General features: G+C 33.8%; 5 protein-coding genes, 2 long non-coding RNA genes, 1 other non-coding gene and 1 pseudogene across 15 annotated transcripts; 6 read left to right on the forward strand and 3 right to left on the reverse strand.

Annotated features, from left to right (window-relative positions):
- Positions 1-2,381: 2,381 nt before the first annotated feature.
- Positions 2,382-5,706, forward strand: LOC106430573. Of its 4 annotated transcripts, none has more exons than XM_013871363.3 (2): positions 2,382-2,534; positions 3,262-5,706. In XM_013871363.3, the coding sequence occupies exon 2, from the start codon at positions 3,305-3,307 to the stop codon at positions 5,432-5,434; it is 2,130 nt and encodes a 709-aa protein (XP_013726817.2). In that variant the 5' UTR covers positions 2,382-2,534; positions 3,262-3,304; the 3' UTR covers positions 5,435-5,706. The 4 variants fall into 4 exon arrangements, with proteins under 4 accessions (XP_013726817.2, XP_048598741.1, XP_048598743.1 ...); XM_048742784.1 differs by lacking the exon at positions 2,382-2,534 and adding an exon at positions 2,545-2,842; XM_048742786.1 differs by lacking the exon at positions 2,382-2,534 and having other exon boundaries at positions 2,860-4,818; positions 4,950-5,037.
- A 13,447-nt stretch (positions 5,707-19,153) lies between these two features.
- On the forward strand, positions 19,154-20,679 carry LOC106430535 (abscisic acid receptor PYL8). Its single transcript, XM_013871325.3, has 3 exons — positions 19,154-19,566; positions 19,868-20,083; positions 20,193-20,679. The coding sequence occupies exons 1-3, from the start codon at positions 19,444-19,446 to the stop codon at positions 20,406-20,408; spliced, it is 555 nt and encodes a 184-aa protein (XP_013726779.1). The 5' UTR covers positions 19,154-19,443; the 3' UTR covers positions 20,409-20,679.
- Positions 20,680-21,329: 650 nt separating this feature from the next.
- On the reverse strand, positions 21,330-25,892 carry LOC106430568 (ATP-dependent zinc metalloprotease FTSH 11, chloroplastic/mitochondrial). 2 transcript variants are annotated; one of them, XM_048742787.1, is made up of 18 exons: positions 25,305-25,892; positions 25,076-25,229; positions 24,841-24,933; positions 24,675-24,760; positions 24,428-24,551; positions 24,038-24,157; positions 23,855-23,905; positions 23,667-23,728; positions 23,496-23,553; positions 23,257-23,382; positions 23,092-23,172; positions 22,771-22,900; positions 22,544-22,692; positions 22,182-22,463; positions 22,002-22,091; positions 21,866-21,919; positions 21,625-21,753; positions 21,330-21,580 (listed from the first exon to the last, which is right to left on the reverse strand). In XM_048742787.1, the coding sequence occupies exons 1-18, from the start codon at positions 25,853-25,855 to the stop codon at positions 21,533-21,535; spliced, it is 2,388 nt and encodes a 795-aa protein (XP_048598744.1). In that variant the 5' UTR covers positions 25,856-25,892; the 3' UTR covers positions 21,330-21,532. The 2 variants fall into 2 exon arrangements, with proteins under 2 accessions (XP_048598744.1, XP_013726813.2); XM_013871359.3 differs by having other exon boundaries at positions 21,330-21,753.
- Positions 25,893-26,011: 119 nt separating this feature from the next.
- LOC106430570 lies at positions 26,012-28,852 on the reverse strand (annotated as a pseudogene).
- Positions 28,853-28,937: 85 nt separating this feature from the next.
- Positions 28,938-32,355, reverse strand: LOC106430563 (bidirectional sugar transporter SWEET3-like). Of its 2 annotated transcripts, none has more exons than XM_013871355.3 (7): positions 32,044-32,355; positions 31,797-31,833; positions 31,499-31,721; positions 31,260-31,421; positions 30,926-31,045; positions 29,239-30,426; positions 28,938-29,029 (listed from the first exon to the last, which is right to left on the reverse strand). In XM_013871355.3, the coding sequence occupies exons 1-6, from the start codon at positions 32,078-32,080 to the stop codon at positions 30,277-30,279; spliced, it is 729 nt and encodes a 242-aa protein (XP_013726809.1). In that variant the 5' UTR covers positions 32,081-32,355; the 3' UTR covers positions 28,938-29,029; positions 29,239-30,276. The 2 variants fall into 2 exon arrangements, with proteins under 2 accessions (XP_013726809.1, XP_048598745.1); XM_048742788.1 differs by having other exon boundaries at positions 29,115-30,426.
- Positions 32,356-32,551: 196 nt separating this feature from the next.
- LOC125579615 lies at positions 32,552-32,654 on the forward strand. Its single transcript, XR_007317674.1, has one exon. It is a non-coding gene; the product is annotated as a U6 spliceosomal RNA (small nuclear RNA).
- Positions 32,655-33,865: 1,211 nt separating this feature from the next.
- Positions 33,866-36,135, forward strand: LOC125579140. 2 transcript variants are annotated; one of them, XR_007317129.1, is made up of 6 exons: positions 33,866-34,131; positions 34,376-34,495; positions 34,604-34,944; positions 35,022-35,155; positions 35,235-35,328; positions 35,401-36,135. It is a non-coding gene; the product is annotated as an uncharacterized LOC125579140 (long non-coding RNA). The 2 variants fall into 2 exon arrangements; XR_007317128.1 differs by lacking the exon at positions 35,022-35,155 and having other exon boundaries at positions 33,871-34,131.
- Positions 36,136-56,588: 20,453 nt separating this feature from the next.
- On the forward strand, positions 56,589-57,922 carry LOC106430551 (transcription factor TRY). Its single transcript, XM_013871340.3, has 3 exons — positions 56,589-56,878; positions 57,147-57,234; positions 57,605-57,922. The coding sequence occupies exons 1-3, from the start codon at positions 56,815-56,817 to the stop codon at positions 57,774-57,776; spliced, it is 324 nt and encodes a 107-aa protein (XP_013726794.2). The 5' UTR covers positions 56,589-56,814; the 3' UTR covers positions 57,777-57,922.
- Positions 57,923-65,079: 7,157 nt separating this feature from the next.
- On the forward strand, positions 65,080-66,876 carry LOC106430555. 2 transcript variants are annotated; one of them, XR_001286019.3, is made up of 4 exons: positions 65,080-65,446; positions 65,731-66,293; positions 66,387-66,511; positions 66,613-66,876. It is a non-coding gene; the product is annotated as an uncharacterized LOC106430555 (long non-coding RNA). The 2 variants fall into 2 exon arrangements; XR_001286017.3 differs by having other exon boundaries at positions 65,139-66,293.
- Positions 66,877-71,530: the final 4,654 nt, after the last annotated feature.

Raw genomic sequence — 71,530 nt, forward strand, 5'->3', positions numbered from 1 at the left:
TTTGGGTGACAATTTGTTTGCACCTCTTCGGTGACGACTCATTTGCACCTCTTCGGTGACAACCCGTTTGCACCCTTCAATGATTACATGTTCGCACCTCTTTGGTGATGTTCTGTTTGCACCCCTTTAGTGGCGATCCTTTTGCATTTATTTGGTCACAATATGGTTGCACCTCTTCGATTACAACACATATGCACCTCTTTTGTGACGATACATTTGCACCTCTTTTGTCACGACACGTTCGCACCTCTTCGGAATATCATAAGGTTATTAATATTTTCTAAAGCAATCAATAATTTTATAGAAGTGATCTTAGCAACTCTTTGTTATTTTGTTCGGTTATGGTATTTAAGATATGTGTCATACTTTAGACACTTAAAAAGTTATATCTTTTGGTAAAAAAAAAGCTGAAGTGGTGAAACATATATATATATATATATATATGTGTGTGTGTGTGTGTGAAAAGAAGCAATTTCCAAAAGAGTGTGTATTTAGAGAAGTGTTGGTTCAACAAAAGAAACAAAAAGACATCTTTTGCATTAGTAATTTGATGAACTCATACTTTTATCGATCTAATAAATTATATAAGTTAGACTGTATAAGTAAATCAATATTAACCATATGATTTTAGTTAAATACTTCACTTTATTAACAAATTCAAAGAATGTATAGATCGGAAATTAAAAAGGTATATGAAAAAGTGTGTTGTTCAGAATTAAAATGTTATATGAAAGGGTGTTTCATTCATAATTTAAAGAGGTGTGTGTGAAAATGTGCATCATTAAAAAATTGAAAGATGCGTGTGTATCTACATATATAAAATGCCATAATAATACTAATTCAATAAAGGTCCGAAGCTAAGAAGAGATCAAGAAACGAAGACTAACTAACATCATCTTACCATTGAGTGTCTTGACCAGAATAAACAGAAGTCAGAAAAATGAAGAAATATATAATCTAAGACAAAGCGATTCTCTGAACTCAAAGGTGTGCGATCAAGCAACAAAAAAAAGAACTAAGAAAGCGATCCAGAGGAAGAATAATCACCGGAAGGCCAAAAGAAGAATAATCATCACAAAACTATGGATATAAGGGACCAAAGCTTCAAGAGACTAACTCCGTACACCTATACTAAGGAAAGCAGCGGAACAAGAGAAACAACCTGAGAGAGAGAGAGAATGGAAGCCAACCACCAAAAAATCAGAGACCAAGCTTGAGACCAAAAACAACCGTCCAAGCCACATAACATACACGAAGAAAAAAATTATCCAAACATAGAGTGGCAAACATGGCATAAGGGAGAGTCACCAGAGTTCTAAGCAGCAATGAAAACTGCAACGAGATGAGAGCACATAGAGTGAAGGGGGACAAAACAAAATCAACAAACCATAGAGCCGTCCTCGAACTATGAAAGAGAACATAGAAGTTAGATCACCAAAAACCAAATCTTGAAAGCCAAGACGAGCATAGACTATATCGACCGCAAGAAAACGACGAGGAAGACAACATCAAAGACGCCTAAACCTCAACCCAAAGAGATTTAGTCTCTAACATCAGTAGAAATCTAAAGAAAAAGAGGAACATTCAATATTGACTAGAAAAACATACAATGCCGTGAGAAAGAACCGGACAACTTGAAACTCATAAAATTGGTCTACAATAAATACCAGATAGTCTTATAGGAGAAAAAGACAAAAAAAAATATTCCAAAACATAACAATCATTCAGGGGAGAAGCATCACATACCGGAAAGATAAACGAAATACATAGATGATGACAGATCAATGTCAAAATATGGGGATGTGGCAGAAAACATCTTAAGAGAATAATGTTCAAAATTTTGAAAAAAATAAAATACAATTTTGACGCTGAAACCGTTAATTTTAGGTCAACAAAAGTCTAATGCAAATTATTAAATATCAATATGTTTTATATTAGATACTCTCTTCACCACTAACAAATACCATTATTCACACAACAACATATTATTGCAAAAGTAAAAACAAAACATACTAATATATTACATGCTACTATATAATACAATAAAAATATCAAATAATAGTCTTAACAAATAAAGATAACCAATTAATGTTCTTAACAATAATAAAATAATATTCTGCGCGAAATGCAGACACGTCCCTAATAAAAATAAATAAAAGAAAATCTTGTTTGTTAGATTATAAAATTAGGATAAACTGAACCTTTGGATGTAACTTTTTTCTATGAAAAAGATGACTCATCAGTTAAGAGAAGAAAGTTTGCTATTATATGTATATATATTTTTTATTTAACTATGATTAATTTAATCATGGTTAAAATAACCATGATTAACATAATCATGGTTAAAGTAACCATAGTTACTTAAATGGATAGTGACATAATAAATTTTGGAGACCCATACATTGTTTGAGGGTGTTCATATGAGAGTAGGGTTTGTAAACAAAAAAGAAAAAAAATCTGACAAATCAGAGTCTTGTAGTAAAAGGTGGATTTGATTCAAAATCATATATTCTTTATCCTCCCAACAGCGATTGGTATGTTTCCTCCTACTTTCATGGATTATTATTTCTTCTCCTCCCTCCTCTGTATTCGCTTCCCGATTCTTAAACAAAACAGAGATTCTACTTCTTTCGATTTCCCTGTAATGGATTATTAGGGTTTTCGGTTTCTATCGATTAGCGTACTTGGGCCGTTTGATTTTGTACCGATTTGTGTGCAGATCTGTTTCAGTTTTTAGTTTTTTCTTGAAGTGTTGGTCGCAGTGATGTAGATGTAGATTAGGGTTTTCTTGTCCCCGTAGTGATGAAGAGATTCGAAGAATTTCGATTGTGCAGTTTTGTTGGTAGGTGAATGTGTGGTTTAGGTTTGTTTCTCTACTTGTTAAAGTTTGTAGCTTTTAGTTGTCTTCTCAAAATACAAGCTTCATTTAAAATCTTCCTCTTCTTCAGATGCTTGAGTGCACTAGATTTGCCCTTCCTTTCGCTGTTTATATTCATCTCTGCTTTGCAAAGGAAGCTAATCTTACAACTTCTTGGAAAGGATTGCTTCTCTCTCTTTTGTTTCACATTGTTACTGATAATATTGATTCTCTTATCTTAGTTGGATCAGATCTGCGTCTATATCATTTCATGGGTCAATTTGTAGCCAGTTAAACCTTCATTTGGAAGTAATTCTAACGTTTCCAGGGATGTTGAATCATTATATGTGCTTCTGTAAAGACATTTCTCTGAGTCTATTGTTACTTTTGCTCCATTGAGACAGGTGCCAAAAGCTTTGAGGGATCCTGGATTCTTAGGGGGAGGAAATGGAATGCAACAAGGATGAAGCGAAGAGGGCAATGGATATTGCCGAGAGAAAGGTCACAGAAAAGGACTACACTGGCGCGAAGAAGTTCGCTAACAAGGCTCAAGCCTTGTATCCCCACCTGGATGGTCTGAAACAGTTGTTGATGGCCGTTGATGTTTATATCTCCGGTGAGACACTAATCACCGGAGAACCTGACTGGTACGGTATCCTTGGTGTGGACCCCTTGGCTGATGACGAAGCAGTGAGGAAACAGTACAGGAAATTAGCTCTCATGCTCCATCCGGATAAAAACAAATGCAAAGGTGCAGAAGGTGCGTTTAAGCTGGTTTCGGAAGCTTGGGGTCTACTATCTGACAAGGTTAAGAGATACTCTTATAACTTAAAGAGGCAGGTTAAAGGAGGTCAGCAAAGATTCCCAACAACACAGAGCGCGCAGCCCGCGAGTTCTAACGGGTTCCAGAACGCAAGAGAGCATGTGGTTTCGGGTGCTAAGGCTAGAACTAAGCCGCCAGCTCCACGCAAGGATCCGCCTGCTTATGCTCCTCCGTTTCAGGAGAGTAGTACCTTCTGGACAATGTGCAGCAGGTGCAAGACGCAGTATGAGTTCCAGAGGGTTTATCTTAACCAGACTTTGCTTTGTCCACACTGTCGTCAGGGCTTCTTTGCGGCGGAGAAAAATCCGCCTCCTAGTGTTCCGAAGCCAACCAACAACAACCACTCATCTAACCAACAGAAACGGAGTTCTAAAGTTCCAGCGACAAACAAGAACTCATCATATGGTACTTCTTCTGCCAGAGGGCCTGCATCATCTGTTAACAATGGTTTCAGTTGGGAGCCTCTATCAAGAAAGGGTGGATCATCCGACAGCAGAAATGCCGTAAACCAAGCTGCTAACGTGGTCCAGCAAGCACAAGAAAAACTGAAGAGAGCGTATGAGGAGTCACAAGAGAGGGATGCTGCTAGAGGATTCACAAACTCTGATCTGGAAAATTATAAGAGGATGAAGACAGATGGTTCCCATGGGTTTGGTTCATTCTCATGCAAGTGGTCGAATCAAAATGGTCCAAGTAGGTTCACTACTCCTCCTTGTAATCCTGAAACGCTAGGCTCTCGTCGTCCCCAGGTAGAAGGAATCTTGTTACCTAGCGATATGAAGAAAGCGCTCGTGAAGAAGGCACAATCAGATATTTCCAAGAGACTTATGGCAGAAGCAGCAGAGGAGATGAAAGCAATGGAGATAGAGAAGAAGAAGAGTATGAAAGCGACAAGCAAGGCAGATGAGGTAGTAAAAAGTACTAGTACCGAACCAGTCAAGGAAGTTTCCAACGATGAAGGGAATGGAATCGTTGTTCCGGATTCAGACTTTCACAACTTTGATCTCGACCGCACTGAAACTGCTTTTCAAGACGACGAGATTTGGGCAGCGTATGATGAAGACGATGGAATGCCTCGGTACTACGCCCGCATCCAGAAGGTGGTTTCCTTGGTTCCCTTTAGGATGAGAATCAGCTGGCTCAACACCAAAACCTGCAAAGAGTTTGCTCCTGTAGACTGGGTAGGCTTTGGTTTCGCTAAATCATGTGGAGATTTCAGGACTTCGAAATACGAGTTGACAGATGCACTAAACGCATTCTCCCACAAAGTCGATTTCACCAAAGGTGCAAAAGGACTACTTCACATTTTCCCCAAGAAGGGACAAGTTTGGGCACTGTATCGTCACTGGTCCCCTGACTGGGACGGGGATACCCCTGATGAAGTCAAACACAAGTACGACATGGTTGAAGTTCTTGATTACTACACCGAAGACAAGCAAAGTTTAACTGTTGCTCCTTTACTCAAAGCTGAAGGATTCAAGTTGGTTTTCCGCAGAAGCACAGATCAAAACAGTCTGAGAAAGATTCCGAAGGAAGAAATGTTTAGATTCTCTCACCAAGTGCCTCACTACATTCTTACTGGGAAAGAAGCTGATAACGCACCAGAGGGTTGTGTGGAGCTAGACCCAGCTGCAACTCCTTGCGAGTTACTTGAGGTGAAAGAGTCATCCAAAATGGACACTGAGAGAAGCAAACCTGTCAAAGAGAAAAGCACAGCTCCAGAGGAAGAAGAAATGGGTATGAACATAGATTAGGGTGGTGTGAAAGCTAGTAGCAATCAGTACAATGTACAATGGAGGAAGTAAGCTTATCAATCTCATATGGCATCAGTACGGAACAGGACTAGTCAGGTCTGATCTTCTTTGATCTCTTATTTTGTTTCTCTAAAGGCTGACCCCAAATAGAACTGGCCTTTTTTGGCACAAGAAACAATGTTTTTTTTTGATATTTTGGTATTTACTCAATCGTGTAAGAACTCTCAATTCAATATATATCTAATGTATGGTGGTTATGGGTTTAAGCAACATTTTGACATGTCGTAACGACAAGATGTATGGTTGTTATGATGGGCTAGGGTGAACCGATTTGGTTCCTGGTTTTAGAATGTGAGCACGGGCTCGTGGTTACCGTGAAAGAGAAGTTTTATCTTTTTCTCCCTAAGACTTTCTGAGTACATTAAAAAAACAAAAGTAAATCCATTCTGATCCGACCCGTATCTAAGCATTTTCAATTTAAAATTTCATTTTTTTTTAAAAATAGATTAACTATATAATATACAACAAGGTGATTTTCTCGTGCTCATACACGGATATAATATTTAGAAAGTAAATACATTATAATAATTTATTAATATTATGTTTTTAATTTTAGTTATTCTGTTATTTATATTGTAATTAATATGCATAGTTTATTTAAACAACAATATGTTATTTTAATTAGACGTATAATTATGGATATAAAATGTCTTGACTGTTTGATTATTATTTGGATATGTTAGATAATATTTATTTTTTTGATTCAACTATAATATTTTAGTTATACATATTTAAATTTTGATTATTTTTTTATTTTTATGTAGTTTGATTATGGTCTTAAATTTGTAAATGTATTTTACTAAGATTATGTATAATTTAATATATGTTGTTTTGAAAATCAAATAGTAAATGTAAACTAAAGTGTTGATCGATTTAGTAGTATTTTGAAACCATATGCATATATAAGAGTTATACAAAATACTTAATTGTAATATTTGGTTAGTATATTTATATTATTAGCTGAGAATTTCATATTTATTTAGTAATATGTAAAGTCATTCTATTATATATGTATAAAAATATAGTATTTGTATATAAAATTTATATTGGTCTAGTTACTCATTTTGTGGATATATTGTGTTACATATATTCTGTCAAATTATAGTATAACTATTTTTAATCTAATTCAATCAAATAATATTAACTATATTCATTGTATTAGTTTGGTTCTTCATTATAGATGTGTAAATATATTTTTAATTTTTCATTAATTTGGTATATGTTAATTTTCAAAAATAAAATTACAAAAATAAAGTGATGATATGTACAAAGTTGCATAAAAATATAACCGATATATTTTAAAAAGAAAGATTATTTCTTTACTTTAATACCAAATCTATTTTTCTAAGCTTCCCTTTTTAGGAAATCACATCATATATATAATATTTTCGTTTTAAAATTTATAAATATTTATATTATTTGAAAAATATAAAAGGAAGCTTAAATAAAAATAAATAAATTTTATTCATTAAAGATATCTTAGTTTATGTTATTTAAATTATATTGTAATAATTTGAAAAATAGATTGATTTAAATAAAATGCTTAATACCTTTAAAATATATATATTATGTTGTTTAAGATTATCTTTTAAGAGGGAAGATTATTTCTTTACTTTAAAATCAAGATTATTTTGTAAACTTTCCTTTTTATGAATTACACTATGTATAAAAGATATTTTCGTTTTTAAAATTTCTTAATTTTCTTTATTACACAGGTTATTTGAGAAAAAAGGAAAACTAAATAAAAAAGGAAAAAAAATTAATAATGATTATTAGATATATTTAATTCATTAAGGGTATCAACGTAATCAAACACCGTGAAAGTTAACATGAGCGCGACGCATAGGAAACTAACTTCTTAAATAATATTATAGAGATGAAGTTAAATTTATTCCAACTTTACTCTATTTTTTTCAAAAAAAATGGAAAAAAATATATATTATAAAGTAAAAAATGAGTGACTTTGAAGTATTTTGTATTCCAAACTCTATTTTATAATTAATTATAAAATAGAGTTAGAGATGATCTTAAACATTTTGGTTAAGTTCGTTTCTTGACAATGTTTTTGTCGACAATACAAATGGTTCGGCCCAATTTTCATTTTACATTTTACATCAATCATAATAATTTTAACCCTTTGCTTCAATTAGTTGGATAAGATTAAACAAAACAGATCTGGAGTCATAAGAAAACCAAAGAAAGGAAGACCAAAAAACAGAACTGATTTTGGTAAAGAAAAAAAAAATATTCATCTTAAGTTAAAAAGAGGAAATTCGATCGGAATCAAACATAAAAAAGACATTCCAATTCCAATTTATGATTGGAAATTGAGAGACAACTCTCTCTCTCTCTCTCTCTCTCTCTCTCTCTCTCTCTCTCTCTCTCTCTCTCTCTCTCTCTCTCTCTCTCTCTCTCTCTCTCTCTCTCTCTCTCTCTCTCTCTCTCTCTCTCTCTCTCTCTCTCTCTCTCTCTCTCTCTCTCTCTCTCTCTCTCTCTCTCTCTCTCTCTCTCTCTCTCTCTCAATTAGACATCAAATTTTTTTGTCTTTAATTTACTGTATATATACTTTTAAAAAAGTCCAACATTTGTAAACTTAAATTTCAAAATTATACAAAATTTGCATAACTTTTTTACACTAAAGAAATAAAAATTGATTATATATCAATGTTGTAATTTTGTGTGTGTATGGAATATTTTTAAAGTTAAAATTATTTTTTACAAACAAATGCATATATAGACATTGTGTTTAGTGTTTTAAGAGTTATCTCTTTGGAGATATTTATCAATTTTTTATCATAAAAGTTTTGCCGAAAATATCACATAGATTCGAAGTCAGTCTTTCAAAATTCCAATTTAAACATAACATTTCATACTAACATTTTTGAAACTGAGACACAAAACAATCATCCCCTTGCACTGTTACTATTTTGTTTCTCTTACAGCTTATGTATATCCCTAGTTTCTTGGAACTGATTGTGGTAGTGTTTAGGTTTACACTTTACAGGTTGAACAATAGAGTTTTATGAATCTTTGTTCTTTCATCGATTATTTCTTTGTTGTTTTGTACTGTGAATTTTTTTTTGTTTACTTTTTTTTGGAGAAAAGGGGGGGGGGAGATTTTATGCTAAATTCGTTCGTTTTGGATGGAAGGATTGGTATCTCTACCGGCTATGCCTTTTAAGATTATTCGACTAAGACTCTGAATTATTCAGACTGTTTTGTTTGTGATAATAGTATAATTCAGTGAGGGAAAACAAAATACTAATTTTAATACTAATTTTTGGATAACTGTAGTTTCTGAATCTGAGGTCCAAATAATCCCTCTAGAATCGATACCGATGAAGAGTCTTAACTCTGGTTTTTTATTGGAATCTAAAATATAGTTTCATGCCGGACCAAGCAATATCAATTTAGTTTGTCTCATGAAAATAAAAAAAACCTGATGAATTTATGTTTTATCCTAAATTCACCTCTTACAAAGGCTGAATTTATGTCTTATCCTAACTACCACTGCTTAGTTCAAAATACTGCATTTAAAACAATTGAAGGATGTCAAGAAACAAAAACAATTGAAGTATTAAAAACTTTAGTGAAAAGTTTATTCTGCTCATGTGATGATTGATGGGTCTCACATTAATGTGGACAAAGAAGAGAGATGGAGAAGTGTGGATTTTAATTCATAATGCATTGATGGTGTTCACGTTTATTTAGCGATCGAAATGGTCAAAAGAGATGGATGCAAGTTGCAACACATAATCCTTCAATTGTTGGTAAAAAAAAAAAGAAAGAATGCAACACATGATCCTCGTTTCTGTCGTTAATTCATCTTTTTTTTCTTTATTCATGTCCTCCACTTGTTTTGGGACGTCCATTTTTGTATTTACTATTTCAGTATTGAATAATATCTTATTAAAATTACTACTTATATGCTCTTGCAACCAATAATTTTGCATATTTATGAAGATTCATGTTTAAACATTTTATAAAAATATACTTCTTGTAATTCTATTTGCACCGTGTTAAAAAAATTAAATAATTTTTTTCTATAAAAAAACCAATGACAAGTTTCATTTTTATATTCAAATTTATATTTCGTAAAATGTAATTCTTTGTTAATCAAACCACTATACTAAAGGATTTACAATTTTTGATTAGCTTACTTAGATAAAGAACAATCGTTGTTTTCATACTATTTATCCTAGTATCAAGTATCAACGCATGAAGTGAATCAAACATTCCCACTCTTCAAAGGTGATTGTCCTTTTACATCCAATCAATGGAATCTATTTATGAGATATTTACTTATTTTTGTCCTAAATATAAGACATTAATTATGGTACCAGTCGAATAAGTGATTTAGTTGTTTAAATGAAAAATGGTTTCAATTTTACTACTAGAACTACATAACTTATTTTATTTTTAATTGTATGGTATTTGTAAATTCATTCATATTACATTTTTTTGGTCTAATTCATATTCATTTTTGATATTTTGTTTTAAAATATTTTGTCAACCGTTTTGAAAATATTCTTTGTATATTTTGTTTGTTCTTTTAAACGGGGTAGAGGCACTATGACATAGACGTATCACATACTATTATTCATTATATATTTGTTACTTGCAATTTATCATATTTCAAAAAAGAAAACTGGTTAAAATATTATTTGTTCAAACTTAAGTAGTTTTCTTGAGGATATTTGTTCCTGACTTGTTAAATAATGTAAAATGAAGATTTATAAATTAAAATGATGGTTCAACGATTGAAGACTTTAAGAATAAAAATAAAATGTGAATGTAAGATACCCAATTTCTAGAAAACGTTACTTTACAGTGTTTTATCCAGACTAAAGTAGTTTTCTTGAGAATATTGACTGTTTCATTTATGTGTGGTACTGCTAGCTGAATAAGGCTCATTCTGACTTTGTTAAATAATGTAAAACGAGGATTTATAAATTAAAATGCTGGTTCAACGATTAAAGACTTCTTAAGAAGAAAAACAAAACTTGAATGTAAGATACGCAATCTCTAGAAAACGTTACTTTCAAGTGTTTTATCCAGACTATGAAGTGTGGACCTTGCCGTTTATTTTCTGAACAACAATCAAATTCAATTTATACCAAAATGTTTTTTTGGTCAATATCAAATATTTTCGTAGTTATTAAAATGAGTCAAATCTTATAATATAAAGAAGACATTGTCTCTCACCTCCTGATGATATGTAATCAATTCGAGTGCTAAGGAACCACCACATGTATTAACGAATAGCCGCTTGTGAGTTAAGTTTTTTTTTGTTTCAGGATGGGCTGTTATCTTTATAGTTTGCATTTGGACTTAAATTATTTAGTTTTTAGAGAACCGAATCCGATAGTGAGTTTTCTTCACACATGAGGACAAATTTAGGGTTCATCATTCTTTTCATTATCTGAAAACTCAAGCGACAATGGGGTCTTCTGGAAGTTTCTACGGTGGATTTTCATGGCGAATCTCTTGCTCAAGCTCTGTTTATTCCGTTTCGTTTGGAATTATTTTCTCCTAAACCGTTACAAACTGCATTGAATCATCATCATTAACGACTGCCTCAACTCTTCCACCCACTCCTACCACGATTTACTCATTCATTACATCTCTCTACAAGGTGGTGGATCTCCAGCTTTTAAAAAGGTTAGCTTTCATCTGTAAATATCATCCTCAGAAATCTTTAAAACAGTAGAAAGTTCTATCTCGCTTGAATGGCTAACTCCCTGATTTGAAGTCCGGCCCATGTCCTCCACCTTCGATGTGCGACTTCTGAATTTTTTGGAAAGCCAGAAACATTTAAACATGATGTGGAGCTTATGGGTATTGATATGGCCAATGTTATTCTGTTCTTCTAACTAATTCTGTTCTGGAAAATCAATCTTTATATATTTCTAAAAACAAAGCCGGCCTCAAAACTGAATTATAAGAAAACTTATGAATATATTTATTTTACATATTTGGCAGTTGAATTCTACTAAGATTGTTGAAGGTTTTTCCACTTTTCTATTTGTTGCAGGCGGGTCTCATGCTAGCCACGGTGAACGTCTATCGTCTGCTCACTTTCAGACACCTTTCCAAGGTGGGTTTAATGTACTCCGTCACCAGATTTGATATTATCCGAGCCAATCAAAACTTCAAGCTATCCAACCCTCATGTCTCAATACGGTATAATGACTCAACTGTTTTTGATGAGATAACGGAACCGGTTTCTCCTCTGACAAACGTTTCCGGTTCCGTAATCACGATGAGCTACTATGCGTAGACAACACTATCACCCATCTTCCAGGTAAACCGAAATTTTGGCTGTTTATACCAATTCTTCATTTTAACTGGTTCGATAATTGCATGTTTTTTTTCTTTTCTCAGACATTATTAGTGAGCTCGCTGCTATAAAGAGTAATGTAAGTGACCCTTTACAAGGGAAATATCGTGTCATGTCAACCATAAAAATTGTCAGGTAATAATTTATTTCAGGTTAAGACCCTCAACAATTTAATAATTGATGGTACAAATCCCTCATCACTTAGAGCATCTCCAATGTATTACCCCATTTTTTACTCCAAAATGGTGCAACACCAAAATGGAGTAAGGTTTTACTCCAATGTATTACTCCATTTTCTACTCCAAAAATAATATTTCTTAAATAATTTCATTTTTATTTTATTAATAATTGCAAATAAAAACTTATACTTATAAGAATTTACCAATTAACCCCAATTATTTTATGTTTACGATAATAATTAAAATATAAATCATTTGAATTAAATATTTATTATTAAAAAGTACAAGAAATCATTTAAAAAGACAACATATATATAGGTTCAACAATGAGCATTAGAATATTTTTCCCACAAATGATCAACTAATGCATTTCGTAATGAAAAATGAGCTTCTTTATTTTTGATAAATGAGCTTCTTTATTTTTGATATTCCTAAATCGAGCAAGAAAATTTTGAAATCGGACATTTTCATCTTCTGCAATTTCGATATCTGGAGGTGGAGCTTCTCTTCCAAGTTCAATTGGTGCATCAAGTTCACGCTCATCTTCAATTATCATGTTATGTAAAATTATACATGTAGTCATAATGTCATGTAACACATTTTTTTTTCCAAAAACGAACAGGTCCTTTGACAATAGCAAAGCGCGACTGTAGAACTCCAAATGCACGTTCAACATCTTTCCTGCATGCTTCTTGTTGCGTTGCAAAATATTTGTTTTTAGGACTCCTTGGCTCTTGAATAGTTTGTACTATGATCGACCATTTTGGATAAATACCATCCGCTAAATAGTAACCCATATAATATTCTTTGTCTTGAATAAAATAATGAGCAGGAGGAGCAATACCTTGAGCAAGATTGGAAAAAAGATAAGAAGAGTCCAACACGTTGATATCGTTATTAGTGTCTGACATTCCGAAATATGCATGCCATATCCAAAGATCATAATCTGCGACAGCTTCAAGAATTATAGTTGGTGATCCACTACGACCCGCATATTGTCCCGCCCAACCGGTAGGACAATTCTTCCACTTCCAGTGCATGCAATCTAAACTGCCAAGCATTCCAGGAAATCCTCGTTTTTCACCAATATAAAGAAGTCTGACAAATACAAATAATATCAAAGCGAAATGCTGAATCACAAGATCAACAAGCTCTTTCTCAGACTTCTCCGTTTGGGCAATATTTCACCGACCTTAGCGGATCCGGAACGGATTTTCCAGATTATTAAATTACTTATTTTATGTTATTTTTATTTTAATTATTTATGTTTTCTGTTATTTTATGCATTTATTTAAAATTATTAAATAATCTTTTGTGGAATATACTATTTTCATGTTATTGTATCATTTTAAATATTATTTAAGTAAAAAATAGAAACATTAAAGATTTAAAGGACCATTTTATAAATAAAAAAAGTCCAACTCCAAAATGGAGTAATGAGTAAGATTACTCCATAAATGGAGTAACCCTAGCCATTACTCCATTTTCAACTCCAAAATAGAGTGGGGTTGGAGAAGATTTTACTCCATAATGATGTTTGGAGTTGAAAATGGAGTAGGGTTGGAGATGCCCTTATAACTGATAACGTACTTTTTGATGAACTTACACATTGATTTTTTCCTACTCTGTTTGCCATTGGCAGTGATGTATCTGTGACCATGAGTATGTTCGAATCACAATGGAAGGCTTACGGGTGGATCCAAGGGTTGTTGTCACAACAATCATAAATCCCAAGATTGTAAGAGTATTTTTGTTTCTATATTTAAAACAATTAACGTCTGCTACTTACTTTGTGACTCACTCTGTTTTTTGTTTAGAGCAATAGTTACTAATGTGTACGTCTGTTGTCCGAGACTAACCTCAAGCTCCCAAAAAAAGACAATCAATCCTTTATGATCAATACTGTTTTCAAAAGAAAAACAAACAAAAATGTCTGATTCCTTTTGATAACAGTCAAACAATGCCCATAAATTTTTAAACGCTCAACCAACAATTATGATTTTAATTGGAACATTGTTTCTAGATCATATACAAATTTTTCTTTAGATCACCTAAATAGCAACTGCCTACAGTGATCATCACAATTCAGTCTTCTCACCTTTCAGTTTCAGTGCTCTTTTATTTTGTTTATATTTACTTTGCTACTATCCTTTTCAACAACTATAACTCTAATTTTTATATGAATCCATTTTCACATTATTATCATTATTACTCTATTTTCCCATTACTCATACTTTTGCATAAAATAAGATTATACAAATACTTGGATTGTGACTGACTTCACATACACCCTTGTCGTATTAGTTACAACTTTAACAATGTTCTTATAATAGTTCTTTCTAACGTAAGTAAACTTGATAATGTAACTTACCACTACTAAACCCTTCGTCATCTTCATGCATGAGATGATGCATCACAAACATAATAAAAAAGCAGCATAACTATAACTCTGACTAAATGGAAACTTTGATTCTTTCCTCCGTGTGAAGTTGAACTCACCTCTTAGAAAGGGAATTCATCACTTCAATGATACTCTAAAACGTAATAATTCCACCTCCACTACTCCTTATATCCCATTTTACAAAACATTAGAATAACAAGCGAACATTAACATCTGTTTGTTCACCTGTTGCATAGCTATGACCAAACAATTTGAAGAAACTTTGACAACCTCTCAAGATCATCATACTTCGGATAATCATTCCTCATAATTCTTAGAAAAATAATTAAGGCTAAACAAGGTACAAAAATAGCCATAGTCAACCAGTTGAAGATGGAGAACCAATAGATTAGCAAAACAAAATAAACTCCTTAAAGTCTTATAAAGCTTAAACAAAGACTTGAAAATATGAATTGGATATATAAATTGTGACGCAAGAAAGCAATGAAACACTCAGTATGATACATTATGATAGTGTGAACCATAAATAGTAGACAACCAAAAAAGAGTTTATAAACAAAAGCTGACACATACACGATGCTCGAATAAATGATAATACAAATATATATATCAAAACGTAGGGTTAATGGAGTATTCATTGAAATCTTTGTACATAATACCTCAAACCAACCTTTCCACTTCTTCCTAAATTATATTGGTATTGGGTTGTCTTGGACGAGATTAATATGAAAGATCTATAAAATGAAACAAAAAAAATTAAAATACCAATCCTTCTCAACCCAAAACAAAATAAACTACAATAACCTCAAAATTATGAGTTAATCTTAAAAAACAACCAACATCAAGACCATTTTAAACCAACATCAAGACCATTTTAATCCAACTCTATAATATAGATACAACCATCAGGAGCAAGTAAAATAATGCATACCACATATAATTCTTCTTCCAATCAAGCCATCCACCCTAAGCATAATTAAATACATAAATCATTATGATTTATATCACTTCCATTCAAAATCCCAAAACACGAAAAAATTTATCTAACAACAATTATACAACCCAAAATAACAACAAATGCATTCCATGCGTATCGCGGACCGACTCTAGTAAGTATAAAATTAATACTGTGAATGTTAATTTATTTACGATTATGATGATTGATACGAAAGAAGAAAAATGCAGAGGAAAAAGCTATAGTGACTGGATAATGCGGCAATATAAATCGACCGACCCAAAGCATCAAATAACTGGTCGATAAAAATAATGTCATCGACGTATGTAACTACATATAGATGAAGAGATGCATAATACATATATAATATAAGCAAGCATTTAAAAAAAAAAGAATTGGTAGCTGTGAACTTCGTAACATTGGATTGCTAGTCCGTAATACCGGACAAAAACTGGGCTCTGGTAGTCTGGTTCTACCGATCCATCCCAAGACACTCGTTCCACTCATGACTGATGATCTTAAATAGATGTCCAACCAAAGACATGATGCTTCAATGGGGACTCCAAGTTGACACGACTTGTCTCCTGTGTAACCTGCATACAAAATCAAGAGACCATCTCTATTTTCACTGCTGCTATAGTTTTTATATGTGGTCTATGATAGCGAGGAGATGCAGGATCACCCCTAGGCATGCTTGGGATGAAACGGTCACCCAGATGCAAGCGCTGCTTCCGCAAAAAGCGAAACGCCTCCTAACACTTCTTTCATGGCAGGAAACTCTTTACTGGATTCAGAATGAGCGGAACTCTCGCATGCACACCAACACTTTCCGATCCGTTGATGCATTCTTCACAATCATCCATCGACAGATCAGAAACAAAACCCAAAGCTTCAGGGATTCAAACCCAACCCTATATTCTGCTATGTTCCAACGATGGATTGATATCGCTCCTTGATCTGCTTCATCGTGAACTGTTTCCACTTTCTCTTCTCTGAAAACTGATGTTGGAGAATCGACATTCCTCTGCATCATCCAACTGGGCCGTTGTGCCTCACATCAACATGAGAGTTCCTAATTGAGATTCTAGGGTTTATTTCAATTTGTATGGGTTGTAGAGGCACTTTTTTTTATTTTTGGTAGTAATGAAAACCAGTTTAAAAAAAAATCAAACATTGGAATAGTGCTAGTTGCTACCATGGTAGGTTAAGCGTTAGAGGATAGTGTGGAGAGACTAGTGGTTGCCTGATACAAACTAAAATCTGATTGCCTTCTACTTTGAGAAGATAATTACTATAAAGAGCTCATTATTAAAAAGACGATGTAGTTTCTTGAAGAGGATACTTTTGGCACGTTACAAAGTTAGCAATGAGTTTATCTTTTCCTAGATATGACTTATAAGAGCAAAACCTTTTGTGTTATAAAAATTTTTGCGACTTAAAAAGAGTGCTGGATAAAGCACGTGGGACCATTCGCTCTCTCTCTAGATTGGCTCTTCGAGTCAGGGAAAGTTAAGGACGTGCAAATCCTTAAGACTATTGAAGAATTTCGTTTGTCAAAAACTAATTACTTTACTTCGATCATCTACAAAAATAAACTATTGTCATGTATAACCACACTTGGACGTAAAATGACATGAACTATGTGCGAATCAATTTTATAATTCACGTAGAATAAACCATGACTGGTAATAACGTACTATATAAGTAAATGTTCGGCCAAAAGTCTATCGATCTTGTGTGTATGTAAGGAAAATATATATTAGGAGGTAAAAGTTCTTGACTTTGAGCTATTAAATTGCAGATGTTGACAAAAAAAATTGCTGTAATTAATAATTACAAAGAAAATCTAAGCACAAACTCTTATGCAAGAAAAAACTAAGCCATTTTTACAACAAAGAGTTATACTCCTCTTTTCTGAAATTGCATGTGTTATGGTTTTACACATATTAAATTTTGATAAATAAATATATTATTTTTGTGTGATTATCATTTTTTAATGAATAAAATAATATTTTTGAAGTTCTTAATTTATCATAATTAATTAGTAAAAATTGCATAGAAAACCTCAAATATGTACCTTTTATATAAAAAACAAATTTCTAAAAAGACATTTACTTTATGATATGAATTATGAGGGAATACATAAGTATTGATAAAAAATAGTAACGCAATGTCTTTGTTTGGGTTAGTAATGTTCATCTATCATCATCCAAACCGAAGCTTCTAGCTCAGGTGGTAAATGACTCACGGCTGTGAGTTCCGTCACTTAGGTTCGAAATCCGGCCACTGGAGAATTTACATGCGGACTCCCCAGCGTCCGAGACCGAAAACCATTAACGTTGAGCCACATGGTGATGCTCTGGCAGCGTCCTTGCTCGCTTCGGTCTCTAGTCTGGACCACTACGGTGGGGCCAGAACACTCGGTTATCAAAAAAAAAAATCATCCAAATAAAATTTTCATAGTACATAATATTAATACATGAGGAATGTCCAAATTAAGTTGATGTAAGATGAACAATCAGTCGACAAAAAAAAGAACAATATAGAAAATTCATGTATATATATTTATAAACAATGAATTATCGGTTTGGACTAGCTTAGTAGTTCAAACTTTAATTGATTTTACTTCTATACAGTTGCATATGTCATGGTTAATAGCATCTGTAAACGATATATTATTTTTTTTTTACTTAGTAATTAACTAATGATCTCGTATTCTTTACATTTCACTTTGCTTTTTCTACGTTTAGAACAACTGCAGGCCCATAGTCTAGTTTGGATAAGAACCAAGTTTCTTAACAAAAGCATTGCAATTTTTAACACTTTCTGTTTAACTAACAAAAGCACTACACCATGTTAATTTAGGCCTCTCAATGTTCGCCTTTTCTGGCTTTCTCTTTTTAGAATGGTCACATGATACACTCATACTCCGTTCCCAGTTGACTTACCAACACTAAATCAATGCTTTTTATCTTCGTGTGTTAGAGAAAAAAAACTGAAACATGTTTCTCAAAAGATGAAAAATATACATTTGTTGTATGTTTTAAAACAACATATTTCTGAACTTTTATGTTGTGGATTAACAAAACTGTTAAAAGTTCGGAAGAACAGACCATCATTTATCTAAAAGAGAAGTAAGAACAAAAGACAGGAGAGGAATCAAAGAAGGCATCACAAGGGCTTCCGCTCGGTAGATCAACTGACTCGCACTATCGACAAGGCAGTCCGCAACAGAATCACTTCGCTGCGCTACAAAGCTGGCCATGAGCTTGCTGGGCTGATGCAAAGATGGTTCATGGTTACAGCAAATACATAGGAAGAATATAAACCTTAGCTCCTTTAGCCTTGTAAATTTTTAGGCTTTCCTATTCTGGTAAATGCTCATTTTTACCAAGATCAATAAATTTCACATTTTATCAAAAAGAAGTAGGAACAAAAGACGATTTAGCAAAGGCAAAAAGTCTAGGCAAACATTAACTTGTCTGTTTTTAATACAAATGAAAAGGACATAAAAATCACCAACTGACTCAGCGGTCATTGGCTAAAACAATAGTAAAAAACGAATCATGTTTTCTTTTTTTTTACAATCAACAGTTAATAAATTAGTAACACACTAGAGTTTTCTTCGATTAGAAAAAAAATGACAAAATTAAATTAGAGAATAATCGCCAATAAACATAGAAAATCGAGAAATCGACAAGAGTGGCAGTACTGTAAAAAACGTGAACCCTGGGGATAATATATAAAAATCTCTTGTGTCCAATGAGAGTTGTGAAATTGGAGAAAAGACATTAGCTTATTTAACTAATTATCAAATATTAAGAGAGAGAGAGAGAGAAGTTGGTTGGGAAGGAGTCTTGTCTCTCTACTCTCTTCTTTATCTCTCCCAGAGGCGACTGAAGTCTCTCACATTCATTGACGCTTATCTGAAAAAAGATCTAGCCGGAAAACTTATCTCCAAAATCAGATCTCCGACGTCGCACTGATTAGATCATACCTTTCTTTTATCTTTTGCTTTTCACTCTCTTCCCCATCAACTATTCTTTGGGTGTATAGATTCAGAAAGAAGGAAAAATGGAAGATAATAACGGGAATCAGGAGAGAGAGTATATAAGGAGGCACCATAAGCATGAGCTCGAGAGGGAGAATCAGTGTAGCACTACTCTTGTTAAACACATCAACGCTCCTGTCCATATCGTAAGTCGTAACCCTTCTTTGATTAGGTCATTAATGCTTATATATATAGAATCTTTAGTCCAATCCACAAATACGAAATCTTTTAGTTAGCTGATCTGTTGAAGCTCACTAATCCAATCCTCCTACTAATTGATTCGTATCCGATCCAATGTTCTAATCTTTAGAGAGGAAAAAGATATTTAGAAAGATTAATAAAAAAACCCGCGAAATCTAATCTTCACTGATTTAGGAAGTTAGATTTAAAAAAGTAAATAAAAGATTTAGAGTTTTGATTTTATGTATTGGTTATATATATATATAGGTGTGGTCACTTGTGAGAAGATTCGATGAGCCACAGAAATACAAGCCATTCATCAGTAGATGTGTGGTTAAAGGAAACATGGAGATTGGTACTGTAAGAGAAGTTGATGTGAGATCAGGGTTGCCAGCTACTAGAAGCACTGAGAGGTTGGAGTTGCTTGATGACAATGAGCATATTCTCAGCATCAGGATTGTCGGTGGCGATCACAGACTCAAGGTTATACATAACTTTCAGTTTCTTTTTTTTTTTCTTCTTTCTATAAATGGTTCATTCAAACCCATTTGCTAATTCTGTTTTTTTTTTTCTTTTTTTCTGGTGTGATTAGAACTATTCTTCAATCATCTCTCTTCACCCTGAAACGATAGAAGGAGGAAGAATAGGGACACTTGTGATCGAGTCTTTCGTGGTGGATGTACCGGAAGGGAACACAAAGGATGAGACTTGTTACTTTGTGGAGGCTCTTATCAAATGCAATCTTAAGTCTTTAGCCGATATCTCCGAGCGTCTTGCGGTTCAGGACAGAACAGGAGGTTTCCCATGAACAGAGTTCAAGAGAACAAAAAACAAAAAGACTGAAGAAAGAAACTAATGGCATGTGGAGTCAATAGAGATGATTGCTGCCGTGGATGAAGCTTTCAAAGGGAAAAAGGAGAGAGAGAGTCTCTTTGAGGATGGACAAGGCAAATAATTACATAATAAGTTCCTTTCTTTATTTTTAACTTTTTATTGGCTTCTTACCCATTTTTGGTTAATTTGATGAATGTTTTTGGTTTCTTCTCTCTATAGAACCAACCAAATATGATTTTGCAGTTTTTGCCTGTTTTTTTTTTTTTACATTTTTCAGAGAGATATGTTAAAAAGTGTGATCATGGCTCATGGGGTTCCACTCTTTCTTCCCTTTTTGTGACCCACCCATAAAGGCAACACACCGTCTCTTTTTATAATATACTAACTTTACTGAACCAATAGCATTTGTGGGATGTGAAAATCTCCACAAGTACCGACCATTAAGGAAATGGATCTTTATTGTATTCTAGTTTTATAGATTTTGTCTTGCACTTGTGATCGAGGAAACACACATTTGCTCCATTAGCTGTAAAAGCTAGGTGTATACCTTTTCTTTATTAGTTTTTTTTTTGTTTTGTTTTCTAACATTTGTGACTGTTTTTTTAACACCATTTTGACAGTGTTTATTCCTTTTTTTCTCCAAGAACGTTTACTTCTTTTTTTGTTTGTAATTACAATAGCAGAGTTTTAAATTTTTTAATACGTTTGTCCAATTGGAATGATGAAACTTAATATTCGAATTGCTCACATGGACAGGTAGCTCCATTTACAATGATTCCATTTTCAGTATTATTACAAGTGTTTTCTGCATAAATTTCATTGGCCGATTTCGCTCAAAACATAAAGAGAACTTGTAACGAAAAATTAGTTTTGTTTCCCTTAAAAACACAACAGAGATAAAACTACAATTACATTAATCCCAATGTTCTACTATTTTTCTTATTTCACAGAATGTCAAATGAAAAATAAAGTTCTAGGTTGAAGTCAGACTAATGAGCTAATGGAATAACAACTACAATAATGTATAACATGAGATGAATAATTTCACCTGTTTATTGTTTTTGTAAAAATATGGGAGATGTTTTTCTTTTGTTTAAACTATGTGAGATTTAACCTGTACAAAAGCTTTGAACCTCCCATTTTGCACCCAAAAAGGTGTCTTTATGATGTGATTAGGCCAATACCAAGTGTCCTTCTTCTTGTTGCTCCTGTAACTTCTCTCCTTCCTGGTTTGGAAGGAGAATACGCTTTATGTCCTCTGCGTTTAGCGTTTCATACTCCAGAAGTGCGTTTGCTAACGTGTGTAGCTGCTTCTCATGCTGGACAAAACACACATAACCAAATAAATAAAAGTGAGAAAATGACACTCCTAAAACAGTTTTGATAAGAGTCAAATGTGTGAGATTAGCGTTAAATTTTGCACAAACAAACCCGTTTCAATAGAGATTTCACTCGCTCATATGCCTCTCGAAGAAGTTTCACAACCTGACCATTAAAAATGGTAAGACTTGGGAGCAATGGGATTTAAATAGGAACTATAAGAAAATGAGTATAGAGAGTCTCCTACCTCGGCATCGATGCGTGATTGCATTTCAGAACTTGGTCTTTCTTTTATATGAACTGGTCCTATTGCCTCACACATCCCACAGCTCGATACCTTCCATATTAAACCAAAAGCATTACTACAACTACAACGAGAGGTAAGAAGCAATGTTCGTGTCATATGAAGGTTATAACAAGTTATTACCATATACTGAGCAAGTTCTGTGGCCTGAGAGAGATCGCTACTTGCTCCAGTGGTGATATGGTCTTGGCCAAAGATGAGTTCCTCTGCGACTCTTCCTCCCATACATACATCAAGACGAGCTAATAATTGTTTCTTGCTCACTGATGTTTCATCGTTTGAAGGTAACTGCGTAACCATTCCCAACGCAGATCCACGTGGCATTATAGTTGCTTTGTGGATCGGATGCGCACCCCCCGTGTTCAATGCGACAATAGCATGACCACTCTCATGGTAGGCAGTGAGCTAAAGAGACCAAGAAGCAAGTGAGAGAGGTCACAAGCTGTTTTGAACTCTACATCCAAAAGACAAGTATTAGAAAATACCTTTTTTGAGTCCTCTGATACGAACATCGTCTTCCTCTCTGTGCCCATAACTATTCGGTCCTTGGCGAATTCCAACTGTTCAGCAGAAAGCTTCTCAGCACCTTCAACAGCTGCCTTTATGGCAGCAATGTTTACCAGGTTGGCAAGATCTAGAAAAATTGATTTGGTGAATCATTGAATCTTCATACCTCAGTGACGAAATGTAGTTATAGATTTAAGATACTCACCAGCACCATTGAATCCAGGAGTTCCACGAGCAATAGCTTTAACATCCACATCATCTGACATAGGTTTGCCTTGGAGGTAGAGTTCCAAAATCTCTTGGCGTCCACGCACATCCGGACTAGGCACCACAATCTAAATTCACCTTCTGTCATTAGTTTACTATATTCCTTTGGCAAAATCCCAAACGAATATTCATAGAAAGCAGCACACAAAATCCTCAAAACAGATAGAATCACTTCTTCATTTTTCAGTAACTAGCATGAACTTTCATCTACAGTATTAATATAAGTAAAGACATGAGCAATACGAAGCTGAATACTCACATGCCTATCAAATCTACCCGGTCTTGTCAGGGCTGGATCAAGTATATCAGCCAAGTTTGTTGCAGCCATAACTATTATTCCCTGCACAGCCAAAAAAGTACTATTATACTCTAGCAGATTATGGGAAGTAATCACAAGCCACACTATCACTCATAATAAAACTACCTCATTCTGCTCAAAACCATCCATTTCAACAAGTAGTTGATGCAACGTCTTCTTCGTATGCCCTTCCCATTGTTTCCTCGTGGAACCAACCGCGTCAATTTCATCAATGAAAATGATACAGGGCGCCTGTAACACATGACTGTCAGCAAATAGAGCTTCACTCATCGTAAGAGGCTTTCCAGCCTAACGAACATAACTCTTCTGAAATAGATTAATAGCGTTGACAGGTTGAGTTAGACCTTTTTCTTAGCTGCCTGAAACAAGGATCTCACACGCTTAGCTCCGACCCCAACAAACCTGTCAATCAAGGAAATTATGATATTATTATTGAAGCCACATGATCGTAATACAAAGTTAATGATGATATTACTCAAGACATAGGCCGGAGAAAAAAAAACTAGAAGGCTCACATCTCTTCAAATTCAGATCCAGCTCTATAGAAGAAGGGTACTCCAGCTTCTCCAGCAATTGCCTTGCAAATATTTTTAATGTGTCAGCTAATAAGAGTTTTGTGAAAGGCACACAAAAATGAAATATTTAACTCTTCGATAACTACCTCTACCTATCAACAAAAAATTAATGTTATATGAGAACTTACTTTAGCCAGCAATGTCTTTCCAGTACCAGGTGACCCTGTTAGAAGAATTCCCTGGAAGCAAACATTTTAAGAAATGTCTCTCAAGTATAAAATAGATTATAGCCTTAAGTAGACCGAACAAAACCAAGTGCCAAGTAACACGCAATCGAGAAGATACAATAATTAAATTTACACAGATTATACCTTTGGCAACTTTCCTCCAAGACGGGTGAACTTTGATGGATTTTTAAGATACTCTACCACCTCCTCAAGCTCTTGTTTTGCATCATCACAACCCTTTACATCCTTAAATGTTTTGAGATTCTGCAAGGAAGTAAACTTGTCAGATTAAGATACAATGATCCACTCAGCCAAATTACTCTGCTCAAATGCTGCATGAACAGAAATATTCAAATGTTCAAAAAAAAAGACAATAATTGTCTCATGTAAGAAAGACCATATCATGCAACTAATTTGCAATATCTGTCTCTTTACCATACATTTTGGCACTGCTTCCAATTTCCTAACAAGTCCAATTCAGCTACACTTTAGAATCCTTGTAAACAGGGACGAACATTAGGCTTCAAGTAATACCTTTTCTGGGGTTATTTCTTTGTTAACCTCTTTTGTGGAAAATGAAGAAGTTGAACCAACACCCGAAGTTCCAACTCCTCCCAGGCTTCCAATATACTTTTGCAGAGCAGCTGCACCCATTAACCTAAACAAGAAAAGTTCCATTTTAACAGGAGGAACACAGTGAAAAAAAGCAACATTTCCACCTGTGCTATCTAAATTAATCTTATTATAAACTTGTTTCAACTAAAATATAGATGACACATACCAAACTAATCCAACAGCAACTGTGAACAAGATAGTCGAGACAAGCTCTTGTGCAAATCTTGATTTGTTTGAAACTTTCGGATTAACCTAACAAAGCAAAGACGAGCAATGTTAGAGATAGGAAACCTTTTTCTCACAAGATGAGCAATGTAAAGCTGAAAACTTACCATGGTAACATGCAGCGGTTGCCTCTCAGATATACCAGGGTTGGCAAATGAGTCGTCCATATTGCCTGATGCACGATGCTTCAGCTCTTGAAGCTGCACATCGACCCAATGGTTATTTACATATACAGCAAGACAAAGACAAGTAGGAACATTCTAACTTAGAGATGTATTCATCTCAGTACAGACAGATAACAGAAGTAGCGATGGTAGAAGAAGAAGAAGAAGAATATACTACCAGTGTGGGAAGAGTAGATGGCTTGCCGGATTGCTCGTCAGGAAGAAAGTCGGAAATAGCATTGGTAATGACAAGAGCTCGAATATATTCAGCAACTCCTCTACTGTCCACTGCGTGTTCCCTTTGTTCGAACCGTTGAACGACAGCTTCAGGACTGAAGCAAAACAAGACATAATCACACCACACAGAACCAAAGCGAGAAATTGAATTCAACTCCAAAATTACATACATGTGTTTGTTGAGCTCAGCGAATAAAGCACCCTGCAAAGCAGCGTCCAATGGATTGGCATCAGCTTGGGCGATGAGTTTCTGGAGACGCTTCTCTGGGCGAGAGAAAGGCCACCACTCCCGTTGCATTATTACCTTCTCCATGGCTCTCTTTAAATATGCCCATACGCCCATCAGCAACACCACAACTGGAAACTTGCTCTTCTTCGTGTCTTCCTCTGCACCTTTAACCTCGGCTCCTTCTCCTCCACTATTGACAAGGATGTCTTCACTCGTCCCTTGTTCACTCACTAATCTATCGCCATCCGAAACCAATCTAGTCTCTGCTGAGTCCGTAATGTTCCCGTCCGAATCAGAAGCGACATTGTCGTGGCTCAATGAGCAAGGAATGGAGCGAAACTGTGTTGAAGAAAGACGGTAGAAACTGGACAGAGACTGCGGTTTTAAACGTAGAGAAGGAGAAGAAGATGAGAAGAGAGGACGATGAAAGGAAGAAGAGTGAAGAGGAGGAGGACGAAGGAGAAGAGAAGCTTGCAGAGTGGAGGAAGACATTTGGAGACAGTAGTAGGGTTTTCCTTCTTCCTCACTTCCACAACATCCTTCCCTCTACTTATATAGAGAGAGAGAGAGAGACAACAAGTCAACTGGGTTTTAAGTACAAAACCTTATCCAGATTCCCTCTCTCATGTTTAGCCAATAATCAGCCGATTAGACAGTTTGTAATCTACTCTGAGAGATATATTATTTTAGATGACAAATAACGAATAGTTTTGAATTTTTGATAATTGATCCTCTGAACACAAGTACAAGTGTGTGTTCCAGGCAACACTAAAAACAAAACACAGAGACAGAAGAGTGGAGGGATTAAAACCAACTTCGTCTTCTTTGACTTTTTTAAATGACTTTCTTTTTCTTCTTTCTAATGCATTGGACATGATGTGGTGGTCGCATTTGCCCACCCGACCCTTGATGCATCGAGCCGGGAGAGGGTGCTGCCATGTAAGGACTCTGACCTTGCGTCTCATGGTATTGCTCCGGGTATGGATTAAGGCCAGATGGTCGACTCATCACAACATCCGGTGGGTTAGGCAGCGTGTGGTCTCTGCTTCGATCGTTGTTCACCTGTTCAAATCCAATTAAACAAATATAATCCTTACTTTTGACATTTTAAAAAAATATTTTCAACTAACACCAACTACTTAAAAGACTACTAACCTTTATGCTGAGATCGGTGTGGCGTGAGTAAAGTGATGTGCAGCTTACAAAATCCACCATCATAAATACAATGTCCTTCCAACGCTCCCTTCAGAACTCAATTTGATAATTTGACCTTACAACACATCAATGACAAAGAAAAAGCATTTTCATATAAGAGAATGTTGTTACCTGGGAATTGAATCAATGCTTGCATCCCACCGTTCTTGTCAAACATTGCAATCTTTTGAACAGCTCCGAATGTCGCAAAAACCTACTCGTTAATAAAAGAAAAAAAAAGGGGCAAGAGACGATTAATATTTTCCCAACGAAACATGCAATGAGATTTCATCGTCTAGCGAATATTACCGTATGTAAAACATCCAAAGTTACTGCGTACTGCATGTTCTCGATGGATGCAAGAAGAACGTTACTTTCAGGCTCCATTTTCTTTCCGTCTACACCCACAATCACCTATTACAAAATGACACATTGATCTTTCAAGTCAGTCGTAGAACAACAATAAACGATGTGTTTACTTCAATGCATATCTTTGGAATACCTACACATCACTAGCAAGATGATTAGACTTTCAAGTAAGAGACTGCTCCCAAATTGCTTACCTGACCAGTACTATCAATGGCTGAAGGAGCAACAGGAAGGTAAGGATTAGTATAGTCCCTGCATACTAAACAGGAATAATTAAGTTAAATATTATCTGGGAGTCATGGCAATCACCAAGAAAACCAAACATGTTTCACGTTTCAACACAGGATGAGAGTACACATACCTGCTCCGATGGCTCTGAAATTTGACAGTCAAATCTGTATGAGCTGAATATGTGATCTTAAGAGAGCATTGGCCCACTTCCTCAGGGAGTAGATAACTGATGCAAAGAAAAAGATGTTACTTACAAGTATGCCTTTAAGTATTAAACTTATTAAACTTTATAACGCAAAGCCTGTAATATCTATAATTAAATAAACAGACGACACTTTCCCAGGTTCGTACATGAAAAGACTAGTTTGGTTCTACTAGATCCATCACCACCATACATGACTAAAAGAAAATTTAACATCAGATGACAAAAAAAAGTACTATGGACGTTCGTAAGGCTGACAAATGTCAGATCCTACACGCAATATCTAGAACTATACAGCCCTTCACAGTTAGACTAAATACCGTGTCAAAAAAAAAAAGTTTAAACAACTGTCACCTAGGGATGTTTCTTCCATCGAGGGCAGTTTTTGCGGTGGTTGCAGTATCCGCGTCAGAAAATTGAACCAATGCCTGAGAAATTAAGACAGTAAAAACTATAAGTATTATACCTAGAAAACATCAAAACCCAAAGCATGTAAGGCTAGGTAGTATACCTGATATCCAGCTGTCTTCTCGAAAGTAGTAATCTTGTGGACAAACCCAAAGGCTGAGAATACCTGCATTACAAACCAGCAATTAGAACAACCAAAAATTAGAAGGGTCGACTTTAAAGACTACAGAGCAGTTTCTGTAACTATTTTGTACTTCAGAAACATTCCAAGACAAATTTAATTTGCCCTTTACATATCAAATTCGCACAGTCCCACAGAAGTTAGGAAAACAAATTAAACTAAGATAATATGGTGTGTGGTAAGTTTGAGACCGGTATATACTATCTGGAAGGCAAATGATATATGCCTTCAAGCATATCAAACAAGCATACTAGAAAGAAAATAGTTCTCCATAGGTAAGCAGAGACTGATGAACGTCTAGATAAAATCCGTCACAGACACATGAACTTTGATACAGTTCTACATCACAAAAAATGTGCAGCTAGAGTTGCACCATATCATATCGAACAAACCCTATAAGAGTATTTGATAAAAGGGAAGTGAGAGGGAGAAAGAGTAGGGAAGAGAGAGAGAGAGAGAAGAAAGGAAACAAACACACATGTGCTCTTTCTCCTAATGCATTATCCTGCCACTGAAGAAATTGCCTTGACATGGCCCTGCTGATCCATTTGCATTCATGTCAAAAAAGTAAGTTTCCAAAAGCAAGACAAACCTACAACCTAACGTATCAGAATGTCTTCGAGAACAATCTTTTCAGCAATACGTTATACTAAGGAAAAAAAAAACAAAAGGGTGCACGATCCACTTACCAGATTGAAGACATCAATGCTGACCATGCGAGCATCATCTCCTTCAACTGTCACAAGAAGAACATTCCCCACAACATCTGCCGCCGTTTTGTTGTTCACTATCTCTTGCCTGTTGGAGTACTGAAGGTAGACAGTTTTACCTCGAACTTGAGCAGGGTCCGATGAAGAAAAGAAGCGTAGTCCGAGATCATTTGTATAGCTTGCTTTAAATCTTCCTGCAAAAAAAAAAAGAAGAAACAATTAAAAATCGAAACTTTGTTCTGCTGCTGCAATATCTCTCTTCACATACAAACATTGCACTTTGTATTCGCAAAGGGCTTCCCGAGTTCAATCAACTCGTCTTCAGTGCATTCCCAAGGCAAGTTTCTCAGAAGACATCGGTGGCATAGGGACTGTCAAATTAACAGAAGGAAAAAGATTATATATAAATTGTCGAATCAGAAACCCTATAGATCTCAAAGAGTTGATGATTCCCACCAATAAGCAATATCGAGACGAAGAAGAAAATCAAATATCCGATTTTCACCAGCGAAGTTAAGATTATACGAAACGAGCTACTACGAAAGAAACCGAGATGATGAATCGTGAGATATCGTGTTACCTGGAGAAATTGTCTCCGTGATTTGGATGTGCAGATGAAATTAGGGATTCACGTTTGGGGAAGGAGATAATGTATGAAAGAGATGCGAAGAAGGTGAGAGAGATGAGAGGAAAAGTGGAATGAATCCAAAACTGCCTCGCGGTTTTCTTTAAACGCTGTCGTTTTACAGTGTCTTCCTTGTCGGGCTGACAACAGAATTGATATTATATGAGCTTTTACGCTTTCACTGGCCCATTATGAGTATTATGTCTATGGGCTTTCAGAAAACAAAAGTAACCGTTACATCGAGAAAAAAAATAGTAGTAAATGTATGAATGAAAAAGTTTTCAGTTTGAGATCAATTGCCCAAAAATAATGGAGTATGCGAATTGAGTAGTTATTTTTGTGACATTAACCAAAAATACTCTCTGTGTTTGTAAACAATGATGCTAAAATAAATAGTTTCAAACTCGGATCGGTGTGATAAGCTTTCGGACTAATCCACTCTGTAATACTAAGTGCGTTCTTCCCGGTCCGACCGGATAGCTGATAGGGTTTATTAAAAAAAGGTATTATATTTTTAATCAAATTTTGATTTGCGAAGAAGTGAAAAACTCTTAATTAATTTGTAACAGATTATTACTGTATTATTTTCTATAAAGTGGAAGGTGATGGTGTTTTTCTGCGATTCCACGTGCTCTTAGGATATGTTTTACAAAATACTCAATAATTCTGAATTGTATCAATCATCGACTATAGATCGATCTTTTTCTTTTGTCTTTTTGTCGACACAATGAATCTTTGTCGTCGAATAGAAAAACTCTTCTTGTTTCTATTCGCATGATCAAGAATAGAGATGTAACATCATGTAATGAATGTAATGAAAGCACAACCCACGAGACCTTGACGTTGACCTAACATCTCTGGATGGATTCATACAGTTTTGGAGAAGGAAAACACATCCAGGAAATTTAAAACTCATAAAGCTGAAAGCTAACTAACATGCATTCATGAACTTCTTCTCATTGTCATCAGCATCAGCATCATGATCAACGTCTACTACAAGCTCAAGTTTACTCTTGTTCTTCTCATGGTCCCATTTGATTTGCCCACCACCGTTGTTGTAATTGGCGCTTCCTTTTTGTTCTTGTACTTAAAGTAGATGATAAGTTGGAGAATCCCCAATGGAGTCCCCACCATATTAGGCAACTGCATGCAAGTGAAATCCCAACAATTTATTGCATTCTTTATGTAGTCAAACAAACAATTTTTAGTGGACCTTATTTGTATTAATATACACCAGGTTTTTCATTCCACAGACTAGTAAATTGCCGTAGAAAGAAGATTAGTAACCAAGGTTCTAAAATTTGCTAGTCACAATGTTGATAATTACCAAGTAGTCTGACTAGACCCCTAACCTGATAGGTTTTATCGCTACGCTGAAAGGTCTAATCTGTGTACCACCCCCTAACACTAGTGATTAACACCAAATTTGTTTTAGGAAAAAGGTTGAGCAGTTAACAAATTTTTAAACAATACATCAAATCAATAAGAGTTTTTTTTTTCATTCTTAAAATTATCACTCTTTTCCAGTCCACAAAGCAACGAAACTTCTAAATCAACAAAAAATAATAATCTTGGACCCGTTTAAATATGTTGAAATAATAAATAAACCAAATAAAGGGAGTGAACTAGAAAAGAAACTAACCGCAAGAAAGAGATCATGGCTAAGTAAACCATATGCCAACCAAATGGAGCTAGCCAAAAATGAAAAGAATGACAAGTGAAAAGGCATGTATTCCGCACTTTTTGTCTCTATCACTTTTTTCTGTACACACATTCACATTAGTTAGCTTGATCCGTAAGTATATATTTTTGCATAAGTAATATCTCTAACTAATATTTGACTTGATTGTGGTAGGAAAAACAAAATCTTAAAAAAACATATACATTTGGAATAAATATAAAACTGTGGCATATATTTTAGAGAGTTACTCGCTTTTTTTTGTGTGGTTTGATCAATGCATATATACATAGCTTACCATAACGATGAGAGGAGAACCATACATGGAGATAGAAGCCACGAGGCCAACACTTCCGACGAATGATTTTCGGTGACGGTGGTCTTCAAACACCACGGCTGAGATTGCCGTTGTTAACCCAAACACAACGATCACCCGAACAAATATAACACCAACCTTAATCTATTTCATATGTTTATATATCTCAATGACACTATTTAAACATACACAGTATCATATGATTCTAAAGAATATCCTACCTTTTCTTTGGGCGACGCGTAGCAGAAATATACGAAGCTGAAGATTGATTCGAGAACGATGCCAACTCCATTAATGCTCACAAGAGAAAAATTCTCCCAACAATGGCTCACAATCGGTAAACCGTACCAAGTGTAAATCAAACAGTTGAAGAGTGTCATAACGTAAGGAAGACATGAGAATTCTTCTGTGCTTTTCTTCTTAAACACCCTTGAAAATGTTAATCTACAGTAAAAAAAAATTAAGTTATAGTTAACTTTCTTGCCTAATTCAAATTAAATTGGCTTTTATTTTACATACACTGGAGCTGTATAGAGCAGCAAGGAAGCTCTGTTTCCTGTGGAGAGTTCATGCATGAGTTTTAAAAAATCAAAATCATATATATTTGTTTTTAAAATATTATGTTACAAAAAAAAGAAACAATTTCTTATAAGCTAAGACCGAAAATACGTGTTTAAATATAGGTTATATTAATAAATTTTGGAAATATAGCATAGGATGGTTTAAGAAAACATAGTATCATACAAAAATTGATGAAAAAAAATACTCAAAATTCCGACCGATAGTCTAAGTTTATCACCCATTTTGATTGGCCGGATAGAACAAAGATTATGGAATGGTTGGGAAGTAGAAGCTTACGCATGTAATGTGTGTGTATATAATACATATAACAACATGTCTTTGGTGTTCATTTTAAACTAATAATCACAAGTTTGGGACATTCTAAATTTGATGATAAGTTTGGGACATTTGGAATGATATATCACATAGATTATGTGCTTCAACAACATATTAGCAAACATTCCATCACAACTTACAAATGCATCTGCAAAATATATCGTATAAGCAAATTAATTTATCGGATTATAACGTTATATGTCCATCTCAGACTTTATATAAATGCGAATTTGTTTTATAGGTTGTGTAGGTACTACAATGGACGATTGTAATGCTCAAAAGAGTTGATCCAAATCGTAATTTCGTACATAATCTAAATTATTTTGTTAGTATCGCACTTGACTCCACACATCAAATAAAGAAACTATAGTATTGTAGGTCCTAAAGGAACATATGATAAAATTGGCACGATATAGAGAAGATTAACATGATTCATGTGCAAAGATGACACACAAATCTTGAGAAATGGTCCAAAATTTTCACTAAAAAACTATAGTATTGTATCGTTTAAGCATTTATGGAAAATATAACAGAATAATGGATATGAATAAATAGGAACTTAACTAAAAGTATGATTTTAGTTAGCTTTAAAGTGGGCCAACATCTGAAATGTGAAACTAACGTCCTTTCTCAGGAAAAAACATTATCTCCTGAATGGATATTTCAGTTTTTGATCGGTAATTCAAACAGCTCCATCTACAATTTATAGAGGTTAAAGCTGTAACACATAAATATTCACTACAAGAAAATAAGTGCTTTACGACAGGCAACAGCCATATTTGTTGTTAATTTGCCGTAAATGAATATTTACGACGAATTAGCGATACATTTCGTCACTAAATGTGTGTCGTAAATTAAGATTCATCGTAATTTGTCGTGAATTTATAACAAAAAAAAATTGTTGTTACATCATCATTAGTTATTCGTCGTAAAGCAGTATGGATGATAAATACATATATTAACAACGATAGTTGCTGTTAATTCATCGAAATAGTTACGACGAATTAACATTGAAGTTTTGTGAGATCCTAAAATCTACTCACAAATATGGTACATGCTTATGATAACACATATAAGAACTAATCTAAAAGAAAAAGCTTGAGCTACAATTAACTACGGTATGGAAAATGCATATTTTGTTGATGATAAGGTCTGAAGTAGCCGATGAATACAACAGGATGTCTAAGAACAAGAGAATATGAATGGAACGAGACTATCGTTTAGCCACAGAGAAGATTGGATCCCTTTCTTGGCTTGTCCTCCTTTTTATAGGTCTCAGAGTGTGGGTGGCGTGATCTCTAGTGTGGATCAGGCATCTTTATGAATGTCTTAAATGCCGTTGATTCCTTTACGTTATGCTGTGATTCACCGAGTTCAGCATACAAGACCTTTCATCTCTGGGTGGGCTTTTAACCTTCGTGGATCTATCGTTTCTGCTTGGGTCTTGGTGATGTTTGAGCGAGGCTTCATTGCGTCTGGGTTGAGGTCTCAAACTAGGTCTTGAGCAGAGTGAAACCCGGCTCCAATAAGATTGAAGTTAATTCATCGTTTATGATGAATTAACAGCAACAATTATTGTGAGATTCAAATCACAATACTAAAAGGGGAATATGGCAAGCATAGAGGGATGCCACATCAGTTAAAATAATCATCCAATCAAATGTTTCTAAATTACCATGTCATTCTTTTGTTAATCGAGATAGATTGGCCCATTTTTAACGAGCCCGAGCCTCTTTCTAAATACACTGCTTCCGAGTCGTCTCCGTCTCTTCGCCTTCAAGATCATCGCTCCGACTTCTGCAATCCAACAGCTTCCATCGAACAACTATATACGACCTCCATACAACAAATTGCATTACAAAGAGCTCAAAAAAACTCAAAAGAGCTAGACGTCGTACCGCTGCAGTGGCCGATTATCGGAAAAAACTCAAATAGCTCGAGTCCCGAGTTCGAACAGGTTCGAATAGTCTACTCCGCCCTATTCGAATTCGCCCAGATTCAATTGCATCATTCTATAGAATATGTACTTTAGTTCGAAAAGGGTTTGATTTGCGTTGAATCTAGGTCTCCTTGGCGTCTCAATCTGGGGGCATCGGATTTAATTGAAATTTGTTTACTTTAAGCTCTCGATTCTAAGGTTAGGTACTGTCTCAGCTCTTTGAACGATGATTAACAACAAAGAGGGATTTGTGGTCTTGCAGCTAGGGATGACTTGAGAGGATCTAAAAAGGAATTCAACAAAACTGAAGATGATCTCAAGTCTCTCCAAAGTGTTGGTCAGATCATCGGAGAAGTCCTTCGACCTCTCGATAATGAAAGATGTAACCTTTCCCTCTCTCTCTCTCTCTCTCTCTCTCTCTAGCTAATAACCCTATTTTGCTTCTGTGAGATTATTGCTCATTGAATGTTTTGTTCTTGTGTCCTCATAGTGATTGTCAAAGCTAGCAGCGGTCCTCGGTATGTGGTAGGCTGCCGTAGCAAAGTGGATAAGGAGAAGCTGATCTCAGCAACTCGAGTTGTTCTTGATATGACCACACTAACAATTATGAGAGCCCTTCCCCGAGAAGTAAGATCCTTGCATCTGATCCTCTCCAGCAGCCATTTTCACCCCTGACATCCCTTCCAATCATCCTAGCACAAGAGAAACCAAGAAGAAAAACAACATCAATGTCATGCATATATAAAGGAAGAGAAAGAATTATGAGTTATGAGACAGCTCAGTCATTGTAGAGAACTATAATTTGCTCCAATAATAAACAGTGGTCAACAGGTCAGTTTTACTTAATTTTAGTCTAGAGATGTCATCATTTTCGTTTTGGATCAATGCTATTTATTTTTATATTCCAGATATTGTTTGAGCTCTTGGCCTAGGTGGAATTGCCGTAGGAATGATAAAAGAAAAAATACTTGGTTTAGGCAAGTATATGCTATTCAAAGAAATACATCTTTTTGATTCCTCTGAGCCATTTTGAAGCTTGAAGGTTCACTGGGAATATACTTCAGGCTCTTTATAAGTTTCCCACTTAGGTTTGATTTTGTTTCTTTCTGTCTTTTCCCCAGGCGTTTACTCAGCATTTGAGTATATATGTGGGTGATGCTGAAGAAGTATCACAACACTATAAATTGATGTCAAGACATACAAGAGATTGTTTGGGTACGTGCTTCTTCCTTTTAACCTCGACATGATCTATGTTTCATTGTCTGATAAAGTTATGATATATTGTAGGAGTGTCCTTTAGATGTTACGCCTACATATCCGTTTCAGGTTAAGAGTATGTGCAGTTGTCTGATTGTCTCATTGAAACGCTTAACAAAGATGAAGTGTACTGATTAGCTGTTGCAACTGCAAATTCCTCCCTGAACAAGCCTCCTGCTACTCATCATTACAGTGCCTTTCAAACCCACACACCATCAATGGCCACCTTGAACCTTATGTTCTCTGACTTGAAAGCTGGTTGTTGTGCCAACACGGTCGAAGCCTGACTTCTTAGGTTCGGTGCGGCCTGTAATGTGAAGAAAGGGAGAGAGCTCATAAGACCGACATGCTGTATCGTCATCATTTCATCATTAGTTAACTATCATAATGGTCCAGTTTTTGGTTGGGTCACAAAACCTTTGATGGGTCTCACGTTTGGTGGGTCACTCCCAACTAAATTTTGTAAATTTTTTTTATTCACAGCAACTTTTGTTTCATGGTCGAAAGCTCAAATCCACGTCAGTCAGTTGCCTCCGATGGGTCTTCTTCATCTCCTTCTATTGTATTCTTTTCTATATTGTTTCTATATTGTAAAATACATGTATTAGCCTACCACTTCTTCTCTGATTCAAACTGTTTTCACAAATCAAATTCACCAGTTTTGTATATTATAAGTTAGCTGTTTTTTTTGTTTTTCGTCTAGAAATTTGAGTTCATTCATGTTCATGTTTATTTATAAAGATCTATAATATTTTTTTTTCTACGTTTCAGATACTACATTACCATCCACTTATATTGTAGAATAAGAGAATCCATAAAATTGATTCTCTAGATGATTAAGAGTATTATAATTCTTATGAGGAATTTTGTGGACCATTTTTTTAATTAAATTTTACATTGCAGATAAGTGTATGTGAAGTGTTTCTCAGACTAATGATTAGTTTATTATTGTAGCTTAATGAATGTGTTAGTTTAACAAATACCAATGCCGAATTATAACTTAGGCATACTTGATAGTCGTAAAGTTCTGACTAATACAATAAAACCAATGTTTTGAAATCCGACATGGAAACTGAACTAGAAGACTGACCAGGTTATCGAACAGTCAGTTAATAAATTAATTAATTTAATTAAATAATAATATATTAGCTATTAAAATATAATACATATTTTATGTTTTAAGAATATTTAGAAAACACTTAAATTTTTTTATTTTTTTATTATCATTTAACATACAAAATATCAAAAAGTAATTCAGACTATTTAACAATATTGTAACAAGTTAATAGTTATGACATCTACTAAAAAAATATCAAGACTTGAAATCCATTAGTATTTAAATGTAAATAGTGAAATGTGAATAGTAAAATTGAACTTTAAATCCAGAAAAAAAAACAAAATTAAATAATAAAATGTTATAATAGAATGTCAATAACAAAAAAAAACTAATATCGGCCAAATTACATCAACTAATTTTGGTTCTCTCTATCATCATTCGCTTAATTTTTTCTTATGGCATAAATCTTCATCAGAATCTAAAAAACACAAATAAATCACAAATTAAATAATATAAATGAGATTCACGGAAAAAAATAATCAAAAACAAGCAGAAGATACATATTCGACATCCGGATGTAGACAAAGATATCAGTATTTTTTTTAATATGAATAAAAACAAATCTTAATAACATAAATAAAAAATCTAAAAAATAAATAAAAGTTACTTAAACCAGTAGTTCAACCGGTTATCGAGTTCCAGATTTTAGTTGTTTTTTGCGGTTTTACTAGGGTTTTAAATAATGGGTTTTCATAAAACCCAGCCAGATTATATTTGAGTCACCATATTAACCGGTTTAAGCATGGATACATGCCGGGTTTCAAAACACTGAATAAAACCCATACCACCATTGTACATAAAAACATTACCATATCCCACAATCTCTACAACACAAATTTGAAATTACTCCAATTGAGAAAGATTCTTATGAAAACCGGGTCCAAATAAGAAATGAACACAATCCAGTAAAATCAAAAACAAACTTAGAAAATATATTTGAAGAATCAACCATTTTTTTTGTTTTTTTGAGGGGTTTAAGTTTCTTTTTGGTATTTGGAATAAAAATATAGTATTATAATAAATATATAAATATATAATTAAGAATATTAAAAAAAATTAAAAATAGTTTCAAACATAACTTCGATTTTCAAATTTTTTTTTGAGAAAACAGTTTATGAGAAAAAACGTTTTAAAAAGATTTATAAAAAGTTAGATTTTAAAAAAATTATAATTCCGAACCTTAATTTTTTTTAAAAAAAATTATATATTTCTTTTTCTTTATTTTTTTTATATTTTTAATTAAAATATTGATTTATTATATATATAAATAACAATGACATAAGAATCTTTTGCCACTTAATCAAGAAGATGCTTTTGAAAATGTATCTTTAGTGATGGTAAAAATGAAAAGTTGTAGCTTTTACAATGGTACATATAAAATTTCCCCAGGAATTTTCTCGGACCCAATTTCTGCCGGTACAAAACTTTACGCAAATTGATAAAAAAAAGATAATAATGTGTTATAAAATTCTATGGAAATAGATAGTCCAATTAAAACTATAAATTAATAATTTCTATGCATATATATTTTATACAAATAAGAACCAATCATTATAATGGTTGTCTTATATTCATAATAGAATTGTTTTATATTTTGTTAACACTTAAATATTTAATATTTTACATTACCGCTTCCTACGTCAATGAAACCATTGTTTCAATAAAAACTTATTCTTGGGTTCACCCCTTAGAGTGAACCTCTAGGTTCACCAACCAATAGGATTATGTTATTTCAAATTTGATATCTTTTATAAAAGGAAACAAAATATTATCAAGTTATATTATGTTTTTAAAATAAAAAGATAAAAAAATAAAAAATAAAATAGTAGTAATTACAAAAAAATATTTTTAAGAAAAAACTAAACCCTATATCCTAATCTCTAAACCCTAAACCCGAAACTCTAAACTCTTGGGTAAATCTTATACCCTTAGATAAACCATAAACTCTAAATCAAAAACACTAAACACTAAAACACTCAAGGGTTTAGGATTTTAGTGTTTAGTATTTTTGATTTAGAGTTTATGATTTATCCAAGGGTTTAGGGTTTACCCAAGGGTTTAGAGATTTGGATTTAGGGTTTAGGGATTAGGATTTAGGGTTTAGTGTTTTGCTGACGACGTTAACAATATTTAAAAAAAAAATCTTTTTTTTTTGTAACAATTATTTTTTTTTACCTTTTTATTTTAAAAACATAATAACTTGACAATATTTTGTTTCATTTTTTAAAAGATATCGAATTTTAAAATAATAAAATCCTATTGGTTGGTGAACCTAGAGGTTTACCCTAGGGGGTGAACCCAAGAATAACTCTTCAATAAATACCAATAACAATCGATAATACTTTTTCTTTTCTTCTTACATTCAGTGATTATTTTAATCCAAATACTATTTTATATTTATCATAATTTAGATAAAAATATATTAATCTAATATGATATTTTACTTTAACAATTACATGGAAATTACCCGGGCGTAGCCCGGGAACAGCTCTAGTATGTTTTAAAAATAGTAAGAAAACAGTCATAATACATCAAAATGAAATAAATAAAATTTCATTTTCAAAATGGAAAATTAAAAATAGTTCAAAATATCTTACAAATATCTAGCCTAAATTTATGGTATATTTGAAAGCTGAAAAATACTAAATTTTCAACTGAAAGGGAATATCACGGATTGATACTCTTCAATAGGGTGGGCGTTTGGGTACCCGTTCGGGTTCGGGTCGGGTATTTCGGATTTTCGGGTATTTCGGTATAGAGGTGTAGAACCCGTTCGAGTATTTCTGTACTTCGGGTCGGGTTCGGGTATTTTAAGTTCGGTTTCGGTTATTTCGGATCGGGTTCGGATATTTAGATTTTGAAGAAAAAAAAATGAAAATTTTTATTTCTCAAATTTCTTGTATTTAAATATATAACTTTTCACTTAACTATTTCTTATTTTTAATAGATTGCATGGTTAATAGATTTGGACATAACATTTTCAAACTAAAAAGATATTAATTTGGTTATTATTTTTAAATTTTGGATGTAACTTTTTGTTAATTGCTGAAATAAAAAATTTGACATGCATTTTAAGCGAATAGCAAATCATCTTCTACGTAATTGTATGTATATCATATGAATTTAAAGTATGTGTAGTATCAATATAAATATTTTATATAAAATGAAAGATGTAAACTATAAATATAAGGTTAATTATCATATGTTCGGTTATTTTCGGATATCCATTCGGGTTCGGATATTACCCGTTCGGGTTCGGATATCCAATCTCTCCTAATTCAATACCCGTTCGGATATTTTGCTACTTCGGTTCGGATTTCGGTTCGGGTTTTTCGGATCGGGTTCGGGTGCCACTTCGGATTTCGGGTAAAATGCCCACCCCTACTCTTCAACTTGATTTGCTTGAAGCAGATGGCTGGAGAATTGTAAACCAAAAAGAGGTGGAGGAAGTATGAATTAACCTAGACACGAAGAAGATTATAGACCTCCCCCAATACCTACATATGTAGATCTTGGAAAAGGAAGAGAATATGTGGTTGAAGGAAAATAGACGATTTTCTATTAAGCAAAAGGGTTTTGTTTGGAGAAGAAGTGTGTATTTACAAAAAAATGAAGTTTGCTTAAATGGAAACATAAAAGGGAGAGAGAGTTTTCATTGTGTGTTTGTGTTGTTGAGTATTCTCGTAGTGTCTGATGGAGTGTTTCTTTGTCTTAGTGTTGTTGCGTTGATGTTGTGTTTGACGGAGTGTGCCATTACTTCGAGCTTGTGGTGATCAAGCGTGTTGTGTGTTGGTGTTGACGTGCCGTTAATATCATTGGTGTCCGTAAGTTGTTGACGTACTCGGTGACATATTTGACGAAGTACATATGACATACATTCAGAGACTTAGAGGATCTAAGTCTAGACTCAAGAAGAATTTAGTTTATATGTTATCCTGATAAAATCTAAACTCTTAAGGGAATTTATGTCAAGACATAGTTTGTCTTGAAGAGTTCATTATGTTATAGAACCTAGCGGTGATTCAAGAGGGTTACGCTTGTATTACGAATTGGTTGCAATTTGCTTTTTTATTCTATTGAATTTGAAATATGGACGAAGTCTCGAAGAATAGAAAATAAACCAATTAACAAACTTTGTGTGATATTTACTTTATGATCTTTATTTTTGCATCATCTGCATTTACAAAATACTCGTGCAGCCATGTAAGTCTATTGATGGACGAAACTTCTTTTGTATTTTTTCCTAACTCCACCGTAATATTTTAAACTCATTGCTGCTGAGATGTAGTATGTTTGTAGAGAGCGTTGGGTCTCTTTAGTTAAAGGTGCTGTACATTTTATTATTTGATAAGACATTTGGTTTTTTTTTTTTTTGATAACCGTGGGGATCCGGCGACCGAGGTCTACCGACTAATCCCACGAGACCCACGGTATTCCATGTATTCTTGCGATTTAACGCTAATCCGGGTGGCCACACGGGGTTTCGAAGCCGGGTCCGTATTGGAGATGTTGCTCCCTCAAGACCATTAGTCCACCACCGCGTGGTTAATTGGGTTTGTTCTTCGCTTTCTGTAATTTTGTCATCAAAGATTATTGTTTATAACAATCGTTCATATAATATATTATGTTTCATGACGAAGGTTGGTTAAAGAATGAGATGGTCAAAGTTAAGGAATGAATTAGTTGAAGTCTTTGTCAAGAAAGTCAGATGATTGCGCAAGACGTTTAGATTACTCTTCGCATATATCATGTCATATATAAATACGTAATATAAAACTGTGAGCAACGTGTTATTAGTTTTATTTCTGCCGTTGTTACCTGATTGCTTAGTTTATTTGTTCGATAGTCCTTTCACTACTGTAGCAAGATTACAAAATGTTCGCTAGACTATGCAGAAAACTAGAATTCTTTTTGTTGGTATCCATCACACTTAAATAGATTGATCATTATAATTTTACTAGATCCTGAATAATCTGGACAAATCCCATATTGTTTAGGGTGTTATATAAAATGTGTTATTCTAGTTATTAAGAAACGAGTTGACAAACTGCGGGACGTTGGGACTCTTTAATTAATCATAATCTGTATTTTGATTGGAGGTTCCGAAATTCAAATCTGAGAATGACTCAGAACAGGTTACCTCTTTTCCAACAACAAAGGAGGTTAATATACAGCTTTTGTAGTTTGATTTTTTTTTTCACATATTTTTACGGATCAGATCATATAGTTAGCTAAATATCCAAATTTAAGCAAAATACAAGTAGAAGATATTGGCTGATGCTGATGCCAGATTGAATAAATATTAGAAACATCTACATTTGTTCAAAGACCATATAAACAACAACAAAATTACCACCGATTCCATGAATGTTTAGATTTTTATTTTATTCATAGAGATTTGATTTTTAGCTTCTCTATGTAATACATATATGCTAATAAAATAACTTCAAAAAATTATTGACAGATAAACTTGAATTTAGTGATTCTCAAATTGTTTAATGCAAAAAAATGATGCACGTACGTATGATTAAAATTTAATGATTCTCAATTTATCTTTAAATCTCTTCAAATTCAGTCTTAAAAATGTTGAACTATAAGGTATCTCTCCACGTCCAACCCTAATTAATTCAACTACATATAGTTTCCTCGTCATTCAACCTTTATAGGTATAACTCTATGACCCATTTAATGAGAGCTTATAAGTCAACTATCTCTAAATTAACTCATGTGTTTGTGTAATGGATGAGTCTAAGTTGAAGTTTTTTTTACAGTAGAAACACAAACAATCATCAACTTCCGACTAAAATCCCTAAACCAAAATCAAACATGTGTAGAGAGCAAAGCAGACAATCTCCGAAACATGAAAGTCAATCTACTCACTCATACATTGTTAACTGTATTGACAGTTAAGTGAATCACAATATCTGGCAAAAAAAAACAGTGAATAACAGAATCTATTTGTTCCTATAGTATAACATTTCCCAGGTAGATGACAACATTAGACTCTCTCTCTCCTCTCAGTTTTTTCTCAACTTTCAAAAATCAGTTGAGTTACCTTCGACGTCCGGCGGCAGATGCCCCCATCTCCTTGCCTCCATCTTCCTATTTGCTGCTACTTCAGCTCATCTCTGTTATGCTCGCATATTTGGTTTAGGGTTTCCACGTGGGGATTCACGCTGCTTGTGAGGCGGTTTAGTTCCAGCGGTGACTCCTCTGTCTCTCTGGCTTTACGGCGAGGCATAGAAACGACACTCATGTTGGTGGTGGTTTTCTGGGTTAAGGAACTTGACCAGTTTTATCCTTTTGGTGGCTTCCAGTTTTCATTGCTCTTGTGGGGGAGGATTGGCTTGGTCTCACTCTGAGTCGGTGGATGTCTTAACTAGTTTAGAGTAGTTGGTCAGGTGATTTTTGAGGGAGTAGTCTCTTCTCATAGCGGTGGTTATGGGACGGCCCCCTCTCCTCGTTGTCACAAGGCTCAGTTCCAGCTCACGGTGCTGTGAGAAGTTATGGCAAGAGGCCGTGTATGGCCTTTCGGTGGCTTCTCGCAGCAGTTATTCACTTCTAGAATCCTCTGAACGGTTCCTTCGCTTGTCTTCTGCCGGAAAGTGACGGATTTCATCTTTGAAATTAGCTTCCGGTTTAATTTTCTAATCTGTTTCCATCGACGTCGGAGACAGATCGTTCAGCAAAGAGTAATACCTTCGGTTTTTGAAGGTTTCAAGTGGTTATGCGGTTCTTGGAAGTCGTTGATCGTCATGGTGTCGCACTTGGTCAACATGCACATCCCAGCATTGCATTGGTTCACTTGATGGTATGTGTTGGTGCATTTGACTTCTCTCTGAAGGTTTAGAGGTTACATGTTAGGGAGCAGCGGTGAAAGCAACCCACTTTTTGTACGGTTACGCATTGAAGGGTGTATAGTCTCGGTTCGGGATCCCTTTTGGGTTAGGTCTTTTCGAACTTCTCACTTCATGCTGTTAGAACTTCACAATCCAGTTAGATTATGAGCTTAGATAAGATTACTGGGAGCCAGATACTCTGAGATGATACATGAAGATCCTGGCATCCGAGGTAACGAGGTGAATCTTTCCTTCTTGTGGTTCTCCTCGATGTCTAAAACGGCTTTGGTTCTCAAGGATTTGTGTAACACCCCAAAACCCAAAACCCAAAAAGTTTTGTGTAAAGGCCCGCTCTGCGGTCCATTTTGATTAAAACCCTTAGGGTTTCCTTGCCTCCCCTATAAAAGCAAGCTCCCACCCTTCTAGCCCCTCATCAGAAACTTAGAAGCGAAGCCCTGCAGAGAATTCCCGGAGATCAGAAGCCCTAGCCGTCGACTCTCTCTCTCTTTCCGCGCCGCCTCTTCTCTTTCTCTCTCCTCGCCGCGGCCCTTCCCTCTCTCTCTCTCCTCGCCGCGCCTCTTTCTCTCTCTTCTCTCTCTCCACGCCGCCTCTCTCTCTCCTTGCCGTGAGCAGCCGCGAGTGGTGGTGGTAGCCGTGTGGTGTCGTCGACCTCAGATCTCACCTCTCTTGCATCTCAGATCCAGATCCAGATCTAGGCTAAGGTGAGGTGTTCTACCCAGATCTCTTTCATGTTCTTCTATATTGTTGAATGTGGACCAGGATTGAGTAGATCCTATTTGTTGTTAGGTTGATAGATCATAATGCATAAGAACTCTCATTCTGATTTAAGGCTCTAAACGAACTGGTTGATTGTTGATTGAGTGATTGGTTGGTAGAAGGTCTGTTTGTCTGTGATTGAGAGCTAGGATTGTTAGAAAGAAATGAACGTAGGATCTCAAGAGAACTGTTAACCGGTCTGGTTAGATGAATGATAGGATATCCATGACTGATTGTTAAATGGATTGAGTGTGACACCGAGAACGGGTGGCGTCTAAAAAGGAAAGTAAGAAAAAGTCTAAGGGTTAAAGAAAAAGGAAAGGATAAGAAAAAAGAAATGATGAGAAAAAGGAAATAAGGAAAAAGGAAAGTTAAATGATTGAAATACGAACCACCGAGGAACTGGTGGGGAGTATGGGAAATGAATAGAAATGGAATACGAACCACCGAGGGACTGGTGGGGAGTATGGGAAAACGCGGCGGCCGTAACGTTCAAAAACGGCAGGTTAAGATTAGAGGCGCCGGTAAGATTGAGTCACGCCGAGTCTTGGCGGGAAGGGGCCGTAATACACTGCAAAGGGTATAGACTACATCCAAGGGAACCAGATGCCGAGTGTACCAGGGCAGGCGGCTCCACAGGAACGCAGCAAGAAAAGGGGAGGGTTGGTCCGCTTGAGCTGTGTAGGTCCTAGAGTTATAGGATGAATGGAGTCTTAAATAATAAACCGAAATGTGTGAATTGAGCGATGACTGAGTTCATTGCACTGCTTGTTTTGTGAAATGAAACTTTATTAGTTAGTTAAGAAATGGGTGTAGTGACTAGTCGGTTCTCGTTTCGCATTGAGCGGTATAAAAGCTTATGGGGGAGACTGGTCTAGAATCGCTTCCCTGAGTATTCATACTCACCCCTCTTTTTCCCTCTCACTTTTGCAGAACTATAAGTGGAAATGTCGATGGTAAGGAAGGAAACGCACCTGAAACTCATGGGACCAGAAACGGGACACACGGAGATGTCGGAAAAGTAGACATGTGTGTCCTAAACCCCGCACCCAGGAACCCCGGTTGGAAATGGGGAAGGGGCGGGTGTTTCAATTGGTATCAGAGCCAGGTTAAGGTCCCTTAATACTAACTTAAGGGATCAGCGTTTCCGCTATTGCCCGTTTCCCTTATGGTTCTGATAGACCGTCATGGTTAATGTTGAAGGAGAATTCGAGCAGCTAAGAGTCTCCGGTCAAGATCAGATCAACAAGAAGTCACAGTACTGCGGTGAGGTGGGGTTTTCAGAGGCTCATGAATGGATAACAAGGAGTTGTAAGGCAAGTATACAGAGGGATTAGTCGCCCAGCACGACAAGAAAAGGAGGAATAGATAGTCGGACATACGAGCTGGAGGGAAACGTCTCGCCGGCGACACCGCCCCACACCGGGCCGGGAAGGCCGGGGGAGGAGGTACGGACGCAAGGCCGAGGCGTGCGCGGCTTCACGGAAGAGTTAAACCCTGCAAAGAAATAGCCGTCTGACATTTCGATATCACAGTGAAGCTTGTTCCACAGTAAAAAAAAAAAAAAAGGAGACATGGGCGCGGACCCCACCACCTTGGCATGGGCCCACCGCCGACGAGGAAGGAGCAAACCGGGGCGGCCAAGGGACTGCCGGCAAGACAGTAGAAGAAAACCGATTTCAGATTTTTGATGTCTAAGCTAAGGATCATCTTGGGGTAAAAAGGATGATGGAGGATCATCTTGGGGTAAAAAAGACGATGGAGGGTCATCATGGAGCAAAATGCGAAATACTAATAAGGAAATTGGATCTTCATAGGGTAAAAAGGCTGACGGTAATAAGAATCATCTTGGGGTAAAAAGGGATGATAAGAACCACTCCGGGGATACTATTCATGGAATGTTAAAGCTGCACTAGTTTGAGAAATGATTGAAAACTGCCATCTATGCATGACTACTATTATGTTCTGATCAGATCTTTGTTTTTTACGCTGCAGGATGTATTCAACAGTGCACCACGAGCTCGGAGAAAGACGCATGCGCTATGGCCCAAAGGGGACCAGGGCGTACGCCCGCAAGCCCTACTGTGACGCTTGGGGTGATATGGTACCTGCACTCTTCCCAGATGAAGAGGAAATGAAGTTCGCGGAGCAGCCGAACGCCCCCATCCAGGAGACGACCGTGAGGCGTCGGATTTTGATGCTCCATTTCCAGCGGGCAGCCGAGTACAGGCGACTGTACCAGGGTCAGAGGACTTTCCAGTTTGCACCTGAAGTTGACATGACACCGCCCACAAGGGGCCGAGGGCGCCCAAGGAAGACGGGGCCGACCAGGGAAGGTCCGGGACCGATCAGGATGGAAGACAGTGTACCCACGAGGAAACGTGGACGCCCAAGGAAGATTCCGAGCATTGATGCGGAAAGTCTGAGGAGCATAACCGGAGTATGTCGGTGTGGAACATTAATGCAGCCCAGGCAAGGACCGCGTTTAGTCCGGGAGTACACAGAGGAATTCCTGGAGTCAGCCAAGAGATGCAAGCCCAAGACAGCGGTGGATTGGTGCCGGTGGTATAAGGCAGGACTCCGCGAGGAGATTCGGGGCAAGCTGATTGGTGTGTTGGAACCATGGGAATTCGCCTTGGTGCACCGGATGGCCGGTCAAGCAGTGGAAGCTGAATGGACACTTACTCATCGGGTCGTCGCTATCTCGAGCTCTGAGGAGGACGTAGAGGTGGAAGAGGATCCATCGGAGGACTCAGAGTGGGAAGAGGAGCCGGCCTCGTCGACGGGGAGTGGTCGTGCGGCTGGTCCTAAGCCGGAAGGGGAGCAGAAGTCTCCAGTTCGAAGTGGCTAGCTGTGATTCCAGAGTCAACTAGTAGGAGTAGGACACGGTTTTTCTTCTTTGATTTTAGCTTTTCATTTCTTGTTATAAGGGTATTCGCGGATTTTGGCGATACCTTGAGACCTATCTATTTATTGTAGTCCTACTCCATTTCATTTATTAAATTCATTGTTGGTTTTAAATGATCTTGAGCAAGTAGGATATCTTTTGTGTGCTTCCCTTGTTTGTGTTTGAAAAATTCCCCTTGGGTTTTGGAATGTTAAGGTTTAAAGCCTGAAGATTGGAATTCGGGGCGAATTCCGATTAACAGGGGGAGAATTGTAACGCCCCAAAACCCAAAACCCAAAAAGTTTTGTGTAAAGGCCCGCTCTGCGGCCCATTTTGATTAAAACTCCTAGGGTTTCCTTGCCTCCCCTATAAAAGCAAGCTCCCACCCTTCTAGTCCCTCATCAGAAACTTAGAAGCGAAGCCCTGCAGAGAATTCCCGGAGATCAGAAGCCCTAGCCGTCGACTCTCTCTCTCTTTCTGCGCCGCCTCTTCTCTTTCTCTCTCCTCGCCGCGGCCCTTCCCTCTCTCTCTCTCCTCGCCGCGCCTCTTTCTCTCTCCACTCTCTCTCCACGCCGCCTCTCTCTCTCCTCGCCGTGAGCAGCCGCGAGTGGTGGTGGTAGCCGTGTGGTGTCGTCGACCTCAGATCTCACCTCTCTTGCATCTAAGATCCAGATCCAGATCTAGGCTAAGGTGAGGTGTTCTACCCAGATCTCTTTCATGTTCTTCTATATTGTTGAATGTGGATCTAGGATTGAGTAGATCATGTTTGTTGTTAGGTTGATAGATCATAATGCATAAGAACTCTCATTCTGATTTAAGGCTCTAAACGAACTGGTTGATTGTTGATTGAGTGATTGGTTGGTAGAAGGTCTGTTTGTATGTGATTGAGAGCTAGGATTGTTAGAAAGAAATGAACGTAGGATCTCAAGAGAACTGTTAACCGGTCTGGTTAGATGAATGATAGGATATCCATGACTGATTGTTAAATGGATTGAGTGTGACACCAAGAACGGGTCGCGTCTAAAAAGGAAAGTAAGAAAGAATCTAAGGGTTAAAGAAAAAGGAAAGGATAAGAAAAAGGAAATGATGAGAAAAAGGAAATAAGGAAAAAGGAAAGTTAAATGATTGAAATACGAACCACCGAGGAACTGGTGGGGAGTATGGGAAATGAATAGAAATGGAATACGAACCACCGAAGGACTGGTGGGGAGTATGGGAAAACGCGGCGGCCGTAGCGTTCAAAAACGGCAGGTTAAGATTAGAGGCGCCGGTAAGATTGAGTCACGCCGAGTCTTGGCGGGAAGGGGCCGTAATACACTGCAAAGGGTATAGACTACATCCAAAGGAACCGGATGCCGAGTGTACCAGGGCAGACGGCTCTACAGGAACGCAGCAAGAAAAGGGGAGGGTTGGTCCGCTTGAGCTGTGTAGGTCCTAGAGTTATAGGATGAATGGAGTCTTAAATAATAAACCGAAATGTGTGAATTGAGCGATGACTGAGTTCATTGCACTGCTTGTTTTGTGAAATGAAACTTTATTAGTTAGAAATGGGTGTAGTGACTAGTCGGTTCTCGTTTCGCATTGAGCGGTATAAAAGCTCATGGGGGAGACTGGTCTAGAATCGCTTCACTGAGTATTCATACTCACCCCTCTTTTTCCCTCTCACTTTTGCAGAACTATAAGTGGAAATGTCGATGGTAAGGAAGGAAACGCACCTGAAACTCATGGGACCAAAAACGGGACACACGGAGGGAAAGTAGACATGTGTGTCCTAAACCCCGCACCCAGGAACCCCGGTTGGAAATGGAGAAGGGGCGGGTGTTTCAATTTGTATCTGAACTAGCAGAATGCGCCGGAAATATAGCTGGAACGAAGATAGTCAGGAGTAATTTGATTTGATAAATTTTGTTTGAATCTTGTAATCAAAATCTTTATTCCGTTTTTCGCCGATCTATAAAATTTCATCTAAAACAAAAAACATTTCCCGACTGTAAACGTCAGAACATTCATTTGACCACCTTGACTGTTGTCAGCGATGTTGTCAACCAATCAAACATTTACAGTTGAACAATTTTTTAATACTTAATTAAACCTTTTACCCAATGGTGTTTTGATGATAGTTTAATGACCAGATTAAACGATATACCATATATACATATATGGAAACTCGAAGATATACATGTGGACTCATACAATACGTTACGGATAAATATTTGTTCATTTAGGACTAAGAATGTTAGTTGAAGTAATTTACCATCGGTTGCAACCGTATTTCAATTTGGTTATTTCTCCTCTTATAACTTTGTTAGCTCAAAAACTATTGCTTAGTAGGTACTCTTTTATAATTAATCTATTTATCTTTTTTTTTACTGTATTAAAAGATTTCTTTTTTCAACATCGGTAAACCTTTTAATTCTAATGTGGAAATGGGAATAGATAGAGAGACTGCTCTATCATCAGTATCCATCCAGGAGAAAACACTACTAGGCAACTCCAAAACATTTATTAATATAACTGGGCAACCCCTGATCGTATTAAGATGGTAAAATGAAATACTAAGGCTCAAAAAAAAAAGCGGATCAAGCGTTGCGGATCTAGCGGATCAAGCGTTGCGGATCTAGCGGATCAAGTGGATCGAGCGGAACAAGAGTGGATCGAGCGGATCTGGCGGTTCAAGGGTGGATCAAGCGGATCTAGCGGTTCAAAACATATGTTTGAATGGTGAAAGTGGATAAAAAGCGGTCTAAAATATTATAAAAAATAAAATAATTTCAATAATATTTATATTACTATTTATTTTCTAAAATAAAGTAGTCTTTTAAAAAAATTATAAATTTAATAAATATTTTTTTTTTAAAATATGATAGAAATTGCTTTATATAAAATTATTTTCAAATTTAAAATAAATTATATTTAATTTTCTAACCTTAAAATAATTATACTTTTAGGTAAAATAGTGTAATAGTTTTGATCTTTAATATTAGCAAACACTTAAATTTTTTAAAATATTTATTGAAAGAAAATTGTAATAAAATAAAGTGTGATATGTTATATGTTGATTCGATACCTCCGGTTTGGCTATCTGAACAAGTGGTGCTATCGTAGAGTAGTTTCTATTGTTGTAAAAAAAAGTGTGATGTAAAAAAGTAAAATATATACAGTCAATATGATTAGGAATGAGCATTTGGATGCATTTTTAATTTAATTTGAATCTGTTCAAGTTTCGAATATTCGGAATTGGAGATATAAGTCTCATTCGGATATTTATAAAGAGTATAGCCTAATAAAACTTTAAATTATTTTGAAAATAAATTATATATATATATATATATTAAAAATAAGTTAAATAGTTTAATTGTTTTTTGAGAAATAGTTACTGTACTTAAAAGAAAGTCTAAACACATAAAAATCAATAAATATTAATGCAAAACAAATAAAATTAAATAAAAAATATAAAAGAACTGCCAAAAACACTCAACAAATGCTATGTAACTACTGTAAAAAGTGGTTCTTTGTTTTTGTTCATAAATTTAGATTGCATGCAGTCTGTTTATATTTTATTATTAAATAAAACAGATCAGTTTATAAACTAAATGAAAAGTTGAATGGGAAAACAATAGTGGTTCCTACACTTATGTGTATCCTCCACCTTTTGGCCCACCTTCCATTCCAAGCCTAAGATAGTCACATCTTTCTCCATCGGTAGGGCGGTTCAAAAATTGTAGTAACCCTGAAGAAAAGATTTAAAAAGAAAATATTGTTTATCTCTTTTATTCAAAATTGGAATACTTTAAATCATTGATAAAAAAAAACTTTAAATCGTAAATCCTTAAAGATTTTATGAATATTCTTTGTAATATGAAATTTTAGATATGGAAATATAGTTTATCTCTTACATTCAGAATTTGAATACTTTAAATCATAAAATTAATTTTAAATATTTTTATGAATATTCAACATTTTTACTATCAAAACAAAATTTGCATCAAAACTACAAAATCATATTTAATCTTACCCATAATTTTAATTAAAATGGTCTTATGTGAACTAGATCATAAGATATTATACCAATTGTTGGTTTACTTAATAAAATGAAAATTCAATCCATCACTTCTTAACAATATCTATGAACCCATCATAAAGATTATCATAATTATCAAATTAAATAATTATTCATGAAAACTTCAAAAACAACTCAAAAGAAGAAAAAGTTCTAAAATGTCTTAACATAGGGTAATAGAGGGACTAGGATAATATTCGAGTAAAATCGGTCGGTTAAAGATTTGTCTTGATGTGACGTGAGCTCAAATTTGGTTGTAAAGTTGTGTGGACTATTAGAAAAATATCATGAGTGGCATAATAAAGTTTTATAAATACAAATAGCATAAATTTTGTATACATTCAGATTAGATGTATGCAATCATGTAATTAATTGTACCTATCAAATACATATAATCTGAATGGTCAACATTTATACATATAATATGTGTCATATACAGTAACAAGATCCCGAAAACTTCATATCTCTTTCAAAATCAAATTTGTCCAAAATAAAGTAAGCAAATTAAATTAACTATTTTCAGCTATATATGTATTACTAGTGTTATGCCCGCGCTTCGCGCGGGATGTATTATATTCGGTTAAATATAAGTTATGTTTGTATATACTTACTGGTTTATTTATTTTATAAATTTATTGTTTATTTTAAAAAAATTCTACTATATATACTATTTATCATTAAGTATAGTTTTTTTTCTTTTTAGATATGTGCTGAATTGGTCTCAAACAGTTGAAACTATGCAAGAATGTTTAATTTTCGGTTCAGTTCCATTTTGTTTTTCTCGGTCTTTTGTTTTTTTAGGTTCAAGAAATATATGAACCATTCAATTATTTATGAAACTTTCTTTAGTTTTGGTTTGGTTATTTTGGTCTTTGGTTTAGTTCGGGTACCAATCGTAAGAACCAACTAATATCCAATAAGCTTTTATTCCAATTCAGTTCTGGTTTTGGTTAATTTTGGATAATTCAGGTAAAATCAGATCTTTTCAGTTTTGGGATTTAATATCGGATAATCCAGATAAATTTTAATATTGAAACAAAAACTATTTGGATAATTCTAATATTTCGGTAATTCAAATAATTTTAAATATTTTGGATAAATAAATATTTGGGTATTTCATATTTTAGCAATATAATTTTTTGGTAATTTTAAAACTCAATATAATTTATATTTTAAGTACTCATCCGGTTCTTTGTTCGGTTGCAACACGGTTTTTCAGTTTCAGAAATATATGAACTGCTCGGTTATTTGGGAAATATTTCAGTTTCAGATTCATTTTTTGTCGGCTTCGATTCAGATTTTTTCTTCCTAATTAATATGTTGAGGCATAGTTGAAACCATAGTGATACGCATGTTTAGTTGAAACCATAGTGATACGCATGTTTTGTTATTTTTTGTTTGCACATTTTTTATTGTATTTATTTGTTGCACGTGTTCAGTGGTGGCACATGTTATTTTATTTCAAACTTTCGGGTATTTGGTTTATAAATAATATTTGAATTTTATGGTAATTTTATAACTAAATAGAATGCCTATTATAAGTTCTTATTTTGTTCTATGATACGATTTTCGATTTTTCAGCTTCAAAAATATATAAACCGCTCAATTGTTTGTGAATTTCTGTTTAGTTTTAGACTGTCTTTTTTTGTTGCCTTCAATTCGGTTTTCGGTTCTTAATTTATATGCACGCATAGTTGAAACGTAAGTGGTGTCACATGTTTTCTTATTTTTTGTTTGCACATTTTTTTATTATAATTTTTTATTTGTTATGTAATATTGTTATGGAAATTGTGTGTTGAGATGCACGAAACTTAACTTTCATTGTAAATATTTTTTGAGCAATTTTGTGTTTGTTTTTCTTTTTGTGTTGTGTCCTCATTTTGAGATAATGTTATATTATGATATCTGGGAAGTCGTGTTATGGAAAGAATTTTATGGGGTTGATGTTATTGCATATGATACTTCATACTTACCATGGTCCATGAACCGCGATTCACCAGAGAGCCTCGTGAAATTATCAACCATCCATCTCACCTTCTTTGTGTTTACCTTTCATCTACCAAGAGCATGTCGACACCCATGAGTTCACTTTCTTTCTTTGCATTCCAACCCTCCCAACATGAGCAGTCGCACCTCGATTGGTTTAGGACAACATTCGGCTTTCAATTCAGTTAGAAGTAGGCACTGTGTCCATTGAATATAGCTGAACTGCAGAGAGAGGATGTGGATTTTTTTTTTTTGACAAGAAGAGAGAATGCGAAATGATTTGATGGGATTATTGATTTTTACTGAATCCAACTATGGTATTTATAGTTATAGGTGTAGTTTTCAGACGTTTCCATGGTGGTGTGAGTGAACTAATGAATGCGAGAGAGTGGAGGTAGTGATGAGAACGACATTAATGAGATCATTATTGTGGTTGACTGAATTCAGGGGGAGGGCGTTATGTAAACCAACAGTTTTTGTTGGCTAATTTGTTCCGACCATACTTGATCGAAGAAGAAAGACTTTTGGACCGAGATTCTGAAATAATGATAGGCCCAAACAAATAAATCAAATGCAACATGAGACTTTCGTAAGTAAACAACCCATTTTCAGAAACAAGGAATGAAAAAATAACGCCACGTGTCACATTTTGGAATAGCCTTCGATGAGGTGGCGCATTGTGGAGCCTTTCTAGTCAACTTTATTAGTATAGATATGTTTGAGTTAATTTCATATAATAAAAATATTTTTTGAATACAAAAATATAAATAAAAATTAATATACGGTAATAAATTCCCAATAACTTCAAATTTCTTACAAAATCAAATTTGTCCAAATATAGTAATAACATTAAAATATTTTCATCTTTATGTAAGAATAAATTGAATTGACAGTAAATAATACTAATAGTGGAGCATCTCCAATGTATTACTCAATTTTTTTATATTTAAAATGGTGCAACACCAAAATAGAGTTGGATTTTATTATAATGTATTATTCCATTTTTATTCCAAAAATGAATATTCCAAAATAATTCCACTTTTATTTAATTAATAATTGTTAGTAATACCTCCTATTTATAAAAAAATACCAATTAACCCCAACTATTTTATGTTTACAGAAATTCCATAATAATATAATTTAGTAAAATTAAACATTTATTATTAAAAGGAAAATAATCATAAATATATATAAGATATCATATTTTGCTTTAATAATGAACAATAGAATATATTTTCCACACATGATCAACTAATGCAATATATAATGAATAATATGTTTTTTTTATCTTTGAATTTTCTAAATCGAGGAAGAAAATTTTAAAATCGGTCATTTTTATCGTTTGAACAATATTTCACTGATCTCGGTGGTTTGAGAAATGATATACCAGATTATTAAATTATTTATTTTTATTTATATTATATTATTATGTTTAGTTTTGGTATTTTTATTAGTTTATGCATCTTTATTTAAAATTATTAAATATTCTCTTGTTGATGTCATATTTTTCATGTTGTTGTATTAGAAAGGAGGAAAAAATATGAAATAAAAATATTTAAAATTTAAAGGACTATTCTATTAATAAAAAAAATTCAACTCCAAAATAGAGTTAAAAGTAGAATGAGGTTTGAATATATTTAACTCCAAAATGATGTTTGTCGTAGAAAATGAAGTAGGATTGGAGATGCCATAATACCTCATAGGGGTGGGCACTTTACCCGATACCCGAAACCGCACCCGAACCCGATCCGAAAAACCCGAATCGAAATCCAAACCGAAGTACCCGAACGGGTATTAAGTTAGGAGATATTGGATATCCGAAGATAACCGAACATATATATACTCACCCTTATATTTCTAGTTTACATTTCTCATTTTTTAAAAATATTTATATTGATGTTATACATACTTTAAGATCATAAGTATATGTATAATTATGGAGAAAATGATTTGATATTTATTTAAAATGCATGTTAAACTTTTTGTTTCATGTATTAACAAAAGTTACATTCAAAGTTTAAAAACAATTCTCAAATTAATATCTATTTATTTTTGGAATATTATCTCCAAACCTATTAATCATTCGATTTATAAAAAATAAAAAAAATTCAGTTAAGTGAAAGCTATATTTTTAAATACAAGAAAATTAAAAATAAAAAAATTAATTTTTTTCTTTTAAAATCTAAATATCCGAACCCGATTCAAAATAACCGAACCCGAACTAAAAATACCGAACCCGACTCGAAGTACAGAAATACCCGAACGGGTTCTCTATCCTTATACCAAAATACCTGAAAATCCGAAATAACCTACCCGAATCCGAACGGGTATCCGAACACCGACTCCAAATACTGCATGTAAAGTTCCTAAACAAATTCACAAAACTTATTGATAACTTTTACCGGGGATCCTCGATTCCTCATGAATGCTATCAAGCCTGTGATAGTACTCATGCATTTCCTTATCAACATTTATTGAAAGGCGTACTTTGTATTTGATGTCTCGCACTCGAATTTAATGCGTTATTTTAATGGCCAGTTCAAATTTATGGTAGATTTTGAAAATTTCGACAAGAATACAAAACTCAAGGGTCTTTAGTTGCATCATGTAAGAGAGGATTAAATTTCTCTAGATTCACTTTAAATCGGATTTGAGTACTCCGCCAGCAAAAGGAGCTGCCAGTCTGCGGAAAATGTAAGGTCTTAGTCACCGTAGACTTCTTTGATAATCCCTAAACGAAATATCTATGATCCACATTTAAGTGAAAACGAGACTTCTTGTATAGGGGATGAATAATACAATTAAAATATGTAAAAAATTTAAATGATTAAATTAATAAGCATATTCTAAATATTTGAATGGAAACATTTTTAATGATTAAATCTGGTTCTTATTTTGTTTATTATTTTTTTCTATTCAAACATTTTATAAAGATAACAGATGTAATTGTATATGATGTTGTTAAATATGTTTCTAATACATTGAAGAGAATTTGTATTCCCTACACACAATTTTCCCTCTATTTGCACTCTATACTCTATTTTCCTTCAATTTTTTTCCCCATCATTACCATTTTCCTTCAATTCAATGGTATCCCACTCTTTTCAGTATATTGAGCTAATTTGCTCTACATTGAAATGTACTTTTGTTCGCTTAGCTCAAAATTCAGGTTCGGTTTGATATATTCCGTAAAAAAATTCTAACGATTCCGATAAAAATGGATTTTAATTTGGTTTTGATTTAAGAAAATTTAATTTAGTTTGGTTTAACTAGTTCAGATCTGGTTTATGTGCAAAAGAAAAATCGTTTAAAACTAGTGATGTGTTTTTCTTTTCTTTTCGCTACAAAAACTAGTAATTCATAGCTTAATTTCTTAGGAAAATCATTGTTCAACGAAAAACAACTATAAAGCCAACTACCATAAAATCCAGGAGCTTGCTCTGCCAAATTTGAAACAAATATTATATTTTATAAAATATATAAAAAGAAAGAAGATTTAAAGTTTTGAATTCCAGTAAGAGAATTAATCTCAATGTGTATACGAGTGGCAACGACAAGTCTACACAAAGGCTAAGAGTCAACAAGACCACACAACACTTCTTACTATTAGTTTGCAAAGGCTGTTCGTTGGATACTTCCTCCTCTCCCCCTCTCTCCTCCTCTCTTATATTCTCTTTATAAACTCTCATCTCTCACATATATCTTTTCTTGCATTCTCCAACTAAACCTCAAATCTCAATTTCATTAGCTCGGCTTTTTCTTACTGTCTCCAATATTAATGGATAACACTGACCGTCGTCGCCGTCGTAAGCAACACAAAGTCACTCTCCATGACTCTGAAGGTCCCCTCTCTATTCCATATATTATTCTTACATGGTATTTTACTTGTTTGCATAATTGTTCATGGGTTGCACATCTTGGAAGCAGTATTTGCCATATCGACCTCAAATCTTACCTTTGAGAGCACTTGTAGAAAACAACGCAAATGAACACGCCGCGCTAAGTAACTGAAAAAAACCGTAGCAAGATTAAGTTTCCAGTTTTAACCAAAAACAAAAAAGTAATTTTTTTTGTTAATATAATCTTTGTTTTGACTATAACTGTGTGCAGAAGTGAGCAGTATTGAATGGGAGTTTATCAATATGACAGAACAAGAAGAAGATCTCATCTTTCGAATGCATAGACTTGTCGGTGATAGGTAACAATTTCTTCTTCCTCTTTTTATATCAATTTATCTCGGCCCAAAGAGAAAGGATATTCTATAAAATATTTCCAGGTTAACATACGTTAACTAATTTTAAAGAAACATACGTTAATTTAGGCATGTACTTCCATTGTAGTTGTGCAGTGTACCATGTTGTAGAGGGAAGCACATGGCGTCCACTAATTTTCTTAAAAACATTTAGTTAAAGCTATCGCGTTCATTAAATTATATACATATATTCATATATAAAGTCGAGAACCTAGTAAGTACTTATGAATAAATGCTTGTATGGCTCTAAATAGAACCCGAATTGACAAAATAAAAATATGAAAGTGTAATTTGTGTGTATATTTTTTAAATTTAGGTGGGATTTAATAGCAGGACGAGTGCCAGGAAGACAACCAGAAGAGATAGAGAGATACTGGATAATGAGAAACAGTGATGGCTTTGCTGAGAAACGACGCCAACTTCATCACTCCTCTTCTCACAAAAGTACCAAACCTCATCGTCCACGTTTTTCTATTTATCCTTCTTAGTTTTTGTTGTCATTATATTTTATTCTGTTTTCTTCCCCACCACAAAAAAAAAAAGATTTATGTATATCTGTAGTTTCATATAGCATAACGAAATTGTTATGTTTTGTGTTGTGCTTTATATTTCAATAATATATATCAGAATTGAAGAATGAAAAATATAAATAGTAACACAAATAAGGGATTTGTATTCAGTATTAACAATTGGAACTAAATCTCGATCCGCGCAACCGCACGGATTTTTGTTTTCATTTATTTTTATATAAATATTTTGTTTTCAATTCTAAATTGGTATATATTATAATATATGTGTCTATCAATTTTTAAAACATAATAAGTTTAAGGTATATTTTTTCATTGAATAGATTGTTTCAAACTTTCACATGTATTTGAATCTTCTTCTATATAAATATTTTTGGATTATTATTTCATTATTAAAATCGTAATTATATATATATATATAAAGATTAGTAAAATATTGTTTTATTGTCAAATTCAAAGATATTGTAACATTTTATAAATTTAGAAAGTTTTTAAAAAATTAAACTTTTCGCTTCATAGATTTATATTATCAAGTAAATAATTAAACATCTAGTTTTTGTTTAATTTTTAAAATAAACTATATAGTTTAAAATTTGTTTTCATTGGTTCAAGTTAGTAAAGATTAATCATTATTAGATATATGATTTTTGTTATTTAAAAAAAAATCTTTATAATTTTAAAAGTTAACATCGATAAATATTTAATATTTAACATATAGATGTATAGTATTACAACATTAAATTATATCAATTTAATTTATATTATCTATAAATCCAATGGATTTTCTATTCTTTAAATTTAATTATTGATAGCCCAATAAAATTTCTGGTATGCCTAAAATTTAAATGATAAGATTAGTGATTAAATGTAACATGACATTTTAGGAATGATCCTTGGCTCCCAACCACTCGCCCGAGACCAGCCAATAAAAATCAACACAATCTTTACCCAGACCTTACAGTGGAGTCGCTTATTGATCCTCATTTGCGACGATGGAATTCGCAGGCGATTCAGGCTTTGGTGGATCCACAGGATGTGAAATTAATAGAGAGTATACCATTGAGTAGAACTCTGATAGCAGACAAGGATGGATGGCATTTCACAAATAATGGAAAATACACGGTTAAATCTGGATATCAGATTGAAAGGATATATCCAGATAAGGCAAAACCACCAGTAGTGTTTGGACCCACAGTGGATATTTTGAAAGCATATTGCTGGAAAATACGGTGTCCACCAAAGATTAAACATTTTCTATGGCAATTGGTGACAGGGTGTATAGCAGTCAAGAAAAATCTGCATAAGCGAGGGATACCCGGCGACATTGTTTGTGCAAGATGTGGTGCGGAGGAAGAATCGATCAACCATGTATTTTTTGAATGCCCTCCTGCACTTCAGACATGGGCTCTTTCAAAGATTCCAACATGTCCAACATTGTTTCCAACAAGTTCTCTCTTTGTGAACATGGATCATCTTTTTTGGAGAGTTGTTCCACAGATGGAGGATCATCAGTTTGCATGGATACTATGGTATATATGGAAGGGAAGAAATAATAAAGTTTTTAGTAATATGGATGTGGATCCGTTGGATACCCTTAAACTGGCTGAAGCGGAATCAAAACTTTGGGCTGAGGCTCAAATTTTGAATGATAACAAGAGGATCCAACCGGTAGGGGCAATGATTCTTCCGTCAATCCCAGAAATATGGTGTTTTACGGATGGTTCCTGGAAAGAAAATGATATTTTTTCAGGCCAAGGATGGTATAGTACTCTAGAGGGATTTGCGGGTTTGATGGGTGCAAGGAATGTTCGGGCGTCACTTTCTCCCCTTCATGCAGAAATGGAAGCCTTGTTATGGGCAATGGAATGTATGAAAAACTTACGACAATTTCAGGTTACGTTTGCAACGGATTGTTCTCAATTGGTAAAGATGGTTTCAACACCAGAGGAATGGCCAGCATTTGCAAGTTATTTGGAGGATATAAACCGCTTGAAAGAGAGTTTTTCCCACGCAGAGATTATCTATGTACCAAGAACGCATAACAAGAAGGCGGATAGCTTAGCCCGTAGCGCTAGGAAGGAAACGTCTTTTGTAGTTCACATGGATCAAGATCTCCCAGTTTGGTTCACAGAGTCTATATGAGTCTGTAAAGTTGATGACAAAAAAAAAAAAAAAAAAAAAGACATTTTAGGAATATGTCTATTAAGTCTATTTTTTAAAAAATCACACATGAATCAAAGTTGTGACTTCTGTTTTAATATATAAGATGATTCGAGCTCTGATGAAATTGTAAAAGATTTTTGGTGAGTTGTTATGATTACCTTTAACAAAAATCCTTCAAAGTGTCAGCTGAAACCCTAAGTTTTCTTATATACACTTTAATAACTTCAAAAAATAATCATTTAAAAAAAGCTTCAAAAAATAATCAAATTTCAATTCATAGTGAGTGATTAGCTAGGATGTTTAGTTTGACAAATTTGTCTTTGTCAACAACGTGGGTTTGGATAGTGACTAGGACCATGCTTACGTACATTGAAAGAGCCATTTTGTTTTCAAATTCTCAAATAATTTAAGAGATGATTTTAATATTTATCTATTCTATTAAAAAATAGAGTCATTATTTTCTAACTTTTAACAAATCGTAGCAGGAAAGTTTGGTTTTTTCTTCCATCTACTAATATATATCTTATTAAAGTAAAAGTATTTTAAACTTTTGTTTGGCAACATAGATAACAGTTAAAAAAACAGTGTTGTTTGAAAACATAGATAGCAAAAAAATTTGGTTTCTTTTTCCATCTACTAATATCTATCTTATTAAAAGTAGAAGTACTTTAAGCTTTTGTTTGGCAACATAGATAGCAGTTAAAAAAACAGTGTTGTTTAAAAACATAGATAGCAGTAAATTAGGAAAAAAAAGTAATGAGCTTATGCTATTAAAAAAATTGAAAGTCCATTACATTATATTAAAAAGTAATGAGTTTATGTTACTTGATATACATATTCAAATCAAAATAATAATTTAAAAATTAATTTCTATCAAAAAATCATTCAAAAATATATATATATATATATATATATATATATTCAAAATTTGATTTTTTACTAACATATTTTCCAATAACCATTTTAAAAATGTTTTCAATATATATAAGAAAAATACAATACAAAGCCCAATTTCAAACACCAGCTTAAGTTATGGTTTTTATATTTCACTTTGAAATTTAAAAATATAATATATGTGATTATTTATATGATTGTACGTATAAAATATTATTAATTATAAGAATAATTATTTGATGGTACCTATAAAATATGATTAATTATATGATACCACATAGTTCTGTAACCTATGATGACACATATAAGATGTCTAATAGTGATTAGGGGTGGGCGTTCGGGTTCGTTTTCGGGTCTCTTTGGGATTTCGTGTTTGATTCAGATCTTTGAGGATTCGGTTCAGATTTGGATAACCAACTTAAATTGGTTTGGTTTAAATATTTGGATAGATAATTAATAATTATTTAAGTGTTTTTGGAGTTTTAAGTATATTTTAACTATTTTAGATATTTACGTTTGATTATTTGTATATATTTTCAAGTATTTAAACAAACTTAAAAGTATCATATATATTCTGAATGTTTTTATATATATTAAATTTAAAATAATTAATATATACAAGTATATAAATCTATTTTGGATACCAAAAATACTTTGGTTCGGATTGGATTAGGTTTCAGTTCTTCAAATAGCAAAATTTTGAATAATTTGGATATTTAACAATTTCGGTATGGATTTGGTACTACTTATTCGGATTGGGATCAGTTCGTTTCTTCAAATTAGAGTTTTTTAGTGACATAAAAACAAATAGCATCATATTTTTACAAAAATACATCCGCGCGGACGCGCGGATCAAAATCTAGCTATTATTAAAGGACTAAAGCCCAAAAACAAACTACATAAAGTCCAAAGAAGGACAAGCAAAGGGACAAACACTTGGGACTCATACCCATCAGTCCACCTGACATGGGCCACAAATTACTACACCCAGAAGCCCAAAAGTCTAATACCCAAATGTGTAAAAAAGGGTTTACTGACAAATTCGCCTCCATCGTCACATTGTAGTTGATTTTCAATCATTTTTAAAACCGAATGAACACATAATAGAAGTCTGATTTGAGCTCTAATGGGTAAACGAACTGTATCTTGAATAGTTATCAATAAAGATGACATAATATTTAAACCCTTGTGATGATACAATAGGACTATGACCCTAAAAATTACAATGTATCCTCTAAAGGTTGACTTGATACAAAACCAGAAGCTAAAAATTGAAATTAACAGCTATTCCCTACTTGACAAGCATCACAAATAGTCTTGAAGCTTGACTTATTGAAAACTATGGTTTTATTCTTTAAACGTTGTTAATGAACAACCATGTGGCGATGGCCTAGCCTCTAATGCCAAATCCACTCACACGTAGCCTACTGTCTAGTTGAGTGGAAAGCTTGAGTTAGATATATCCTTCAGCATATAAAGATCCTTGTGTCTTCTTCCTTGTATTATCACCTGTTTTGTCACTTTGTCTGTAACAAACACATACTCAGAGTCAAATGTGATCTCACACGGGTAGTCAGAAGTCTGTTTGGATATAGACAATAGAGACTTTGTTATAACATGATATACAAGAAAATCTTTAAAGGGTAAGGTACCTTGAGTTAGTTGCATAGAAATGGATCCAATATGTGTGGTAGGAAGGTAATTTCCATTTCTGACTATCACCTTATCATTTCCTAATTACAGTTTTGTGGATTAAAGTTGAGATCCATTATTTGTGATGTGAGCACTTGCTGCAGCGTCATGATATCATTCTTATCCATTGTACTTAACTTGATCAGACAGCTTTTCTGTTGTCAGTGTGTTATGAAGCGTGTTTGGTGATTGATAGTCCTGATCAAAGTGACTGTAGCACCGAGAAGATGAATGCCCATATTTTTCGCAAATCGAACAGATGGACTTTGATCCAGGGTGAGCCTCCAATGAAATGTTAATAAAACCACGGCCACATGTTGAGTAGGTTCCACGACTACTACCACCTCTGTTGTTGTAGGACACCCTACCTCTATTGTTATATCCTTGTCCAGTATGAAACAGTGTAAGGCGAGACTAGGAAAAGACGACATGTGAGGTAATTAGAAGACGACAACTTTATGATAACACACCGTGAAATACTCACAGAAGGAGTATAAAGAGGGTCTGAGGTATCATCCATGATTCAGATATCATGTAAATCTCATAGAAACCATGAAGAAGTAAGATGTTCTTATTTTTTAAGCCACATTTTTCTTTATCATACAACCACTAATAAAAAAATAGATATAGCCACATTTTTTTGTGTGGCTATGACCAAAACTTCGTGGTTATATGTAAGATTTACACGAAAATAAACCATAGCTGTATACTCGTAGCAAAAAAAATGACCGTGGCAAAAACCATAGCAAAAAGCTACGATTTTGCCACAAAATAACCACGTTTTATTCGTGAAATATTCGTGGATAATTTTAGCTACGAAATAAACCGTAGCTAATAATGGATCTTTCAAAAAAATTAAAATTTAATATTATGTAAATAAAATTTCTAAATTAAAATCAATTATAAAAGCATATAATTTTTTTTATTATTATTTATTGCAGTGGTGGTGGCTATATACCGATATATATATATATATATATATATATATATAGATGTTTTCGGAAAATGCCACCAGCAGTCAACGACTTCCTGTCTAGCACCACCAACCATGTGTGACCATGCCTTGTCTCCTCCGCCTAGCTTTTCTGCCTCTTCCGTCATAAAGATTTTCTGCCTCGTCCTCCACGCTCCGCCATCGGCAACGAGGAGACCACCGATTCTCCACGCCACCACCTTCAGTTGTCACATATTTTTTCTTCAATTTTTGTTCATTTCTTTTAATCTAGGAAATCATAGAACACAAATATTCTTTATTAAATCTGAGAAGAAACAATAAGGAACAAATACTCTCAATATTTTGTTCTCCTTCGTTTCTTTTTGAGAAAATTGAAAAAAATAGACACCTAGAATTTAGATTTGTTCCAATAGGACGTTTAGAAGATTCTTTAGGGAAATAGGATTTAGATTGCTGTTAATACCTTAATCTTCTCTATTAAAAGAGAATAACCATTTTTATTTACCATAAAAAGTCATACTAGCATTATTTAGGTCCATTTCATTAATTACATTTATTTAATTATTTACATTAATCTATTAATATATAAAGTTATAATAATAAATCAATTTTAACTGTAAATTCAAATTTATTTTTAGTTATAACAAAATGTTGAGAAAAAATCTAACAAAATCTTTCTAAATTTTAAAAATATTTTATTTAAATTAATACCATTGATTAATTTCGTAATTAATAATATATACTATTATACATTAATTTAAATAAACTTTTATTATAAAACAAAATAAAATAAAAGTGTATGCTATTTTTCAAATTTTATAATTATATTATATATCTTCTTTAGTAAAAGAAATACTATAAAAATTCATACTAGGTCTATTTCATCAATTAATTATTTAAGTTAATTTATTTAATATATAACATTTCTAAAAATTCTTATAATTTATATAGATATTAATAAATAAATTTTACCTGTAAATTTAAATTTTATTTTTATTTATAACAAAATATGTTAGAAAAAATTAACAAAATCTTCATAAAATATTAAAATATTTTTATATTAATGTAGCGATTGATTTAATTAATAATATAGCATTATTATAATGTATTTACTTAGAAAATCCCACAATATACTAAAATAAATAACATAGAAATATAAATTATGCTAAGAAAATATCAGTTCTATAGTATAACTAAATAAAAATTGAAAATGTATTGTATTCAGTTTGTAAAAATTAGAAAAAATAAAGGAGATTCTCAATTTATTTATTTCATACTAAGAATTTATTTTACAAAACTCAAAAATATATTAATATATAATCACAATTAATAATAAGTAAATGTATAAAACAAATCATTATACATTAATAATATCGAATAAGAAATATAACCAATAACATTATAGATTTACACAACACGTTATAACACTAAAATGTAAATCATATCTTTTAAAAGTTTACGATAGTATCTGTTATATATTTATAAAATGAAAATCTATCCGCATGGATGTGCGGGTGAAAAATCTAGTATCCTTTAGTTAACTAATTAATCTGAATTAAATAATAATTTTCGTATTTTTTTTTACACTTTTTTTTTGTCAACAGTAATTTTTTTACACTCGAAAATAAAAATTATAAAAAACAGAAAAAACAGAGAGAGGAAAAACTTAAACTTTACCCTATTTTTTTCAGTTTTATCGTCTTCTCCACCTAAAGCTTCTCAACCCATCAATGGCAATTTAGAGTTTTGGATAATTCTTGCTTTTTCATCGGCGTTCTTCCACTTTCCTTTGTCTCTAATCTCTTTTTCATCTTTCTCCTCTTTGTCTTCAGACACAAATCAACGAAATTGATTTGTTCTTCCTCTACAGATTTCGTTAGACTCGGTATCATCAATTTCATCAAAAACCAACGTTCCTCTACACTCTGTATGCAATTAATTCTCTAGATTTTTATTGAGAAACAAATTGTTATCTCTTTTTAACTAAAATTAGTTCTATGGTTGATACTAGAGCATAATGTGATCAGTATTTGGGATTCTTTATGACCCAACCCTTGTTTCACGTTTTATGTCTAGATTATTGGAAGGTCTCTTGTGTTGCTGCAAATTCATGAGTTATGAACTTTTCTTGTTTTTTTCTTCATTTATATAATATTTAAATTTAAACCTTTTATGTGTTTGACTTGTCACATCCGGTGAATGATGAATCAGTCTCTTCCTCGTTGGTGAAGTGTGCAATTTCTCACCCAAAGCAAACATTCCTGCAACCACACCTGTTACAATTAATGTCACAACAGTGCAAGTGGATACTACAATTGATCTACCGTGTTTTAGTTCCCAGTCTGATAAAATAAAGGGAAAAAAAGAAAACGATCAAACTACAAGAAGATAACCTGTTATGTTATACACGACGGTGCACTCATATATATAAATGCAGATGAAGACTATTAGTAAGTGGAGTTAGGATTTACTTGTCTTTTCCGCCAAAGCTCTCGACTCTATCAACGGCGAGTTTGGGTTCTTGGAAAATCGTTGTTCTTCATCGGTGTTTATCCACTAGTTTCGTCTTTAATCTCTGGTTTGTGAACTTTGCTTTCTCTCACTTAAAATTTAACCATTCTTGATTGTTTAGGTTGGAGCAGCGATCGTTAAAAGAGCACTGAGTTACCCTCTGACATTGACAGCAAAGAATGCTGGTGTCAACGGAAGCGTTGTCAGCGAGAAGGTAACTGACTTAACATTAAAGCTCCACTCATGTACAACTCTTGATCTAAGTAAGTTTCTTGGTTAAATATGTTTATGTTCATTCCAGGTGCTAGCAATGATAAAGATCTCCATGATCATGAGTGAGTTTGTGCATTTTTCAGGTTGTGAGATGTTGCTTGGGACATGCGGCCTCGGTTGCAAAAACGTTCTTTATGTCTAACTATGTGGTTGTTGAGATTAAGGGAGCCAAGACCAGTTACTACTGGCAACCCAATGAACAATTCAGGTTATTCCTAATACTCTGATTCCATTGATGGAAGCTTGGAAAATAACATCAGAACTCATGGTTCTTCATCTCTGAGTCTCTTTTACTTTGTCTTGTTGCAGGATATGGATACTGAGATAGACCAGCCAGATTTACTCTTGAAGATGAGAGATAAATGAACATTCCGAAATGAGAGTAGCTCACCGGGATACATATTACTTTTAGCTTGCAAACAAACATTGATGTGCAAAGTGTAATGATTTTCGAACCAGAGCATATGTTAAAAGTATACAGGAGTCAACATTGTTGTAAGTTATCATATCTTCAGTCTAACATGTAAATTTTAGCCACTTTCTGAGACATCATAATCCTATGTATTTATCAAATTTGTCCCCAAAGAAGCTCGTAATACACTTGAAAGTACATAGATACTGGGAGAGGCATAAGAGACTTGTTGTAATAAGAGAGAAAGACAAAAATGAGTAGCAAGAACACATGACCATCTCCTGCTACAGCTTCTGCTTATGTCACACTTGGAACCCAATTGTCTTTGGTAATTATCTGTGTAACATACATGAGAAACGCTTGAATCATGGTCCTTTCCTTATCCTGCAGGAATCAAACTATTGACGTAAGGATAATGGATCAACCTTGATGCTTATCCTTCTTGATACTTTAGAGAGAACAAAACTCTACTATTATAATATAGATTATACATAATACAGTTGATCTTCGATGGCTTTTTTATTTTAGATTATAGCATTTATAAATCTTGGTATACATATAATTATATTTTAAATTTTGTGAGACCTACAAAAGTGCTTAAGTGGACACCTTTAGAAAAGAGCAAAACTCTACTATTGTAATATAATACTAGATTGAGACCCGTGCCTTGCACGGGATGAATTTACTCAACAACATATATAAGATAATGCACAATAAATTATAGTAAGAAACTCTATTAGAAAGAATGTGTATTTTATATTTCTGTGTGCACTTTAAATTTATGTTTGATACTCCATCTGTTTCATAATATGTGTCATTTTAACATTTTTTCTTGTTACAAAAAATGTCACTTTACAATTATAATGTAAATTATACTTACTTTTAGCTGAAAAGTAATTGAAAACTGCATTGATTTTATAAATAATTTTATTTATCTCAAATACTATTGGTCAGAGAGGTATAATTAATAACAACTTACATATATTTCCGCCACTTTCTAATCTATTTGAAAATATCAAAATGACACTTATTTAGAAATGGATGAAGTATGTACCAAACTATTTGAAAATTTTGATGGGCTCACCACATCTGATAGGCTGTTGGCGTTAATATAAAGATAAGTTTAATGTAATGTTTTGAAAAATGGACTGTACATTGACTCGGCATTATGGACCGGTCTAACCGGTTCGACGGGATTTTAAGTTTTGATCTAATTTTAAATTAATCAATTATGTATATATGTATAACTATAGAAAATATATAACTCTATATCATTGTTAGAATCTAAAAATTATATGAAAATAAAATGAAAACTTCAAAAATAATATAAGAATATAATAAAAACTAATTTATTTAGATATATATTAAAAATGTTATGTATTTTTAAAGAAATCTTTTTAAAATTTGTAATTTTTTTTAATTTTTAACTTGAATTATAGAAAATCAGATTTTAATATTGAAGCAGATCACCAGTTTTGGCGAGTTCGGCTGCTTTTTAACTGGTTTGCCGATTTAACTGAAATCCGGTTTTGAGCACAATCCAAAATCGATTAGAAGAGCGAATCAAGGTCCGACCGGTCCAACCGGCTGGTCCAGTCCGATTTGCAAAACACTTGTTTAATGTCTCAAACATTATTATTAGTCTAATACATATAACTAATTAGTCGAAAACAAAACTAATTTAACATAAACTGATATTTTATTTATTTATCTTGCAACATTTTGTGATTTATTTGATCAGAGAGAACGCTAAGAGCCTCTTATAAAATGATGAACTTTTTTACAACTGAGAAAAATTTTCTTTATCAAAAGCATCGTTATTTGTAAGTTATTATCATATATTTAGAAATGAACGTAAATTTATTTATTATGTGATTCATAATAACACACTATATCTAGGTGATAACCCGCAAATTACCTATTTAACATTGAAACATAAATTTATTTTTAGTGGGAACATAAGTATGTATTTAACCTGTGAACATAAATATATATTTAGTGTTAACATTGGTATATATTAAAAAATGAACATTAACTTTCCAAATAATTTGAATTAAGTGACACACTAATAAGTATAGAAAGTCGTAATTTACTATTTAATATCATATATTCTAGTTCAAAAATCACTGGCGGTACATTTGATTCTTTCCATAATTTATCAAAGTACATAAATTATGTATTTCCAAAACGTTAGTATTAGCTGTACATTCGTTCCTTTCCAAAAATAATCTAACTACATAAATAAAAAAAATTAAACATGTTATTTTTGGTAAGTTCTTTTACATTTTGAACACCCATGAAATATACGCAAAATTTTTAGTAGGGGTGGGCGTTCGGGTATCCGTTCGGGTTCGGGTCGGGTATTTCGGATTTTCGGGTATTTCGGTATAGAGGTCTAGAACCCGTTCGGGTATTTCTGTACTTCGGGTCGGGTTCGGGTATTTTTAGTTCGGATTCGGTTATTTCGGATCGGGTTCGGATATTTAGATTTTGAAAAAAAATATTAAAATTTTCATTTCTCAAGTTTATTGTATTTAAAAATATAACTTTTAGTTAACTAATTTTTTATTTTTAATAGATTGAATGGTTAATAGATTTGGACATAACATTTTAAAACTAAAAAGACACTAATTTAGTTATTTTTTTTTAATTTTGGATATAACTTTTTGTTAATTTTTGAAATAAAAAACTTGACATGCATTTTAAGTGAGTAGCAAATCATTTTTTCCGGAATTGTATATATATCATATGAACTTAAATTATGTGTAGTATCAATATAAATATTTTATATAAAATGAGAGATATAAACTAGAAACATAAGGTTAATTATACATATGTTCGGTTATCTTCGGATATCCATTCGGGTTCGGGTATTATCCGTTCGGGTTCGGGTATCCAATCTCTCCTTATTCAATACCCGTTCGGGTATTTTGCTACTTCGGTTCGGATTTCGGTTCGGTTTTTTCGGATCGGGTTCGGGTGCCACTTCGGATATCGGGTAAAGTGCCCACCCCTAATTTTTAGAATATTTTGTTCTACGGTTCTATTGAATAACTCAGAAAAATATACACTATAACATATTTCTTAACATTTCATATTTGTTATCGTCGTCAGCCAATAATTAAAAAAATTTCATGTATTCATACATATAATTCGCATGTAATGTGGAAAACCTATGATTATAATAACATGTGAAAGACCCCACCTCAAATAAGAAATATATGCATTCATACATATGTAATATTGCTGCCATAAAACCATACAATAATATAGAAGTCGTTTAAGTTATGCAATATGTTAGTCCAGTGGCATCTTTGGTAAATAGTCTAGTTATAAAAGGGTTAAGACTAAAAGAGGCTGAGAAAGACTTTCATGATGACACCTACACAAAATGGCACAAATGTAAATATTTTACCTTTTAAAGGTTACTCTTTTATTTTGCTTCTCTTTTAATGTGATTCATAATAACACACTATATCTAGGTGATAACCCGCAAATTACCTATTTAACATTAAAACATAAATTTATTTTTAGTGGGAACATCCCTTTCTTATTATTTGAGGAGCATTAGATAAAACTAACCTTTACTTCATGTGTTTATTACATGTGTGCCATTTCCTATGTGGCATTACCACAAGTTCTCTCACACCTTATATTCAAAAACCCTTTCTTAACTAGACTAATTACAAAATTTGCCATTGCTAATTACATTAAACCTTCCGTATATACTATAAGCTTATTGAGTGACAAAAACATTTATCCCCCGCCTACTACTCTTCCATTACAAACGGTTTCATCTTTAACTACGCAGAGATTTTATTGCCATAAACTCAGATTCTTGATAATTATCGATTTCAATATGGCAATTCGTAACTTAAATATTAATGTCTTTCTATATAGTTAGACTACATTAAGCATTATTACCCACGTTCGTACGTATGTATCTCCATATCTGCTTATATGCGTGTTGCTATATAACGAATTCGTTATATATATGTTGTCAATCACAATGTTCACGAATTCATGTTGCTATATAACGAATTCGCAAAATTTTCTAGATATATACGTACACTTTTTAAAAACAAATAATATAAAACAATCCATTATATAGTATTTTAAAAAGCTAATAACAGTTTCAAATCTCCCCATTGCATGTTAACCATGTTTATCGTTTCCATAACTATCAATGCAATTATGTAATCAACGACCATTTTAATAGAGTAGAGATTCAAGGCAACACAATTTAATACATTACCATTTCGAGTGTTCCCATAATATATGAATCAAATTTGAATCGTCAATCGCGTAATCGAATCAATTATTGTCAATGGCAATGTTAGCGTGATAATGGCAACAAAATATACGTGAAAAGAGTAGTTTTCTATAGAAGTGATTTAACGGATATTTCATCGTTGTTATTCGAATACGGTTTCACCACGACAAAGTTATTATGAAAACATGATTATCTTTGATTTATACATAAATTTTGTACCGGAAGAATTTTTACATTAAATTTGCGTGATTGGATCTTCATATTGTTGCCTATTTTACGTAAGAATATATCGCATTGCTATACAAGTAGGCAAGTTGTATATTGAGTATTAATTTGATTACTGAAATATTGAAAGAGTCATTAACTTTCTTATGATTTGTTTTGTCTTAAATTCATAATAAATAATTATAAGTTATTGCACACTATTATACATTTTTTTCCTTATAATATTTCTAATTTACAAATAAATCAATTACACAACCATAAAAAACAATTAAGTTTACATTATACATACATGCACAATTTTAAAATTAAAAAAAAAA

The sequence above is a fragment of the Brassica napus genome, chromosome A10 (genome assembly GCF_020379485.1).
Source record: "Brassica napus cultivar Da-Ae chromosome A10, Da-Ae, whole genome shotgun sequence".
Classification (NCBI taxonomy): domain Eukaryota; kingdom Viridiplantae; phylum Streptophyta; class Magnoliopsida; order Brassicales; family Brassicaceae; genus Brassica; species Brassica napus.

Coding starts and splice junctions, on each gene's coding strand:
- LOC106430573 (XM_013871363.3), top strand. CDS start 3,305: ATGGAATGCAACAAGGATGAAGCGAAGAGGGCAATGGATATTGCCGAG.
- LOC106430535 (XM_013871325.3), top strand. CDS start 19,444: ATGGAAGATAATAACGGGAATCAGGAGAGAGAGTATATAAGGAGGCAC. Junction 19,567..19,867: donor TCAACGCTCCTGTCCATATC/GTAAGTCGTAAC, acceptor ATATATATATAG/GTGTGGTCACTTGTGAGAAG. Junction 20,084..20,192: donor GTGGCGATCACAGACTCAAG/GTTATACATAAC, acceptor TGGTGTGATTAG/AACTATTCTTCAATCATCTC.
- LOC106430568 (XM_048742787.1), bottom strand. CDS start 25,855: ATGTCTTCCTCCACTCTGCAAGCTTCTCTTCTCCTTCGTCCTCCTCCT. Junction 24,552..24,674: donor GTTGCTGTTGGATTAGTTTG/GTATGTGTCATC, acceptor TTTCTTGTTTAG/GTTAATGGGTGCAGCTGCTC. Junction 23,383..23,495: donor TTCAGGCAGCTAAGAAAAAG/GTCTAACTCAAC, acceptor CATGTGTTACAG/GCGCCCTGTATCATTTTCAT.
- LOC106430563 (XM_013871355.3), bottom strand. CDS start 32,080: ATGGGTGATAAACTTAGACTATCGGTCGGAATTTTGA. Junction 31,834..32,043: donor ACTATCGGTCGGAATTTTGA/GTATTTTTTTTC, acceptor AACTCTCCACAG/GAAACAGAGCTTCCTTGCTG. Junction 30,427..30,925: donor GCCATGATCTCTTTCTTGCG/GTTAGTTTCTTT, acceptor ACTTGCATGCAG/TTGCCTAATATGGTGGGGAC.
- LOC106430551 (XM_013871340.3), top strand. CDS start 56,815: ATGGATAACACTGACCGTCGTCGCCGTCGTAAGCAACACAAAGTCACT. Junction 56,879..57,146: donor CACTCTCCATGACTCTGAAG/GTCCCCTCTCTA, acceptor AACTGTGTGCAG/AAGTGAGCAGTATTGAATGG. Junction 57,235..57,604: donor CATAGACTTGTCGGTGATAG/GTAACAATTTCT, acceptor TTTTAAATTTAG/GTGGGATTTAATAGCAGGAC.